The sequence below is a fragment of the Mandrillus leucophaeus genome, unplaced genomic scaffold (genome assembly GCF_000951045.1).
Source record: "Mandrillus leucophaeus isolate KB7577 unplaced genomic scaffold, Mleu.le_1.0 Scaffold5, whole genome shotgun sequence".
In the NCBI taxonomy this organism is placed as follows: Eukaryota; Metazoa; Chordata; class Mammalia; order Primates; family Cercopithecidae; genus Mandrillus; species Mandrillus leucophaeus.
In genome coordinates this window covers 4,498,127-4,569,878 of record NW_012105364.1, presented here as the reverse complement: position 1 = coordinate 4,569,878, position 71,752 = coordinate 4,498,127, and the positions used below count along the sequence as shown (strand labels likewise).

Below are 71,752 nucleotides of genomic sequence, written 5' to 3'. Positions count from 1 at the left end.
GCTGGGGCAATCATGGCTAACTGCAGCCTTGGACTCCCAGGCTCAAGAGATCCTCCCATCCCAGCCTCCTGAGTAGCTGGGACTACAGGCGCCACCATGCCCAGCTAAGGAAGTTTACAGTCTCCACGGAGAGACAAAAATAACATTCTAGGAGCAATGAAGAAGAAATCAATGTGAGTTTGTGTTCAAGCACTAAATAGTGTGATGAACACCTTTCCCCACCTGGCAAAATCCTGTCACTAAGACTTAAGTTAAGCCGGGCATGGTGGCCCAAGCCTATAATCCCAACACTTTTGGAGGCCAAGGTGGGAGGGTTGTGTGAGCCCAGGAGTTCGAGACCAGCCTGAGCAACATAGCGAGACTCCATCTCTACAATAAAAATTTTAAAACTAGCCAAGTGTGGTGGTGCACACCTATAGTCTCAGCTACTTGGGAGGCTGAGGTGGGAGGACCGCTTGAGCCCAGGAGGTTGAGCCTACAGTGAGCCATGATGGTGCCACTGCTCTCCAGCCTGGGTGACAGAGCAAGAACTTGTCCTAAAAAAAAAAAAAAAAGCCTAGGTCAAATGTCACCTTCTTGGTAAAGTCTTCCCTGGACTTTGTGCCATAGTCTGTGTAGTTTTAGCCCTCATGGTACTTTCATTACCACATCACAGAAAATGTGCTGTTTAGGTCTCTTGCAGGGAGGAGAGCAGTCCCCAAAAATCCTTTGCACGTCTAATCCCGTATTGGTGACAGCTTCTTGGAGGACCTGTAGAGGACCAACAAGTTGGTTGGTTACTTCTGTCTTCCCAGCTTGACTGTGAGCTCCCTGAGGTCAGAGAACATCTGTATTGGGTGTTGTATCTGTGTGGAGCACAGTACTTGGCCCAGAAGAATAAGTATTGATTGAATAAATCGACAAAGGGGTGAGCATTTAGAGAAGGAGCAGACAGGTGAGCCAGGAAGCAGCCGGAGGAAGCTCCAGCGAGCACTGCAGCCCTGCCAGGGGCCGGTGGGGCCAGCAAGGCTGTACAGGGGAGAGCAGGAGCCTCCGCACAGCCTCCACATCTGTTAAAAGTGGGTTTAGGGCTTTCTTACCTTCCTAGAGTTAGGCTCGGGAGAGAGTTGTGGGTAAATATAAGGGGGTCACTCTGCCTTGGCATGGGAGGGTTGGCCAGCTAGGGGGTAGGGTAGGGAGGCAGTGGGAGTGGACAGAAACTAGAATGGGCACTATGGCTGTCACCAGTGCCCAAGGTCGGGGTCCTGACACAGAGCAGAGCCTCGAGATGGTGCCAGGAAAGCCCTGGGGGCCCCATGGATGAGGGTGGATTTGTTGGAGAAGTCTCTGGGGTGAGATCAGCATCCAGAACCCAGTGAATTCCCCTGTGTGGGTTCCGGTTTCTCCTGGATACTGTGCAGTCCCGACAGGGGTCTGAGTGGCTCCCCCCCGCCACATTTGCTATTCAGACGACATCTGGTTACTGTTTCTGTCAAGGGCAACCCTGACCTCAGGGCCCTGTAGCAGTGGGGGTGGAGGGAAATGCCGGCAAGGGTTAGGCTCGTGCCCCCGCTGCTGCTGTCCGGGCTGGACTCCCACAGGACCCTAAGGCCAGCAGGAGGGGGCTGGGAAGTCCCACAGAGGGGGCTGTGCCCCGCACAGGGTCAGAGCAGCCTGGCCAAAGCTGGCATGGTGAGAGGCCAAACAGATGCAAAAGGTTAGTCCACCCTGCTGGTCTCTCCAAGCCATCAGGATCCGTGGGAGGAGGAGGTGTCAGGCACTCTGCAGGTATCTGTGCCTCACACAGGTCTAATGGGGGAAAGCCTGGGCCTGCCCAAAGCCACTGTGGGGACTAGAGAGGGCAGAGGCCCGGCTTGCTCGATCCCAGGAATGAAAGGCTGGTGCTCAGGAGCACGGAACAAGGAGATGCCTAGAATGAGGCCCCAGTGGCAGCGACTACTTGGAGTCCTGGCTCCTTCTCCGCTGCCCAGTGGGCAAACAGAACCGCAGCTTTAGGCTGTGGGCAGGCAGAGTCCTGACTGGGACTCCAGGAGGCCTCGAGCCCCCGCTGACCCTCAGGCCCCGCTGACCCTCAGGCCCTGCTGACCCCAGATGGTCGGGGGTGGAGCTCTGGCTTATCTCTCCAGCTGCCCAGTTCCCTGCCACTTTATCAGGGAGGGTGAGAGGGTGTCAGAGCTCAGAACTCCCACCCCAGCCTCCCCGTGGGACAGGACCCAGGTGCTGGGGGAGAACAGCCCTCAGGAGCAGCCAGGAGTCCTCGGTACTGGGAGGGTTTAAAAGCCGGGGGGCCTACTCGGCGTCAGTCTGACCTTCCCTCCTGGCGGCAGCATGCGGGGGTTGCTGGTGTTGAGTGTCCTGCTGGGGGCTGTCTTTGGCAAGGAGGAATTTGTGGGGTACAGATGCGGAGAGGAGGGGGTGCTCTCTGAGGGTGATGGGGAGGACTCAGCCTCCAACCAGTGGAGGAGACAGACAGACAGACACATGGCAACACAGCCAGAGAGGATGGCCTGGCACCACCTGGGACAGCTGGCAGATGAGGAACCAGGGTTGGGAAGAGGTTGTGTCTCCCAAGACAGTCTCCTGAGCCCTGGAGAAATCTGAGCTCTGAGGAGGGTTTTCAGGACGAGGAGAAAGGAGGAGGCCTGGCTGGCTTGGAACAGAGAAATAGTTCAAACTGGGATCGAGACAGTAACAATGTCTAGAAGTTTCTAAAGATGGGGAGAGAAGGGGTGAGGGAGCCCAGGCCTCTCCTTGCTGAGACCCTCAGTGCTTTCCCCTGCCCAGCCCAGAGGACCAGGCCCAGTCCAGGGATTCTGGGCTCCTGCCTCCCTCCTGCACCTGGGGCGTGCTCGTGGCCAGGGCAGGTGTGGTCTTGGGTGCTCACTCCCCACTCCCACTCTGCCCAGGCATCAGGTGCTCCGAATCTCTGCAGCCGATGAGGCTCAGGTGCAGAAGGTGAAGGAGCTGGAGGACCTGGAGCATCTGCAGGTCAGAAAAGGGGAAAAGGGCTCTCCGAGGCCCCAGGGTATCAGCTGGGGCCACCCCAGATCCCCACCAGCCTCTGCGGCCAGCTGTGCCTGAGTGCTCTCCACCCAACAAGGAGACATGGAATTGACCCTATTAGGAAGCGACTTCAACCCCACAGCTCCAGAGTCTTGCTGCCCTTGAGCACCTAGGCAATGTGCCAGCCCCTTTCCGGTTCCTCCCTCTGCCTTACTGTCTCAAAGGCCTCTCACTCTGCTCCTGGGCCATTTCCCTGACTACACTGGACTCTCCAGTCCCCAGGGTTTCCCCATCTTTCTCTGCCCCTATTACCCCTGTCCCACCCCCAATTATATGAGAACTTCTGGCACCAACAGCCCCTCCCAGGCCGGCCCTGTCCCTGCCTGCTGTCCTGGCTGCTGCCCCCAGCCCGCTGTGACCGTGCCGGCTCTTGTCCTCCCCAGCTGGACTTCTGGAGGGGCCCTGCCCACCCTGGCTCCCCCATCGACGTCCGAGTGCCCTTCCCCAGCATCCAGGCGGTCAAGATCTTTCTGGAGTCCAATGGCATCAGCTATGACACCATGATTGAGGACGTGCAGTCGCTGCTGGACGAGGAGCAGGAGCAGATGTTCGCCTTCCGGTCCCGAGCGCGCTCCACCGACACCTTTAACTACGCCACCTACCACACCCTGGAGGAGGTGAGGGCGCCCCTAGCGGCCGCTCCCCGCAGCAACCAGCTCTTCATCATGGCTGGCAGGAACGGGGCAGGGGCAGGGCCAGGGCCAGGGCCAGCCTGGGTGTGCGCAGCACCTGCTCTGTTTCCATGTGGCCTGTGTGGTCGTAGCTCCATTGCATTGCAGGGCTCGCAGCAGGCTGGGATGGTGGAGCTGCTAAGGGAAGCATCTGGGTACCCAGAAGCTATTAAGGCCAATCGTCTCTTCTTTCCCACCTCAGATCTATGACTTCCTGGACCTGCTGGTGGCGGAAAACCCACAACTTGTCAGCAAGATCCAGATTGGCAACACCTATGAAGGGCGTCCCATTTACGTGCTGAAGGTAACATCCACATGTGGACATACACACAGGAGAATGGACCCACACGTGGCATCCGTGATGGGCGTGGGCTGTCACGGAGAAATGACGGTCCCAGGGAACACGCTGTTAGATGGACTCCCCATGCAGACATTTGGAAAGGCCTGAGTCTCCACCCTGGTCTTCGTGTGTGTACCCCTGCCCATACACAAACTCTTAGGTGATCCAGTGTTTCCAATCAAGCGTCACATTGTGGAAGGTATTGTGGAGTCTGGGTAGTCTGGTAGTCCAGATAAAGTGTTTTCTTGAGACAGAGTCTCGCTCTGTCACCAGACTGGAGTGCAGTGGTGTGATCTCAGCTCACTGCAAGCTCCGCCTCCTGGGTTCATGCAGTTCTCCTGCCTCGGCCTCCAGAGTAGCTGAGGCTACAAGCAGGCACCACCATGCCTGGATAATTTTTTTTTTTTTTTTTTTTTTTTTTTTTTGAGACGGAGTCTCGCTCTGTCACCCAGGCTGGAGTACAGTGGTGCAGTGGCACAATCTCTGCTCACTACAACCTCCGCCTCCTGGGTTCAAGCGATTCCCCTGCCTCAGCCTCCCAAGTAGGTGGGATTCCAGGTGCCTGCCACCACGTCTGGCTAATTTTTTGTATTTTTAGCAGAGACAGGGTTTCACAGTATTAGCCAGGATGGTCTCGATCTCCTGACCTTGTGATCCGCCTGCCTCAGCCTCCCAAAGTGCTGGGATTACAGGCATGAGCCACTGCGCCTGGCCGATAATTTTTATTTTTTAGTAGAGACAGGGTTTCGCCATGTTGCCCTGGCTGGTCTCAAACTCCTGGGCTCAAGTGATCTACCCACCTCAGCCTTCCAAAGTGCTGGGGTTTCAGGTGTGAGCCACCACGCCTGACCCAGAGAAAGTGTTTTATTTGTGATGTCCCCCAGAGAACTGTCCAAGCAGCAGAACAGCGGAAGGGCCAGGGGCCTGGTCAAGTAATATTCACCCCAAGCTTGGGCTGAGGGCAGGAGGCTAGGCTCTGTGGGATCCCTGTCCAGCCCCCAGCCCCACACCCATCTGAGTGATGGCCCCACAAGCAGAGCCTTTACCTGAGATACACAGAGAGCAGGTGGTCTCTGGCCCGGATTGGGGTCTCCTTCAGGTCAGCGAGATGAGGCCCCAGCTGTGAAATTTCCTCTGATCACTCCTCTGCTTCCTCTCCAGTTCAGCACGGGGGGCAGTAAGCGTCCAGCCATCTGGATCGACACGGGCATCCATTCCCGGGAGTGGGTCACCCAGGCCAGTGGGGTCTGGTTTGCAAAGAAGGTAAGGTCGGGGAGGTGAGGAGGGCTCTCACCTGGTGGGGCGTTAGTGTCCAAGGCCCCCAGAAGCCTGGGCCTCCCTTTGCCCATCCAGAAGCAGTGACCACAGAGGACATGGGGGAAGGTATCCATTGCTGTGACTTGGCAGATGCCTGGCCCAGCCTACGCTGCCCCTCTGCCCCTCTAACCCCCCAGATCACTCAAGACTATGGGCAGGATGCAGCTTTCACCGCCATTCTCGACACCTTGGACATCTACCTGGAGATCGTCACCAACCCTGATGGCTTTGCCTTCACCCACAGCAAGGTACCGGCCTTCTCCTGTCCTTGGGGGAAGCAGGATGGGCCTCTGGCTTCTAAGCCGCACAAGTAGCTCACACCTAATCTCAACCCCAGATGTCAAGGGAGGAGCAACCACACCTGTGCTCCTAGCCGAGGGTGTCTCAACTGTGGCATGATTGGCATTTGGGGTGAATGATTCTTTGTCATGGGGGCTGTCCTGTGCATCCAAGGTGTTTCTAGTATCCTAACCTTATACCCATTCAATGCCAGTAGGAGCCCCCTCTCCAGTGGTGACAATCAAAATGTCTTCAGCTATTGCAAAATATCTCAGAGGAGGGTCAAGATTGTCCCCAGTGGAGGCCCACTGCCCCAGACCTTACTTCCTGGTCCTACTTCTGTTTTTATGGCTAATAAAACATCCGACTAATGACACAGGGCCACAGTCTTGGCGGGGGACACCTCGCGGCTTCTTGGCCACATAGAACCCTCTGGCCAAATGCCATCCTATGGCCTTCCCCACTCTCCTTCACCCGATGCCCCCTCTGCTGATCTTCCTCCCCGACAACCAGCTGGGAGTGGATCCCATCCCAAGCTGTGCCTGCAGCTCAGCTCCCTATCAGGGCACTAGTGTTGAGGGCTTCCGCCTCCAGGGAGCCCTCCCCTGAGTCCACTCTGCTCTCTGCAGCCTCTGAACCACCCCCAGCCAGCACCGTGATGAGTGCCACATGTGCCTCGGGGTGGCTGATCCTGTTTTCTTCCTCAGGATCGCATGTGGCGCAAGACTCGGTCCCACACAGCAGGCTCCCTCTGTGTTGGCGTGGACCCCAACAGGAACTGGGACGCTGGCTTTGGGTGTAAGGCCCAGAGTGTCTTGGGAACAAGGATGGGACAGCCTGGAATGGCTCCTCACCACTGCTCTTGCTCCCGCCTCTCTCCTGCCCCTGCAGTGAGGGGAGGTTGGGGGGTGGCAGCTCTGCCTCTGAGGGCTCTTGGGGATGGAGGCTGTGCTCTGAGAGTTGATTGTTACTTGTCTGTAAAAGGCAAGTTCCTTGCAAATGGGCAAAGGTCTGAAATCCTATCTAGGGGGCTTCTAGCTTAACCTCAAGTCCTCCCTCCTTGGCCACGTCTCTGTGAGAACCAGTCTCCACTGAGGAGCCCGTCTTCCGTCCCTGGGCGTGTCCATCAGCTCTGCGCAAACCAGGCTGGGAGGGCAGCACCCCCAGGTTATAGAAGGCCTCTGGGCTTTCCTGAATCCAGGGGTTGCAGTGAGCCCTTTCGTACCCGCCTCACCCCCAACTCCATGCAAAGAACTGGATTCCAGAAGCCACAAAAACTGGAGGAGCCACACCACCATGCCCTCTGTCCCCCCACAGTGGCCGGAGCCAGCAGCAACCCCTGCTCGCAGACTTACCATGGCAAGTTTGCCAATTCCGAAGTGGAGGTCAAGTCCATCGTGGACTTTGTGAAGGACCATGGGAACATCAAGGCCTTCATCTCCATCCACAGCTACTCCCAGCTCCTCCTGTATCCCTATGGCTACAAAACAGAACCGGCCCCTGACCAGGAAGAGCTGGTAGGCACTGACCTTGGCTTGGTCCCTTGTCCCCAAGGTGGCTTCGGACAGGCCTGGGCTTTCCCCAGTTAGACCTGCGTAAGGCACAGATACCTCCAGAGTGCCTGACACCTCTTCCTCCCGCAGACCCTGATGGCTTGGGAAGACCAGCAGGGTGGACTACCATTTTTTTCCTGAGAAATTGAGGCACAGAGGTGATGGAGTCACTTCTGTCATGTGACAGAGCAAGGGGCAGGGCTAGACTTCGATCTTAGGCACCACATGTGGAGGTACATGTGACTGAAGGGCAGAGAAGGCCAGCTGGCCGTACTGAAGGGCCAGAGAACTGTGCTGACAGGCCCCGGGCTGAGCTTGCAGGCTAAGCAGGCTCTGTGAGAGGCCCACGTCTGCAGGGTGCTTCTCCTGGGCTCCCCTTCCAGCCCCCAGACTACCCTGGCCATGCTGTTCCAGGAGCCTGGCCATGACAGGTGGCCTTGCTTGGTGTTTTGTCCAGGATCAGCTTTCCAAGGCTGCTGTGAAAGCTCTGGCCTCTCTCTACGGAACCAGCTTCAAGTATGGCAGCATCATCAAGGCAATTTGTAAGTGGCTGTGTGGTCTCTCTTGGTGGGCCTCTGAGGAACATCTGCTGGCTCTTCCTGACCACGGGAGTATCCCTCATGGAAGGAAGTAGCCAAGGGTGCCCAGATCTGCCAACTGCTGGCGAGGGCTGTTCTGAGGGGTGGGCAGTCCTTTTCCGGACATGAACTCTGCTCCCTTTGATACTTTCAGACAAATGTGAATTCCTCTGACAGCTCTTGTCCTCTTGTGTTGGGGCCAAGTCTAGTTTTTTGATTGGATGGGGTGGAAAGTCCTGCTGGGATTTGCAGATCACCAGGAAATTCAACTTAAAAAAACACTTCTCGGGGGCAGGGCGCGGTGGCTCATGCCTGTAATCCCCGCACTTTGGGAGGCCGAGGCGGGCGGATCACGAGGTCAGATCGAGACCATCCTGGCTAACACGGTGAAACCCCGTCTGTATTAAAACTGCAAAAAATTAGCCAGGCATGGTGGTGGGCACCTGTAGTCCCAGCTACTCAGGAGGCTGAGGCACAAGAATTGCTTGAACCCGGGAGGCGGAGGTTGCAGTGAGCTGAGAGTGCACCACTGCACTCCAGCCTGGGCAAGAGAGCGAGACTCCATCTCAAAACAAAACAAAAGAAACCAACAACAACAACAACAACAAAAACAATTCTCCTCCAGTGCCCCTCAGTTAGAGAATAGGCCTGATTTATTCCTCACTTATTTATTCATGCACTGCCCCTGAGAGGAGCATTACTGAATCAAAATGGAATTAACTCAACAAATGTTAATTGAACATCTACTATGCACCAGGCCCTGTTTCATGCACTTGGGATATAGCCATGAATGAAATAAGCAAAGATCAGGGAACTTTCTAGCGAGGGAGACTGACAATGAACATAAATAAGTAAATGATACAGTATGGGAGGTGACAAATGCTGGGGACGAAAACTAAAACTAGACCCAGTGAGGTGAATCAGAAACGCTGGGGGTGGAGGTGGAGCAAGTGGGTTGAAGGGCAGGCCTCACTGAGAGAGTGCCATTTGGGCAAATATTGAAGGAAATGGGTGGAGGATGTGGCAGCCAGGAGGCTACCCAGCTAGGAAGAGCCTTCCAGGCAGAGGAACATTCTAGAGCAAAGGCTCTACAGTGTGGTCTGGCCAGGGATGTTGCTGGAACAACAAGACTGATGTGCCTGCCTCCAAGTACCTGAAGGTCGAAGCTGGGTAGAGGGCTGATGGGGATGAGCTGCGTACACACCTCACACGCTTCCTGCCTGAGTGCCTAGGTTTTGGTGGACAAGCGGGTCACAATCTTATCCAAGGTTGACCTCACTTTTGGACTCCAGGCCTTCTTTGGAAACTGATTCAACTCTGAGTCAAGGTTTTGCTTCATTCAACCTTGTCAAGTTAAATTCTGATATGCAGCCTACTGCTCCCTCCCGGGCCAATTCAAAAGTGGCTTCATTACCTGCTGTTAATTAGTTTCCCTGGCAAAGTTTCCTCCTAAAAGAAAGACAAGTGGCTTTTGCTTTGACTCTGGCTCTTTGCACTTTCCCCCTTGCAGACCAGAGCCCCAGGGGAACAAATCCTGGTTACCCAAGCAGGGAACTCGGGTGTATTTAGGGGCTTCACTGAAGTGGTTGTTGGACAGAGGCTGTTTTCAGAGGGGCTTGTGCAATTGCAGAGACTTTCTTGCATCCCTCAGTGAATAGGGGAACCATTGCTGGTCTCCTCTTTGGACCTCTTGGCTTAGATTTTTTAGTGGGAGTTTCTTGGAAGTGAGGCTGCTTGGTCAACAGCAGACCTTAGTAGACACTGACTCCACTCAGCATTGCACAAGGCACAGAGCTTTGGACAGTGTTGGATCGTTAACCCAACCCATGTAAATGTTCCCAAAGTGATTGACCCTTTCTCTCCTGTTTTACTCCTGCCCCAGATCAAGCCAGTGGAAGCACTATTGACTGGACCTACAGCCAGGGCATCAAGTACTCCTTCACCTTTGAGCTCCGGGACACTGGGAACTACGGCTTCCTGCTGCCAGCCTCCCAGATCATCCCCACGGCCCAAGAGACGTGGCTGGCGCTTCTGACCATCATGGAGCACACCCTGAATCACCCCTACTGAGCTAACCCTTTGACACCCTCCTTGCCCTCCTCTCTGGCCCCACCCAGGCAACCAAATAAAGTTTGAGTGTACCAGGAACAGAATCCTGGGGCTTGCATGTGGAATGCATGTGGCACGTCTGCCTCTTCAAGCTGGGGCAAAAGTGATTTAGTTCCTGCAGGCCTCACTGGAAATGTGTGGGTGGTTGGACTAGATGACCCCTACATTCCCCTGCATTCCAACGTCCTGTGAAGTCGTATCCAAGTGGCGTCTGTTTTAATTAGACCACCCTGAGTTCAGCTCACCAGTGGGATGATTTGTTCATACCTTAGTAGCAAGCAGCAGCCACAGCTGCTAACCAAATGCCTGGCACCCCACAGTGGCGTGGAATTCAGCGAGTACAAAGGTCTAGCTAGCTGTGTCCGTTCATCTATAAAAGCAACAACCTGGAAGGTGAAATATAATAATCCAGGTGGCCACTGCTGTCCAAAATAGATGTTGCAGTCAAGTAAAACCGATTACTAAAGAGCAAAATATCATCTTCCATTCCTGAATCAAATTGGAAGAAAACAATTGGGTTAAATAAAATCATTAACTGAAGATAAAGAACCAATCCAAAGGCCAATGCCAAGACATTTTAAATTTTTAAATTTTTTTGGTAGAGACGGGGTTTTGCCATGTTGCCCAGGCTACTCTTGAACTCCTGGGCTCAAGCAATCCTACTTTGGCCTCCCAAAGTCCTGGGATTACAGGTGTGAGTCATCGCATTTGGCCAAGATATTTGATTAACTATAAATTAATTATATATTCTGAAGATTTTGCCTTTAGGGATAGAAGTCATCCACTTTTCATTTGCCACATCCTTCCCAGTGTCTTCCGTACGCAGTTCTGCTCCCTCATGTTTCCATCCACCCCTTCTCCATTCTTCTGTTGAGCCCACGGTTCCCAGGATTTAGCTTCCCTTCTTCAGCTTGGCGATCCTGATGCGTGTGATATTACAATTAGCAGCTAGCACAACTACATAGGATATCCCAACTTGTTTCAAAGCAAGACTCTCCCTTTTGGGCTGGCCGCGGTGGCTCACGCCTGTAATCCCAGCACTTTGGGAGGTTGAGGTGGGCAGATCACGAGGTCAGGAGTTCAAGACCAGCCTGGCCAACATGGTGAAACCCCGTCTCTACTAAAAATACAAAAAATTAGCCGGGCATGGTGGCTATACCTGTAATCCCAGCTACTCAGGAGACTGAGCAGCAGAATCCCTTGAATCCAGGAGGTGGAGGTTGCAGTGAGCTGAGATCGCGCCACTGTACTGAAGCCTGGGTGACAGAGGGAGACTGCATCTCAAAAAGAAAATTTAATTATATTTAAAAACAATAAATGCTTGTGAAATGGAGACATGAAAGTTGTCCATCTCAAAAAAAAAAGAAAGAAAGAAAAAAAAAGAATCTCCCTTTTGTTTCTTCCATGTGGCTTCAGACGTGAATGTGGAGCAGGGGGTTCTCCCACAGACTGCCGGGAAAGTGAGTGGACTGTGGCTGGGGTGAGGACGGCAGCTTCTCCCTCTAGCAGCCAGGCCAGGTTTCAAGAAGCACCCAGCTCTGTTGACTTGAGTCTTTTCCACATAAAATGGTGGCATGAAGGTAAAAAATGCCTTTTTTTAAAAAAAAGGAACATGGATGGAATTTTCATCTTGGACTTTTATTTAATATTGTTTTTGCTATCGACATTCTAAAAATAAAAAAAATGAGGGCTGGGCACAGTGACTCACACCTGTAATCCCAGCATTTTGGGAGGCTGAGGCAGGGAGATTGCTTGACCCCAGGAGTTTGAGACCAGCCTGGGCAACATAGCGAAACCCCCCCTATCTGTACAAAAAATAAAAAATTAGCTGGGGGTGATGGCATGCACCTATAGTCCCAGCCACTTGGGAAGCTGAGGTGGGAAGAACCCCTGAGCCCAGAAGTTGGCAGTTGCAGTGAGCCATGATGGCACCACTGCACTCCAACCTGGACGACAAAGTGAGACCCTGTCTCTAAAAAAAAAAAAAAAGAAGAATGAGGCTCTATGTATGTGTTGTTACATTTTGTATATATTTGTTACATTGTTACATTATATTGTTTACATAAATTTATAAGCATGTAAGTTTATGAGACAAGGTAAAATGGTGTTTCAGTCTTTACAGAAAGATGACCTAAAAGATTTGACAACACCGTCTTCAAGTTATCTTTTAGAAAATGCTTCCCTTCAATCTGTTTATCAAGAGATTATAACTCTCTTTTCAAAACCCATTTTAACTGCTTAGTTTGGGTGGGTAGGAAGCTGATCATCTTTTGTTTAATGAAAACTGATAAGAGAAGAAATATTAAGTTAGCATGACAATTTATCATTTTATAAAACTGGATCACTAGACTTTGATGGTAGAATTGCTTAATTTAAAATAAACTGTGCTTCCTGACAGCAGGAACCACCTTGTTTGGCATTCAGCCCCCAATAGCATTAACAGTACCTGACACATAGATGCCCAGTAGATACCTGTGGAGTGAATGCTGTCTGCTTTTATTAGTGAATTCATAAATGTTACGATCTGTATGTTGTAGGCTTGCTGAAAATACCCTGCGCAAGTTATTTTGAATTCCCAGAGTTGAGCAAGTAAGTCTTAAGAAAGCTGAAGTCAAGGAATGAATGTAAATTGCACAAGGGCAAGGATTGCTTTGTTTTGTTCACCATTTAACCCCCACTGCTTGGCCAAGTGCACAGCACATAGTAATAATATTGATATTAATATCAATAATAATAAATGCTTGGCCAGGTACAGTGGCTCATGCCTGTAATATCAATACTCTGGGAGGCTGCGGTGGGAGGATTGCTTGAGCTCAGGATTTCAAGACCAGCCTGGGCAATACAGTGAGACCCAGTCTCTATAAAAAAACAATTTTAGGCTGGGTGTGGTGGCTCATGCCTGTAATCCCAGCACTTTGGGAGGCCGAGGTGGGAGGATCGCTTGAAGTCAGAAATTTGAGATTAGCCTGGCCAATATGGCGAAACCCTGTCTCTACTAAAAATACAGAAATTAGCCGGGTGGTAGTGCATGCCTGTAATCCCAGCTGCTCGGGAGGCTGAGGCATGAGAATTGCTTGAAACCAGGAGGTGGAGGTTGCGGTGAGCCAAGATTGCTCCACTGCACTCCAGCCTGGGTGACAGGGAGACTCTGTCTAAATAAATAAATAAATAAATAAATAAACAAACTGAAATATATTAAAAAATAATAAATGCCTGTTAAATGGAGACATGAAAGGTTTTTTTTTTTTTTTGGTACTTTCAAGTGTGGGAAGAGATTTACATTTTGTTTGTTGATACATATTTTTACAAATCTATGGGTGAAAACACTTAAAATTCCTAAGTAAAAACATAAAGCTAAAAGAATTTTGGAAAAGACTGCAACTTAAAAATGAAGGTATTGATATGAAAATGTATTAATAACCTAAAAGACAATTTTGGAAAATACTGCAACTTAAAAATAAAAGTATTGATATGAAAATAAGTATTAATAACTTTAAGGAGTTAAAATCATAAAAGGGGTTAAAGAAAAAGACTAACATTTCAAAAGAAAAATAGGCAAAATAGGCAATTCCACTAAGAAACACAAACAAATCAATACATGTATGAAAGATACTGATCCTCTAAGTGATTTCTTGTTCGTTAAGGAGAAATGAAGATATTTTTCTCTCATCAGATTGGCAGAGAATAAAAAGACTGACGACTCCAGCGTTAACATGCAGTGCTGGTGGCGCAGACATTGGCACCACCTTCCCGGAGGGCAAATTTGGCAATATAAATCAAAGTTGTAAATGTATTGTGTCTTTGACCCAGAAAACCCACATGGAAGAATTTACTTTACAAAAATATTTGGATGGGTTCAAAAATATGTATGTACAAGATTGGAAAAGTAAAAAATAAAATGAACCTAGATAATGACCAGTCTTGATGCTGATCTGACACATCCACACACTGGAACAACATGAAATCATTAAGGGGTGTGTTGACATGGAAAAATGTTCACAACATACTAAGTGATAGAAACTGGCTATAAGATGGAAACGTAATAAAACGATTGTGGTGATGGTGGCACAATTCTGTAAACTTACTCAACATCATTGAATTGTACACTTAAAATGGGTGAATTTAATGGTATGTGACTTATACAATACGGTTGTTTTAAAAAAGAAGCTGGATACAAAATATTGAGTCCAGATCCCATCTTGTTTAAAAGACAAACACACACACACACACGCACACACGCGCTTTCTCTCCCTCTCTCTCTCTTCCTGGAAGGAGATACCCCCAATAATAATGATGACTAACCTGGGTAGTGGTGGTGGTAGTTTTCCTTTTTATGTTTCTCAGCATTTCTCGCAATGAGCTTTTATGATCAGCTTTTATAATGGGCAGGGAGCGAAGGGAGCTATTTCAAACACAGTAGATAACCTGTGTGTAAAGTTACCTAACATCGGTTTATTATCAACATCAAACAGCTAACTGGCCATCTTAGTTTTTGCTCAGATTCTTTTACTTTGTCTAAACTCATTTTTTTCTGCTCTGGTATCATATTTCATCATCTTGCCCAGAACGCTGCTGTTTGTCTTATCTTGAGAAAAACGTACACTCCAAGGTACAGCTGGAAGCAGCAGTGTTTCTACCAGAGGAAGAGATTCCTCAGCTCATGCAGTTGGGGGCCATTCCCCATCCTACACCTTATTGTAGCTTGATGAAAATTCCCAAAAGCCCTTCCTGCTCACATTCAGTTCTTGTAGCAGTCTTGGGAATTGATTATGCTAATGCCTATTCACCAGGGCCTTTGAAAGTCTATTATTTTCAAATGAACTCATTTTACTTTTTACTCAGACCATTACATATTGTTCTCTAATGGCCTGTGGGCCCAATATTGATGGTCCATGAGAATCCTTAGGGTAGTCTCTTGAATTAACACTCAGATATGCATGGCTAGCTTTCTGTCTTTGGCCTAAAGTTAAAATGGGAATGTCATTGAATACAATCCAGATATGACCTCACTGGTCCTTCATCCAGTGCAGGGTTATTCATCATTCTGGCAATTGTTTTGCAAGGGCGAGTGGGTTGAGGTGGATCTGAAGATGCACAGGGACCCTTGCTTTAAGAACTACAGCAACATCATTCTGTGAACACACTGAGACCCAGTTGCTACTCAGATGAAGCTGATATGACCAACTGTAACATCCAAATTGGCCAAATCAAGGAGAAGCCCTCAGAAAAGCACAGAGCATGCATCATCAAATCTAAAGAACTGTCAAAGGGTAATGAATTCTTCCCCAAAGCTTTCAGGATCTGCATTAATTTGGCAACTCTAACACTGAGCATCATCCAACAACCTCAGAGACTGGGATTGCCAAATGTTTATTGCCAAACTAAAAGGAGAAAATTGAAAGTCTTCTGCTTAACCACAGTAGTGGTATCAGCTACATTTCTAGAAGACTGCAGTAGAATAAGGGTTCTGCTGACGAGGACTGGAGCAAGGAGGTTTGCCTCTGATTTCCCCGGGAACTCAAGCCTATGGCCATCCCCAATTCATGCAACTTATGTTTCAGTGGAAATCAGAAACATCACCACAAAGGAAAGAAAAGGTCAGGCACAAATCATATCAATATGGTTTATTGAATGAATGGCTCGGCCTATCAGGAAAACAGCCTACCTTTTTTCTCCTACAATATAATTAGAAGTTTGTAATTCTCATTCCTTAAGTGGTACTTCGCAAGGTGTCCATTAACAGATAAAATAAACCTCGGAAACCCTGGAGCACCTGTCTTCAAGACAGGACACCAGACCCAGACGGTGGAAATGTGGAAATACATACTCCCTGGAGCAGATATTTCAGTTTCTGAATTTCCATCGCCTTTTGTGCAGGCAAGTGGAGGAAAGTTTTCAAAAGAATCTCGGGTGACTAGGAGGGAAGGGAAGCCAATAGCCAAGGGAAAGGTACATTTTCACGGTAAATTAGAGGCATCACCAAGGGAGAACACGGCTGTGCCCACCCAGAGTGAGAAGCACAGAGCGGAGTGGCCGAAAGAACATCCTCTGGAATCACAGTTCTCAGGCTGGCTCCTGGCTTTTCAACCTCCTAGCTCAGAGACTGAAGGCAAACCTGAATCACTTAATTTCTACCCGAACCTCAGTCTCATCTGAAAATGGGGGTGCCTGACTCATCAGACTGTTGTGGAAATTAAATGAGTCAAAACATATAATGAAGAATCTAGGAGCAAAGTAAGCTCTCCACAAACATTGGCTAGTATTATTATTTTCTGGAAATCTTCAAGATTTGAAACAAAAGAGAAAAATAACCCACTCTTGGATGGAGGTGGTGTGTGACCTGTGCGTGCTGAATTCTGGAGGATACTTTAAGCCTGGCAGAGACAGGGTAATAACACCCCCAACAGCTCTCTAGGTACTTCTGTAGAGGGAGATCTAAAAACCTCAGGGTTTTGAATGCCTCGCCTACAAAGACAGGATACACAAGGGGGACGGAAGATAACGAGCTTTCTGGGTCTGCAGAATGACAGACTAGCACTGAGTGGCCACCACAGTGGGCATCACATCCAGACTTCAATCTTGACAGGTTCAATTCATTTATTCATGAACACTTATTAAGGGCCACTGTCATAGGGTTGGTGATTTTCACCCTCTGGGAGCTTACAGTCAAAATAATTGCAACAGGAAGACATATTGATGTCCTTTAAAAGATGCAGCCCTCCGTCCACAGCATTTGAGAAGTGGCCTTTCTTCACCTCACATTTTACCAGGTGCCTCAGGACGTTACACAGGTGAGAATTTGCTTCTGCACAGAACAAAGAGGATCAGCAACAGAGAGGGGGGCCATCAGGGGATCACAATGTGACAGATACAGTTTTGAAAACACATAAAATCATGCACTGAATCCTGTTCTGCCTGAATTCAAGACTGACAAATTTCCACCATTACATTTTCTATGTTGTAACTGACCTGTGTATCCATTTAAAGATGTCGTAAGAATACTTTCAATAATTATTGTAAGTCTAGGAAAGTATTACTACCCAAATGTATTCTGAACATTTTGGAAGCACAATGTTATTTATTGCTTTTGCATGAAAAAATATTTGTTAGTGAAAACTTAATGGACCTGCATGTAAGTACTCAACATGCTCACATAATTAAACTGGTGAATTATAATTATACATGTTTCTGGTGTTTCCTGGGGCGGGGGGAGGAAGTATCATGGGAGTTAAATCTTTGAAAGAATTGGGAAGAAAATAAACACACATTAAAGACACTGAGAACGTTTTGGAACTGGGGAAAGAAAGGTTCTTAATGATTATCTTCAGAGTAGAGCAAGAAGGTGGTCATGGATTTAAATCTAGGTGGACAGAAACTAATTATTCGCTCTAAAAAAGTCAGATAACATAAAAGACAGAATCTATAGCCAATAAACAACATGACAGAAACCAAAACCAACACAAGAAAAATTACCTATGTATTTCTTCCTAGCCTAGGACTCTGATTTCACTTACATTCCACAAGGGAATTAGAGAAAACACGGTCTTTGTTTTGTTCTGTTTTCTTGGTCGAGTAGCCTAAAGTCTTAAGAATTTTTGTATAATTTAAATAGCACCACAGGAAAAATCCCCGAGCAACTAATGAATGTTATTTGTGCTCTTTTCATTCGGATTTATACCAAGCCCAATATGATTGTGCTGGTCCTGGCTAACCACTAAAGGTTTTTTTTAAAAAAAAAAAAAAAAAAAAAGATAAAATGAATGCAGGCCATTTAAATCATTCTACATTTTTCAAGAGATTGAGCCTGACATTATTAGAGCCCAGGGTGTTCCTTTTGTTTTCCAATAAGTAATGTAGCTTTCTCTTTTCTCCCTCACTTTCTGCCTCTCTTTTTCTCTGTGCCTTCCCTTCTTCCTATTTCCTTGCTTCTTTCCTTCTTTTCTCCCTTCCTTAAATACAAACCCCTTTAAAGCATTTAAGGTATTATTTAAACTTTCGCAATCACTGTTGTTCAGGTGGCGCTGTAGCTGTACACGGATGAAGCACCTTCCGTCTCAGGGTTCATAAGCCCCAGACAAGGGCAGCTAGTCAACCCCTGAGACGCTGGCAGGAAGCCATGATCCAGTTGTTGAAGGTGGCTTCAATCCCAGCCTGAGCAGGAAAAGAAATCCAGGCTTTCTGACTGGAGAGCTGAGGCCCCCTGCCCTAATTGGACTGATTTCCTGATTCATTTATTTAAAAAAAAAAAAAAAATGCTTTTCTAGGAGATGCAGCAAAAATCACACCAGTCTCCTGTGGCTCCCCAAATCATCTCGACAGAAAAGAAGAGAGAAGTTGGCAGTTTTCAGCGTATTCATAGCAAACGACAAATTAGTAACTATGTACTTTAATCTTCAACATTCATAATTGCACAAAGCATCACTGGTCATTTAAATAATACATGTCAATTAATCTAATGAAGAAACTGGTAAAGCAATGTAAAAAGCAATACCTCGAGCACATAAAGAATGTTTGATATTAACATTTAACATGCAAAGTGCAGAATTAGAACAGCTCTTTTCAGCATGGTTATTTAAAATCCTTACCAACAGGGCAAAGCAAGCACTATGGAGAAATACACACAAATATATTCAACCCGCCAGATCTCTCAGGTGAGCGCACACCAATTCTAATAGGTCTGGCTGACCTGGCTTTCCACATATATACAGTGGTTTCCAACACTCCAAAGTTGACGATGGGAATGCAGAATCGGAACAAGGAGGGAGACCATTTACTTTCAAAACAGAATGCGGCAGGGAAGTCTCAACTCCTGACAAGTCACCTTTAAAACGGCATAACCAGAACTTTGTTACAGAGAAAAATATTTTTTCCTTAAAATGTATATGTGGCAAAAATGGCTGAAAATCTTGTCCATGCTAGGGGAAAGTTGAATGTGGAAAAATGTGCATTTTTCTATCTACGCTGTAAAGAAAATACAAAGCCAGAGCATTTTGGCATTAGCAAAGCCTGAACTAAGTTCTCAGGCAATAAATTTATGGGGAAACATGACAGACTCCTCATTAAAGCTATGTGTACGTTGGCTGAATTTTATACAAGATTCTTGAATCTTGTGGAAAATTGGGCACGGCTTGACATCTGAACAATGTTCCTGGTTTGTTTGATTTCTAAAGCATCGGAAAATGTTGCACTTTGGAAATCAAGTAGAGAAGAATAAACACACTCTAAAACAGAACTGGGTTGAATCTGAAAGTTATTTTTCCATATGTCTTTATGAGATATTTATTACGTTTATTTCTCATACAAACACAGCCCCCATGCTGGAAATACTGTGGTGCATTTCTTTTTTTTTTTTGTGGCGAGAAAATAGTACTGTTAAGGCAAATCTTACCCTGTAGCAGTTACCAGCAGGACAGGCAATTTTCAGCTGGCTTTTCAGAAGCTGGTTGCCATGACAAAGAGCACAATTTATTCCTCAGTCCCTTATCACAGCTACGATCACAGACCATAAAAATTAACACGGCTCTTTTCCATCTGATTTCAGAGTTTCTCATCCTTACCTGAGGCCTTTTGTTCCCCCAATTAAATGGAATGAATGTCAGTCATTTAGCAATTCAATTAATGCTGATTCAAAATTCCGGCCAAAACCAGAATCTATAATCACAACTTCCTAATCACAGTTCAGTCATGAGAATGAAAAGTAAGCAGGAAATTGCACTAATTACTCAATTAGACTAATACTGTATTTCTAAGCAAGGGCTTACGAGGCTGTCAGCCCTGAGAAAGGACTTCGGAGTTCTCTTCACCTTGTGTGTCCACAGTTGTCCAACCAAAGCTGGTATTTTCAAGTGGCCATAATTTCTATCCATCTAACATGGATGGACTGAAGCTGGGCAATGGGCATTAAAACTGATATACTGACCACAAGTGAGGGCCGCTTTGGTGGGCTTCAAGGGTGTGGTGGCCAGGGCTTTCCCATGAGAGGCCCTCCTCCCCGGTGTGAAGATGCCCACATGCACACCTTTCTGGCTCCAGGAAAGTATCTAATAAGGGGGAGCATTCAGTGAGTGTACAGCTACTCTCCTCATCTTCAATTTGAGCGATGCACACAGGCACTGGCTTCCATACTCAAAATAGGGCCTGCAGTATGCTGGCCCGAGAGCTCCTTGCGGAGTGAGTCCGTTGGGGTGGGGCCTGCAGGCGGCTGGAACCTAAGGCTCATCTGCACCCCTGGAAACAGCTTCTCACATCAAGACTGCAAAGAGAAGCCTTCGTGAAGTCAAGAACAGTGAACGAAAAGGTGGTCAGGAGGGGCACACGGGCGGATGTGACTGAAGTATTTACAAAACAATGAAGAGATACCCAACAAGCTGAACCTTATTTAAAAAAAAAAAAACAAAACTAAAAACTTGGATCCTTTTTTCCTATACAGTTTCACAAGACTTAAATATGCTGTAAACAACAGGGAGGACACTAGAGCCTGTCACGCCTCTGGTTTTTGTGGTCACCTGTCAAAATTCTTCCCGAGGTGGCCTCCCGAGGGGAGAGGAACTGGAGATAGGGAGAGGGAAGAGGGCCTATCCCATACGTATGTCATGGTCTTTTCCTCTGCAGAAGTTTCTGGAAATGACCCAACTTGGGAAATGCTCAGGGGTTCCGAAAAGAGGAAAAACATTTATTTGCCTAAGTTTTTACTTAGGCAGAGACAAAGTCTTTACTTCCAGGGTTTGCCTTGCAGGTGGCCACTGCTGAGGGAGCGGGGGTTTGAATGGCTGGCAGGGCCCCCGCCAGGCAGATTCTGAGTGCTTCGGGCACCAGACACCTTGGAGTCTCTTCCGGAGGAGTTAGCTTGGTTCAGTCGGCCTGAAGGGAGCAAGAAAGAAGGAAGATAGCTGCAAGAATGATTCCAGGGACAATCTGCCAAGTACAGTTTTAAGCTAATGAAGTCATGTGCAGTACCTGCTTTAGGCCAATGATGACCTACTCCTCATCCTTGAGATCAGCCTGAAGGTGGCGAGGGGGACAGAAATGAAGGGAAACACAGATAGGTTTTTTTCCCTTCCTCTCCATCATCCCCAACAAACCTAGTCTGTCCTCCACTACTTCCTTCGTAGAGAGGATGCAGTTGAGGAGCGATTAGGGGAAAGAAAAGAGAACGCAGTATGGTGAAACTAAGGTAGGAAGACAAACCACGGAGGCTCTCAGAGTGGAGAAGCAAACGCAGCAGAAGGAATCAAAAACTTTCCAAGAAAGAATCTGAATGTCTGATGTTTAACTCCTCAGTTTTGCCTGAGATATACTTTTTGATGAAGTCTCTACATTTTTGCCTGGGCGCGGTGGCTCATGCCTGTAATCCTAGCACTTTGGAAGGCTGAGGCAGGTGGATGACTTGTGGCCAGAAGTTCGAGACCAGCCTGGCCAACATGGTGAAACCCTGTCTCTACTAAAAATACAAAAAAAAATTACCCTGGCATGGTGGCAGGCACCTGTAATCCCACCTACTCAGGAGGCTGAGGTGGGAGAATCGCTTGAACCAGTGAGACAGAGGTTGCAGCACTCCATCCTGGGTGACAGAGCAAGACTCTGTCTCAAAAAAAAAAAAAAGAAAAATGTCTCTACGTTTTGATAAAGTCTCTCTTCAGTGCATAATTCTTGCCACTATCTGGGGTCACCTCCACTGCCTCCCCTCCCCAGCACCTGTAACACACCTCCCTAGTATTTTAAGAATCTAAATATAAGAGATGAAGGTTTTCATATGATGAGGTGATATTCAAGGCTGCAAACCAAATATTGTCTTTAAAGGTCAAAAGATCTTACTAGGATGATCTGCAGGCCCTTGCTCCTCTTCCAGATAATATTCTATCTTTTTTAAGTCTTCTGGGGTAAATCTCCATTTGTTCTCAGCTGGTAGGGGTGGCACTTTGGGGCTGGATCGTTTCCGGGCAGAACCAGGAGGAAGGGCCTGCTGGCAAGACGCTGGCAGGGAACCAGTAATCAGTCCTTCCGGGAATTTCTGAGCTAAGACTTTTAGACCTAGGTTTGGAAAAGCATCAGAAAAAGCTGCATTAATATGGCAAGGCCAAGCCAAAACCTGGAAAGAAGCCTGCATGTCTTCTAATCTCTGGTCATCAAGTTGAGGCCAACACAAGGACATGAAATTTTTCTTAACTATTTCATCATTAAGCAAATCATACCAGAAAATATTTGTTGTTACATGGGATTCTGAGAATTCCACAAGAAATCCTTTTGCTCAAGTCTTCCGCATTAGGGCTTTCTGACAGAGCCCTGAAGCAACATCAGGAATTAAAAACATGTGCTGATGAAGCTAAGGGAAGTTTCACATAACTCCTGACTCCTTTCAGCCAGCATGGCTTTTTCTCTTTCTAGAACACTGAATTCTGAGCACCAAGAGAGAAAAGGGGATGCAGGTAGGACTGAAGGATGATTGGCCTTTGAAGTCCCAAGCAGAGTATCACTTGCTCACCTCCGGAAAGCATGAAGAGGTTTTCAAATCCACGCTCGCACATGGTGGTGGCCGCCTGACTGGCCAGCCTTTCATCGTCGTCATACAGAATGATGATCTTGCCATGGGCATTTTTCTAAGAGTCAGATGAGTTAAGGTTCCAAGGCACTGGGTTGATGTCCCAAGACTACGAGAAACCTCCAAGGAATAAAAGGTCAGTCCACCTGTCTGAGTTCCTGGGAACGATGGACAAGCCCATTCTTACCATCACACCAGCAGGGACTGGATGGTTTCCTGTCATGGAAACCACACAAACTGGTATTCGTTTTTTCTGCAAACTGATGTTACCATGGTCTAAGAGACAGTACTAGTTACGGACTTTACATCCTTTAGCTCTCTTATCCTTACGACCCTGGAAAGTAAATATTGCAATCCCCATTTTACAGATGAATAAATAGAACAACTTCTATGCCTAATGTGTCCACTGAAGCCTATTTATGATAGTAAAAATGTGGGAGCCATCTAAAAAGTCCAAAATCAAGGAATAGTTTAGTAAATCATAGTAAATCTGAAGATATTACACAGCATCAAAAATGTGGTTTACAGAAGGCTTGCATCAGCATGGGGAAATACGTCGGAATATGAACTGAAAAAAAGCAGGATACTAAATTACTTATACAGTAAGGTTTCAACTTCGTTAAAAAAAACAAACACGCAAAAGACAGTCTGGAACAAAATATACTAATAGTGTAACAGGAGCCACTGCTCAACTGTGTGATTATAAGAGATTTCAATTTTCCTTTTAATAAGTTTTGGTATTTAAATTATTTTTGGCCAGGCATGGTGGCTCACGCCTATAATCCCAGCACTTTGGGAGGCCAAGGCAGGTGGATCACGAGGTCAGGAGATCGAGACCATCCTGGCTAACATGGTGAAACCCTGTCTCTACTAAAAATACAAAAAAAAAAAATTAGCCAGGCATGGTGGTGGATGCCTGTAGTCCCAACTACTCAGGAGGCTGAGGCAGGAGAATGGCTTGAACCCGGGAGGCGGAGGTTGCAGTGAGCTGAGATTGTGCCACTGCACTCCAGCCTGGGTGACAAAATGAGACTCCGTCTCAAAAAAAAAATAATAATTTTCTGCTTGTATAATTTTTATGAATGAAAAAATTAAAATTTTAAAAGAAAAAATTAAAATAGAAAAAACCCCTAAGTTCTGCTATGTAAAGTTTTCTGGGAGGAAAAAACTCTCTTAGGACCAACTCTCAATGGATCCTAACTCTTAACCTAGTGTTTTTTGGCCCAGGGCAAGACAGTTTGAAAGCCTCCGCCTCAGGAGTCAGGATTCTCGGCAATAGCTAGGAATCCAAATTCTAAAATATGCTCAGCCGAATAACATCAAAGGCCCTTCACAGCATTCTTACCAGGAGCGTGGTGCACGGTAACTTTGATTCTTATAATCCTCATACCACCCAATTCCTTAAAATGCAACAAAGGATACATATTCAAGAATATCATTTGAATAAGGGTTCATTGTTCTAGACAGAGTTGCAATTGGGTAACTGTAAGCTGCAAAGAGAAGAAAAAGTTTAGGAAGTCTGTTGTTCTCTTAATACAACTTGGCCTCAATTCCCAGCTGGTTTAAAATCTAAGAGTTAAATACATCTTCAAAATTCATAAGCTGCTGGGCACGGTAGTGCACACCTGTAATCCCAGCACTTTGGGAGGCCAAGGTGGGTGGACCGCCTGAGTCCAGGAGTTTGAGGCCAGCCCGGGCAACATGGTGAGGCCTCATCTCTATAAAAAATACAAAAACAGCCGGATGTTGTGGCATATGCCCGCAGTCCCAGGTACTCGAGAGGCTGAGGCAGGAGGATCACTTGAGCCCAGGAAGGCAAGGCTGCAGTGAGCCATGATCGCGCCACTGCACTGCAGTCTTGGCCACACAGCAAGGTATTGACAAAAAAAAAAAAAAAATCAACGAGCCATAAACCTAAACACTTCTGTGAAAGCAAAGAAAGAGGGCACTATGAGCAAAGTATGAAGCTTCATTTCCCTCCTTCTGACCGCCACCTGTGAACATCAGCAGCCTCTCAGAGTATTTTATGGTGGAGCCAATCCTGTAGGATTCCATAATGGATCCAGCTAACGTACGGTTTGCTTAACTGTCTACCATGAGCTGTGGTTCCAGCCTGCCTAGACTCAAGAGCAGGCTCTCTGTTCTTGAGAGTGAAGCACTTTAAAGCCTTCTCTCTCTTACCTCCAACAATGTGGCACTGCTGGTAAGAATCTCTATCACGCACATCTAGCAGCAGGAAGGGGCAGTCAGGATAAGGTTTGTCTTTGGTATTGGGCTCTGCTTTCTTCACTGGCCCTTTGTCTAGATCCAGTTCCCCAACACCACTGATGACACTGCAAGTGAAAAAGTAGGTCAGCAGAAACTAGTCAGAGGTTGGTGGCTTAAAGGTCAAACATATTTCTTCAGAATAGTGAGATGAGTGCTCAATCTCTTTTCAAAGGGCGCTTCAAAGGGAAAGGAACATGGACGTGGTGTCTCAGTTCTGCCTCTGAATGCAGGATCCTGTGGACTTCCTCTTCTACTACACTGGACCCCACACAGGAGACCCACATGTCCACACTCACCTTCAGACAATGCGTGTCAGTGCATTACATGGCTGAGGGGTTAGGGACTGAAGGGTGCATGCTGCCTCTAGCCACAAGGGCAGCATCAGAGGGAGAAGGAAGGGAACAGTGAATCCAGTGGGGTGAAAGAGGAAAGAATATGGTTGGTAGGACAGGAAAAAGGAAAGGCATTTCTTTCTAGGTATATTATAAGTAATTAAAGTAACAATAATGCTTTATACATTTCATATACGTAGTCAGTGACCTATCTGCTATGGTATTGAGTCTTAATACTTCCATAGCTCTCTGTACTTACTTCAGTTTTGTAGGTTACAACATTGAGGTTGACGAGGCTTTAGATTTGGTGGCATTCATAGAATGAGACAGAGGAAGAGCTGGGATTAAAATGAGGAAGCTAACCACTACCACTAACAGTTCTGAGTCTACGGTCAATCAATCACCAAAACTGGTCACCGTCTTAATATTATAGGGAAAATGTGGTAAAAACATGAATCAAAGGAATAAGAAGATTAAGTGTTATGAACAAAATGGGAAGCAGTGAAATATCCTTACTGGAATAAGAAGATGGTTACTTTCTTAGGAAATATCAAGACACATATGCTAAATCACAGCTTAGTATGTACCTTAGCTCCCTTCCCATAACAGCAAATCAAATTCTGCGTTTAAATCCAGTAAACACTATAACTCTGTGCTATATAGTGCATATTTTGTTGAACCAAAGGAGAAGAACATCTGTTTGATAAGAAACTGCATCCTCAGTGGAAGTCCTGTTGGCCTATCTCTTCTTGAATGCAATTTTAGAGTCCTTTTGCAAAAGTTAACTATAATAATATGAAGCTAAAAGAATAATAACAATGGTGAAATGATGATAGCAATTCTTTCTCTGGTAGAACTAATTTCTCTAGAACTATTTTATCAGTCAAAGGGATGGATATCTGCTGAAAATCAGTACTGTCTTATAATCAACAGTTAATATTAGTGAGAAAGTACTACACGGACTAAAGTCCATGTAATCCATGGAATAAGGAGGCCCATGCCTTAGAAGAAGGAGCAGAAGAATAAAATAAAAAGAAGAAACAGCCACGTTCAGCTTTAGAATCAGCACCAAGTACTGCTTTTTCCTTTGCACCTACTCAGTATCAGAGCACTACGTGTGGCACTGTCACTTCCGGACCGGGTATTATAAGCTGCAGCAGTCGGAAAAGGGGGAAAATCATACTCTCTGAATCAAGAGATAGTATTTGTAAAGTAATTCCTCATAACAAACTTACATGCAGGAGGGAGAAGAATGGAACTGAGAAATGAAAATTAAACTCTCCTATTAATATATTCTCCATTAACTCAGTAAGAATGCAGTGAAAAAGATTCAGGAGGTGGCATTTACACAAAGAGAAAGTAGAAGGCTGAGATTAAAATGTGAGACTTTATTCCTGCCAATTCTGTTTCTAAGGCAAGAAAAAAACCCCAAAAAAACACAGATCCCTGAAATTGGCCTCTAGGTTAATATAAAGGCAAAACACAGTGAAAATATGAATCAGCTTCGAGTACCTCTGAAGGGTTGAGCGGCTGGAGTCCCCTGCTCCTGCGTTGTTTATGAGCTGCTCAGGGCTCGGCGACTGCTCACCTGGATTTCCTTTCCCGTTCGTCCTGGCAGTGGTTTCAGCATCAGGGTCTGAAGCTGCAGAATCATTGTCTAATATTTACGAATGAAGAAATAATTAGATTGAGCCTCAGGATTTGTGTTTACTTATTAGACAGTTCCAAAGACATGAAGTCAAGAAAAGGAAATCTTATCATCATTATTACATTGCTGTGGAAGTGCTAATGTACAAGTTCCCAAAGTGTGGTGGACCCCAGATATCCCCAAGGCCCTTCCAGGGATCTGCAAGGTAAAAGCTATCTTCATAAGATGTTACTTGTCTTTTTTACTGTGTTTATATTTGCACTGATGGTACAAAAGAAATGGTGGACAAAGCTGCTAGCACCTTAGTAAAAATCAGGGCTGTGGCACCAAACTTTATTAGCAATCATTGTATTATTCACCATCACGCATGCATTCATAGTAAATAAGTATGGCAGTCACACTAAAAGACGGTCCCTGTTAAAGCAGTAACAGTTACTATTCTTATTAAATCTCACCTTGAAGTACATGTTTTTTTAATGTTCTGTGTGATGAAGTGAGGAGTCCACATACAATTAAGTTTGCTACATACCAAATTACCAGGGTTATCTCAAGGAAAAGTATTAGTGTGATTGCTGAGTTGCAGGCTGAACCAGTAACTTTTGCTATGCATACCATTTCTGCTTGGAAGATAAACTGACAGAAAAACTATGGTTAGTTAGACTTGTGTATTTGGCAGACATTTTCTCAGAAGTGAACTAAATAAGCCTGTTATTTCAAGGAACACTACTGATGGCATTGTTGCCAATGATTGTATTTTGAGCAAAACTCGAAGTTTTAGAAACTGTGTTTGCCATCAGGAACTGAAGTATGGGGAGCTGCTTCCCCATGCTTACAGACCTTTTTGGTAAGACAGATCGTGAGAATAATATATGTGATTTTTTTGACAGTTGTATAATAAAATGTATTAACCTTTGGGAAGATCTTCGTAACTTGGTGAACCAATATTTTCTAAATGGCCAATGCATGATGTTATACAATCATGCACAGGTAAAAGATTCAAGATATAAGACAATTACACTGAAGGTGCCTGATTTTAATCTAACAGTATGAAAGATTCATTGATATGATTTCAGATTCTACATTACAGCTAATCCTTAAGAAACTAGCAGTTGTCAAGTTTTATCTGAAAGGGCTATTAAAATACTTCTCCCTTTTCCACCTACAGGTTTGTGTGAGCTGAATTTTCCTCACACACTTTAACCCAAACAGCATATCACAACAGACACCGCAGAAGCAAAGAGGAAAATCCGCGATCCTTTCATTAAACCAGACACTAAAGAGATTTACAAAATACATAAAATAATGACGTTCTCAGTAAAATTTTGTTTTGGAAATAATGCTATTTTTCATAAAAACTTGTTATTTATGTTTGTAATGGGTTTAGTATTGTTATTTTTAAGTGAAATAATAAATAAATACTGTTTCAGTTCCCAGTTTAAATTTTTAATACAATAAATATTAATAGACATAAAGCACATAAGCCAAAGCTCTTTGGGATCTTCAATAATTTTTAACAGAGTGGAGGAAGAGAACAAAATGTTTGAGAATTTGCTATTCTAACCAATACAATAAGATTAAAAAATAATAATAATAACAGGCCAGGCGTGGTGGCTGATGCCTATAATCCCAGCACTTTGGAAGGCTGAGGGGGGTGGATCACTTGAGGTCAGGAGTTTGAGACCAGCCTGGCCAACATGGCGAAACCCTGTCTCTATTGAAAATACAAAAATTAGCCAGGTGTGGTGGCAGGCACTGTAATCCCAGCTACTCAGGAGGCTGAGGCAGGAGAATCACTTGAACCTGGGAGGCGGAGGTTGCATTGAGCTGAGATCGTGCCACTGCACTGCAGCCTGGGCAACAGAGCAGGACTCCGTCTCAAAAAAATAAATAAAAAAAAATAAAAAAAACAAGTCTAATTATTAAAGAGGATATTAATTTTGCATATGATATGATAATATACCTAGAAATTTTAAGAGAATAATATGAGAATAAGTGCAATAAATATGTGGTTAGATAAAAGAAATGCTAAAATATTTGTCCTATACACCAATTAAAAAATGACAGGAAAAAAAACCTCATATACAGTAACAACTGCAGCTATCAAACGTACTCTCCAAGAAATGAACCTAAACCAAATGTAAATAACCTATAAAAATGTATAAATCCTTTATAGGACTTATAAAAACGTTACTTAGAGGCCTTAAAGAAGACCTCAATGAAGAGAGTGACACACCCTGAATGTTCCTGATCGGGCAACTAAAACTAAAACATGAGTCCCTCCCAAAGTTAACTTTTGGCCTTAATACTAATCCCAAAGGGATTTTTTTAAAACTGAAAAGGATTTAAAAAAAAAGAAGAGCAAATACACACACACACACACACACACACACACACTCAGATCCTTTTTTCCTATTCAGTTTCACAAGACTGAATATATATTCTGGAAGCAATATATACCCATGGGTTTTTGATGTGTTGGTTTTTCATATATATGAGGAAATAGGAAAATATATGTATATACATACATAATTAGGGGCGATTTGGAGACCTGCCTTATCAAATAGTAACATATGTTAAAAAGGTAAATGATCAAAATAGTACAGCACTGCAACCATAACAATGGAATATAATAGAGAACATGGAAAAGAATATAAACAAAAAGTCAATACATTCATATCATAAATCAGTGGGTAAAGGTAGAACTACTGAGTATATGGTGCTGGGAATATTTCTCAACTATCTGGAAAAATCTAATTCAAATAATCACCTTGTGTCATATATCAAAATACATACCAGATGGTTTAAATGCAAACAAACAAGCCAATAGAAGAAAATGTAGGTAAATAATTTACTAACATTGAATTTTATGAGTCTAAAGCAATAAAAGAAAACAACAGTATGGGCTAATAGATTTGATCATGTAAAAATGCAACCTCATATATATCAAAAACCAACACGAAGAAAATTAAAAGGTGAATAACAAATTAGGAGAAAGATCTGTAACACACATAAATTAAGAAGGTTAATATACTTAATTTATAGATTTAAAAAATTAACTAGCTCTGTAATATAAGGTGAAAAGAGTAAAAATGCAATAAGATCATGTGCACGAGGCAAAAATGCAAACAAGGTTAAATTGTTAACATGGAAAGGAAGTCTTGTCCCCACTGAAGACATGCGGGCCCTCCTGCCTCCTTCCCCAAGGGACGTATCAGTGTGCTAAACACTTTCACGTATTTATGTCTCATTCCAGAAATAAAACATTTACATGTGCTTGCATATATTTTACTTCTTCCCCAGGAGAATTCTATTCATATTATTTTATACTTTGGGTTTTTGTTTTATTGTTGTTTTATTTTTACTTAATATAGCCTGGAAATTGTTCCAACTAATCAAGATTTTTTCCTCATGCATTGTCAAGTTAGTATTGTTCTCCACTGTATAAAGATATCATAATTATTCAGAACTCTCACAAATCCGTAAGAAAAAGATGAACATCCTATTAGAAAGAAAGGAAAAAGAGCGTATAAACTCCTTAAAAGAAGAAATATGTATTTATGACCAGTAAACACACACACAGAGCATAATCTTACTATCAAAGAAATAAAAATCTATTAGATACTATTTTTCATCTATTAAACTGGAGAATATTTACAGAAATGCTAATTATTCAGCTTTGGCTAGGACGAGGAAAAACAGGTCTTCTCATTCACTCCTGGTGAGAATGCAAACAGGTAGAACCATGCTGGAGAGAATGTGGCAGTCAGCACTGGGTGTCTAAAATGGTTCCACCCTTTGACCCTCTGCAGCAATTTATCCTCAGGAAATAATCAGAATCATACAAACATTTACATATATACATTGTAGCATTATTTTATAAAGGTGAAAAATCAGAAAAAACTGTAATGCCCAACAACAGCATAATTAAATTATGGTATATCCAAAGGACAGACATTAGATGACAACACAATCTTTATAGTCATGCTTCTGAAGCCTATTTAGCGACAAAGGAAAGTATGAATGAAAAAGGGATAACTGAAAACAGCACAATACAAAGTTATACAAAGAATATAGATTTAATTGGGGTGAGGGGTTAGAGAGGGGGAAAGCGGACCAAAACATACAGAGTGATTATTAGTTATTTAATTTGCTTCTTTATATACTTTTTACGGCTTCCTAACTTACTAAAAACACACTTTTAAGTTAGGAAAAAGCGATAAACATTATAAAAGGAGTTTTTTTTTGTTTTTAATCCCTTCAAAGATAGCCAGTATGTATACAGATACAATCTGTTCCCCAGGCACTCCTGAGTGAGTTATTATCTGTGTAGAGCACTAGAAAAACACTAATATTACTCACACATTATGGTGTCCTACTTTACAAGAGCCTACTTTGCTGCGCAAATTTATCTCAGAAGAGAAAATTGCATGTGCCCATATGTTCGGGTGCTGCAATCTCAACAATGAATTGAAGGACCAAATCTAGGTGCTTATATAACCCAGTTAAAATTGGGAGTACTTGTATAAGGAGACTCAATTATCTCTGTTACAAAGAGCTCTTATTTCTCTGCTTTGTGAGAGGCATCTGTCAAAGATAAATTCCTGTCGTTTTCAGATTCTCTTTATCCTCCCTAACAAAAACCAGCCCGGGGAAATGACAGTTGAGTTGCACAAACCCAGTGTTCAGACTTCCTGAGAAACTTGTCTTGAAATCAGAAGTCAAATTCCTGACCTACATCAACCTTAACAAAACACATTCCTCTTCAATAAACAGCCACACGCTGATTGCTGGGTACTTCAGGATAAAATAAAGACCTTAACTCTGTGTATTCTTTTCATGAGAGTACAACTAGGAGGTTTTATTTTCAACTTGGTATTTAAGAAAGGAGATCTGGAGCCTACCTGTCTTTCTAGCCTTATCTCCTACCCAGTGCCTACTCGTCCCTTAGACCACAGCCAGATTGGATGACTCAATTCCCCAAACATGCCTGGTGTGCTGTCCTCTCCATGCCTTTCGCAGGCTGCTCCTCAGCCTGCAACAGCCTCATCTTTAACTTGTACCTGTTGAGATTCTACCCCACTTCAAGGTCCAGTTCCAGTGCCTTGAGGAAGCCTACCTCGGTCTTCTTCCTTTTTTTTTTTTTGTTTTTTGAGACGGAGTCTCGCTCTGTCGCCCAGGCTGGAGTGCAGTGGTATAGTCCTCAGCTCACTGCAACCTCCGCCTCCTGGGTTCAAGTGATTCTCCTGCCTCAGCCTCCTGAGTAGCTGGGATTACAGGCGCGCACCACCACGCCCGGCTAATTTTTGTATCTTTTTTGGTAGAGACAGGGTTATACCATGTTGGTCAGGCTGGTCTCGAACTCCTGACCTGGTGATCTTCCCCGCTTGGCCTCCCAAAGTGCTGGGATTATGGGCATGAGGCACCAGGTGTGCGGCACCGTGCCTGGCTGCCTACCTCGGTCTTCTAACTAGAAGTGTCTTTCCTTCCTTGGAACTCTCCCACAACATCCTGCATCTTTCCTAAAAGCACTTTTCAGTCCCTTAAGGGTACAATGAAGGCAGCAAGAAGACACTGAATGCTACTGGAGACACTTAGATTTGTAACCCAGGTCCCTTCCTTACTAGCTGTATCACTTTGAGGAGGCAGCTTAACCTCTGCAGCTTGGGCCTCTCATCGGTCAAGTGTACCTTCCTGCCAGAGTTTTTGAGAAGATTAAGTAAGAAAATTCATGTGAATTCACCTTGCAATATACAGCCAACAAACGATGGTTTCCTTCCATTCCTCCATTTAAAAATTCTTCCACCTTAGTAATTCTGTGGTACTGTTATCATTCAGCCCACCTAACACATATACATGTGTGCATGTGCACATATATGACTGTCAATTTCATGTCAGCAGAGCTGTGCTTTGTTCATCTCTGTAGTCTCATAGCACTTAATGTGTAGGTACACAGAATGCTAAAAATATTCATTGAAAAAAGTAATTAGTATTTTAAACACATCTAAAACATTTAAAACTGTAAGTGTTAGAGCCAGAAAACCAGATGGCTTTTTAAAATAAGAATGAACAACTAAAGTATCAGGTAGCATTTCCCTGAGAGTAACAATCTAATTACAAATAGACACATCAAAGTCCCAGTCCCTGGGAACAGACAGCAAATGTGTACAGGGTGAGTGTTTCAGTCAAATGGTCAGCCTGTTATTTTCCCCACACCCTCAATTCTCATTACCTTCCAGCCTTTGAATCTCCTCAGCTGTCACTTCCAGTGTTTGATCAGAGAGGGAAGCAACTTGGATGATCTGATAGAAAAAAGAATGAAATGTGTGGATGTTTGTTTGTTTTTAAACAGAGGCAATTTTGTCTTTTACAAAAGACGAGGAAACAACAAACATCAAAGATCTCTTGTTTGAAGAAGCTGTCAGTGTCCTCAACTGAAGACTGAACCTCAGGCCTCCTTCCTTTTGTGTTGGTAATACACTGCAGATGATCATTTCAGAAGAAAAGCACATTTAGAACACTACATAAACTTAGAATGCTAAGAGGATAGTTTAGGACAAGAAACATGAAGAAGAGTTTAAAACCACATCTGTATATGTCGTGATCCAAGCATTACACATTATTTCTTGAAAATGCAATACTGACCTAGCATAACATAGAATGGGATCAGCAGTTCTCCACACAATGAAGAAGTAAATGTAAATGTAATAACAGATACACTGATTACAGTGTCTTATACTTCTATACAGTATTCAGTTTTAAAGCACTTTTCACAACTTAGCTCACAAGACCCAAGATTCAACTTGAGTGATGCCGGTGGAACTCTTGCTTGGGAGCTGGAGAGACACCGTCTCCAAAATTTTCAAATAAAAGAAGAAAGTGACTTGCCCAAAATAACAAAACGGCTTTGGTAGGATGATTTGGAAAAGATCAGTCCAAGAAAAGGAGAAATCACTTGGTTTCCAGAGAAAAATGCTGAAACAATCCAGGATCCAGACTTGTAGATTCTAACTATGAAGTTAAATGTATAAGGAAAAAAACCCCTAAACCACAAGTTTAATGAATTAAAAGTAGGGCAAACATTTACTTTACAGAATTCTTATCAAAGAAGAGAGAAAAATTTCTCACCATCCTCATGTGAACACACATACCACATACCAATTAATTTTCCCATAGCTGAACGACATACAAAGAACCAGAAGAAACTCCTCGGCAAAGATTCCCTAGAGGTGAATTTAGAAACACTCACATAAAGTGACACGAATTAGACAGTCTTTACTCCAGTGGGAAGATCACGAAACTTACCAGCTGGGCAAAAGTTGTAACTTTTAGTCTCTTGAAAAGCTCATCTTTTTTGTATCTATAATCTGAAAAATATGGTGAGACAAATATTTATTTAGATTTATTTTGCTTTTTTAGAGCTATTCTTTCTAGCTGTCAAGTTACGTGGTCTTTCAAGTTATTTATATGCTTTTAAATCTATTATCTCATTTGAGCCTCATGATATCCTCAAAATTAGGTGTGGCAGGTAGTAGTATCATCTGTTTAATTTGTTTCCCTTTGCTTTGTCATTAGGAAGCTTGAAGTTTAATTTACAAACTACCTTTGGTCTAGTGACTACCCCTTGCCTTTATTTTATTAGTCTACCATTTTCCTTTAACTAAGTTGTCTCCACTTTGACTACATTGTACTCCGTGCACTTTTGTAAGCCGCCTCAAATCCTTTTCAGAGCAAAGCAGGGAAGAAATGTCTGTGTTTTACAAATGAGGACAGAGACTCAGAGAAGCTGAACAGCTGGTAAGACGTTCATGCCCCACTATTGTGACTCCAGCTTAAAAAGAGAGCAAAAATATTCCTGCCATTACACACTATGCTGGAGCCACAGGACAACATTTCTACGTGTGTGCTTGGCTGGACACACAGCTGTGATTGGTTCTGATCATCTCTCAGCTTCTCTCCAACTTCAATTTGATAAAAATTAACCTATTCAGTTTCGCAAGATGAAAAAGTTCTGCAGTTCTGTTGTACAACAGTGTGAAAATACTTAATGCTACTGACCTGTACACTTAAAAACCATTATGATGTTAGGTGTTCTGTGTTTTTGTTTTTGTGGTTTACCACCATTTTATTTTATGTTATTTTATTTTATGTTATGTTATGTTATGTTATTTATTTATTTATTTTTATTTCTCTGTCGCCCAGGTTGGAGTGCAGTGCCGTGATCTCGGCTCACTGCAACCTCTGCCTCTCAGGTTCAAGGAACTCTCCTGCCTCAGCCTCCTGAGTAGCTGGGATTACAGGCGCCCGCCACCATGCCTGGCTAATTTTTGTATTTTTAGTAGAGATGGGGTTTCACCATGTTGGTCAGGCTGGTTCTGAACTCCTGGCCTCAAGTGATCCACCCACCTCAACCACCCAAAGTGCTGGGATTATAGGCGTGAACCACAGCACCCGGCCCCACCATTTAAAAAGATAAAATAAAATAAAACCAACTTAGGCCAAGTTTGGTGACTCACGCCTGTAATCCCAACAATTTGGAAGGCTGAGGTGGGCGGATCACTTGAGTTCAGCAGTTTGAGACCAGCCTGGCCAACATGGCAAAACCCCATCGCTACCAATAATACAAAAATTAGTTGGGTGTGGTGGCGCACACCTGTAATCTCAGCTACTTCGGAGGCTGAGGCATGAGAATCAATTGAACCTGGGAGGTGGAGATTGCAGTGAGCCAAGATTGCACTACCGAATTCCAGCCTGGGCGACAGTGAAACTGTGTCTCAAAAACAAACAACAAACAAACAAAAAAACAACTTAAAACATCAACATTTATTCAGTGCTGTCTTTACAGTTCTGAGCTGTAACTCAAATATAGGTACTTCCGTACTTGTGTTAATAATTCTTCCCGTCACATTAAACAATTGTTAAAAACGAAGCCAGTCGCACTTTATCTGTTATCTGTTCCATAGATGTGTGTTAAAGGCTAGCATCCTTAAACTGTTTTGAAGATGATAGTCAAATTCTGAATGGTTTTCAGTGTTGAACTCTGCCCACCCTTATCCTTTCCTCCTCACCTAGGTTTTTATATTGGGACCCGTGACTCCTTAAATGCTGCTTCATTATTTCAGAATTATTCAAGGTTAGCTGGTTAATTGCTATGACCTTCACAGCATACATGTCTCGTAAACCAAGACTCCTAGCAACAAAGGAAAGGATTAGAGGTATTTAAGGTTATTTACCTGGTGTAACTGATCACTTCCATGAATTTTCCAAAAACCAGCACAGACCAGGTGGTTACTTTGGAGGATAATGTAATCTTGGTTTACCAAGCACCTTAAGACTCAGAGTCAGGAAATGATACTACTTTAAAAACTAGCCTTCTGTAAATATATCAAGGCTTTTTTAAAATAGGGAACTAAACTTCTCTGTTCTAAAATGTCTTAAAGAGAGTAATTGGGCTAATAACAGACCATTACTTCTAGAAAATGCTTAGAGATGTTGCTTCTGGATACAACAAAGTAGCAAACCTATAGGCAGTGGAACTTCTAAAACCTGCCGGGCTGCAGACCCAAATAGGCCGAGCTGAGGCTTTACAAAGTACAACCGAATAACTACAGTGTTCCTTTTGATTGCCACCAACTTGCCCACCAAAAGTCATTTATGCAAATCAAAACAACAGTAAATCAGCAAATGGAAACAGCTAACAGCTTTCAAGTAGTTTTCACTGTGACATTTATCCACTGATATTCTTCTGGTGTGGTTACATGATTTAAAATGCTTCTAAGCATAAAATGTATACTTTGAAATCCCCATTAACTAAACAGAGATTAATTTAAACAAACAAAAGACTGCTTTATGCTAAAGATTGGCATTTCTACTGTCTTCTGCACAAGCACTAGAAGCCCCCTAAATATTTGAACCTGAACTCTACGTACCTGGTTCTGGTTTAGAAGGACAGCCGTCAGTAGGACTTTCTGACATGATTACTCAGAGATAAAAGATCAAACTAGATGTTTTACAGTAAGTTTAAATTTTTATAAAAAGGATGATTGGGAAGGCTCTGTCAGTCTGTCCTTGCAAGAGCGAACAGAGCTTTAAGAATGGAGCTTCTGCTGTGTGTCTTCTCCCAAACTCTGTGTTGAAGACAATCCTTGTTTCAGATACGTTATCAAGGTTTTCTTCTCCAGTAAGTCTAGGTTCTAAGTCTGTCTCTCTCGAGTTACTGGAAGGACAGAGACCTGACTATCTAGGATGTTTCACACTGGGTCCAACTAGTGTCATCTAACCACCAGAAACCAAGAATGGGCTTTGTAAATTGTCAATAGACATAGACTGTCTATTTTCCCCAGGTAGAGTTGAAAGCATATTCAGATTACAAAGGATTTCTGCATTTTCAGGGTTCTGTTGAAATGTGTTATTAGCAAAGGGAAGTTGGGCTCACAGTGGAAGACAAATCAAAGGAAGTAACAGAACAAGGTTTGTGGTTTCACAGAAAGAAATGGCATCTAAGGTAATCTGAGTAAAGTGATGGGTCTAGGGTATCATGAAACAAGGGAATATTCTCCTCCCTTTCAACCCCAAAGAATACTTACAACAGAAAATGGGGAAAGAGAAGGAAATATCTTCCAAAATGTAGATGCCAAACCAGAATCTAAAGCAATTCTGTCAGGGAATCAGCACAAAGTGTGTGAAATGGGGTAACAGGAATCTCCTGCTCTACTAAAAGGAAGCCTTCCACTCCTACGGAGGGAAAGTGAAGTGAGCATTTTCAAGGCTGTTTTCCAAGGGTATTTCTTCTGGGAGATCACCTCCACGCAAGGTTTAGATATTAAAAGAAACCACATTGTACTTTGAGGAAATGTTTTAAGTGAGGTTCTGGCAACCTGGGCGGAATGGGACATTTTTATGGGACAAATTTCTAGTGAGGACATGTGAACTCACACTCAGCTGCAAATGGATGAGAGGTGACAGAGACAACAAACCCCAAAAGAAGCAGGACAGCTGGATTCTGCCTGCCTTGGATAAGTTAAGGATGGCAACAATGAAGTATAGGTGAGTAAATGCGATCTTTCTTCAGAGTTTAAAAGTATATATTTTATATAAATATTTAAAATACATATACTTATGTAATATAAAATGTTTAGGAAGAAAAGAGAAGGATACTGTGGCATTACGTATTTTTAAGAAGTCTATAGCATTAGCCCTTATAGCTGAACATGGCAAATGAAAACACAGCATAAAGCGGCTCCTGAGTCCACATCTATTGGTTGGGGTTTCCCAATATTACAGCACTTCAAATGGAACTTTGATTTCAAATAAAAAGGTCTGCTGTGTAACAAAAGAAAATGTTCTGATGTATTCTCGATGTGCAATTTTCTCTTCCAAGAAAATGTACATTACCAGAGCCAAGTCCTGAACTATGATCAATCAGAGTACCTCTTTACCACCATTAACTACTCCCCTAGCACTGGGTTCTCTTATTCAAGACACGAGCAAATCCATCTTAGAAAATAGATGTTTCTACTTCTTCCTTAATTCTGGCCTTGAAGTGTACACTTTACATCAGTTTTGGATGCAGATTGAAAAACTATGATTTTGCGCAAGGGCAATGCACTCAATGACTGGTAACATATCTTTGCAGACTAGCTTTTTAAAAGGACGTAGATGAAATATGATTTTTAATTAAAAGTAAACAGACTGCAATGAATTGATAATACATAACGCTAAGTTCTCATGTCCCTGTCTTCCATGAATACTCTCATTTATGCACACAAGAATGTTCTGAAGGAAGATATTATTACCCCTATCTCAAATAGAGACAAAATAAGACAGAAAAGATGAAATATCTTGAAGAAGGGCATGAAGATTGCAGTACAATGACACTAGAAGCTTAACCAGAGCTCATTCCACTAGATCTGACTCCACAGGCCAACACCAATGTCTCCTATGGGATAGAAGTAGGGCAGAATTTAGGCCTACAAGCCACAATCTGAGGAGCAGCCCAGTACAGCACCCAGGATCTCCCACAGCCCTTGAGGCACCTGCTAGGCTTATCGGATCATCCATAGCTCTCTGTGCCTGTCAGCTGTAGAACACAATTGTTAGTTAAGAACCAACTTAGAGAACAACTGTAGACTTCCATTTTCCCAAACCATCAAGAGTGTTACTTACTTTTCTTAATCTCTTCGAGCTTCTCAGTATATTTAGTCATACTGTTACCTAAAAAGAAAATAAGGGTTTTAGATATACTTTAAATGGAAGCAAATGAGCACCACTGTGGAAACAGAATGGAGGAAAAGTATCCCCTAAGCTTTCCTGTCCTGTTCTTAGGGATTCTGGACAGCAGCATACAGGCCACACACAGTAAAATCTTTTGGATAATACAGCATTATTAAAAGTTGCAGAGCCGAGCGAAATGTTTTGGTAGAATGTGTTTAAGCTGGGATGCATACCCCCAAAACATTGAAAAGATCCAGGAGATACGATGATCATTTTCTATCAATTTGTTTTTCAAGTCTAGGCTTTTCTCCTCCTTTTATCTCCCCTGCCCCCGCTGATGATCTTTTTGTGGGGAAGATATATAGAAGAGGAGCAAAAAGGAGGCAGTGTTCTTTGAATGTCTAAAATGTGCCTTTGTGGTTACCCAAGCAACCCTCTCCTCTCGGCTTTGTCTTCACAGTTTCCTTCTCTTTCCTGAACTTGCTCTTCTACTATTCATGCTCACGTTGCAGTCTGAACTAGACTACACAGTCTACACACTAGTATTCACCATAGATTTAATGTGCTGAGAAACAACAGCAGATTCTCGCCACTGCAGAGAGCCCCCAGCCCTCATGTTTTACAGTATGTTTCTACAATACTAGGTACTGGCCAAGGTGGTTTGGAGGTTTTCAGACTTAAAAAACTCAGCCAGGAACCTTCTGGTTTCCAACTAAATTCTAGCTGTCACGCCAGGGGCTATTATTTTTTACTGGGTGTGCTTCGATTTGATTCAATTCAACGCAGCAAGCTCTTTCTGGTATGGCAAAAGGAAAACATTCAAAATAATTTCTCATTTCTAAAACTGCGCTCCTAGCTTTTTAAGCCTGGAGAGGATCTAGTCAGATGCAGCCCCAGTATCAGATAAAAGAAATGCTTTCAATTAATAGTAGCGTGAACTGACATTTTCAAGGACTATTCTGAACTTTTCTTCACATTCGGGTGAGAGGTAGAAAAAGAAAATCCTTGCTCTGAAACCCAAAATACATTTTCAAAAAAACAACTTATTTCATTGGCTATTATTAAATCTTTACCATGAATTCACCATGGAATAAAAATCCACCATTGTTTTCTTTTTTCTTTTTCTTTTTTTTTTTGGTCTTAAGACACACACTCTCTGTATCCAGGACCAAAAAGGAGGATTCAGAGTAGGCCTGGACCTGGAAGTTCCAAGAGAAATGAAGGCAGTCAGGGCTGCTAGGAAGGCCTAAGCCTTCTCAAGAGAAACACTGAATACCTCTCAGAAGAGGCCCAAATCACCAAGATTAGAACCAAATACAGTCTTTCCTAGGTTCTTCAGACGGCAATTGACCTGAGATGTGACCAGATCTTCAGAGCAGAAGCCACGATTTCTTCCTGGACACACACATCTCTCCTGCCCACTGCAACTCTGAACTCAGGCGTGGACTTGCCTGGTCAATACAATGGGGGAAGAAGATGGCAAATCAATATCCTGTTCAGCTTCCCAAGTCTCGTTCTTAAAATATTTTACCCAGTAGCTTTAGGTTATATGTCCCTGAGTCACCCACAGTTGCGTGTCATTGACGTGGCAGGTAGTTTCTTTCGGCTAGGGAAGCTTTAGGCAATCTAGTCAGAAAATGAGGGACAAAAAGGATCACCTGATTTGTCTGATGGCACGGCAAGCTGGTAACTAAGCCAGGATTCGCATTTCCAACTTCCTGAAAAACATGTCTTTTCTTGTTGTGTTGTAAAAAAACACAATTAATCATGAGGTAAATTTGTAGGAAATGCTACTTCCCTAATAGTGAGAGGTGGGGATCATCTTGTGTTGTAAATTCCCTGAGGAATGGAAAACATTAGTAGCCAACCTTATTTATCCAGTCTTTATTATTGAAACACTGCATTTCCAAACCACAACCTTATTTTTTATCCAGTCTTTATTACTGAAACACTGCATCTCCAAACCACGACCTTATTTATCCAGTCTTTATTATTGAAACACTGCATTTCCAAACCACAACCTTATTTATCCAGTCTTTATTTTGAAACACTGCATTTCCAAACCACGACCTTATTTATCCAGTCTTTATTATTGAAACACTGCATTTCCAAACCACGACCTTATTTATCCAGTCTTTATTTTGAAACACTGCATTTCCAAACCACGACCTTATTTATCCAGTCTTTATTATTGAAATACTGCATTTCCAAACCACGACCTTATTTATCCAGTCTTTGTTATTGAAACACTGCATTTCCAAACCACAGTGGTTTCTACTAACAAAGTGTCTACACTTCATTTCTCCATTAATTACAAACATTTCAGGGTAATTACACTTAACACTTTATCTTGTATCAGCTGACCCTCACCACAATGCAGGGAGGTAGGCCATCACGCCCACTATTTGTTTTCTCCCTAAAGGAGAAGGCTGAGAAACAAACGTTTTTTGCAGAATTATACAAATATTTGGTGAAATTCAGAACAAATCTGAGAGGACTACTGATGAGTTCTTTTCACTACAGACATTCATTCTATCCAAGAATGGGGAAAAAAGGAGAATGGAGGATTTCTTCCTTGTTTTAATTGGACAAATGAGATAGCAGGATGGCTGACATAAAAATACCCCTAAAAATGGTTTGAGAAATTATGAAAAGTAGCATTTTTATCCCACTTTGTAAACTGCTTGTATCTTAACTACGTAGCCTATCTTACTGTATCTAATTGCATCTGAAAATAGTTTCTGACTACCTTTTAAAAAGATTGGAAATGAATCCATTTCATAATTCACTTATTTATAAACATGGCTTTGTTTCATACAAAAGGAGCCTAAAAGACTATCCAAGAACCAATTTTTTTTTTTAATTGAAATTACACATTACTGCCAGATACATTTTCCCAGATAAGACTTTTTGATCAAAAAGAAAAAAAAAAGTCAGTGGCTCCCCATTGCATCCTAACTAAAGCTGAAACTCCTTGCTCTAGCACTGGACACCAACTCACTACTTCTTAATGTTGCCTTAATTACTTAACTTGACAAACTCCTGGTCTTCCATTCTCTCACGTATCACCTTGCCACATACTCATAGCCCACCCAGCAGGAATTGACCTTTCCCTCCTCTGAGCTTCTACAGCACTCGGCCTACAACCCACAAGGTATTTATCCCTGTATTGTCTTACCTACCTTACTAGACAGAAAGCCAAAGACTATTTATGGGCACGTACACACACACACACACACACACACACACACACACACACAACATGCATGCATGCACAATCTTTATCCCTTCCATTGTCTAGCATAGGAGACACTCAAAAATATTTGCTGAATGATGGTCAGGTGCACTGGCTCATGCCTGTAATCCCAGCATGTTGGGAGGCTGAGGAGGCAGGATTGCTTGAGCCCAGGAGTTCCAGACCAGCCTGGGCAATACAGTGAGACCTTGTCTCTACAAAACACACACACACACACAAATTAGCCAGGCATGGTGGCGCATCCCTGTAGTCCCAGCTACTTGAGAGGTTGAGGTAGGAGTGTCACCTGAGCGCAGGAAGGGGAGGTTGCAGTGAGCAAGAATGTGCCACTGCACTACGGTGTGGGTGACAGAGTGAGACTCTATCTCAAAAAAAAAAAAAAAAATGGCCAGGCGTGGTAGCTCACATCTGTAATTCCAGCACTTTGGGAGGCTGAGATGGAAGGATTGCTCGAGGCCAGGAGTTCAAGACCACCCTGGCCAACACAGTGAGAGCCCAACTGTATAAAAAATAAAGAAATAAATAGGCTGGGCGTGGTGGCTCACGCCTGTAATCCCAGCACTTTGGGAGGCCAAGGCGGGAGGATCACGAGGTCAGGAGTTCGAGACCAGTCTGACCAATATTAAATAGTAAATTTATATTTACAAATTACTAATTTATAAATTACTAATTTATAAATAATAAATTAAATAGTAAAACCCCATCTCTACTAAAAAATATAAAAATTAGCCAGGCATGGTAGTCCGCACCTGTAGTCCCAGGTACTCAGGAGGCTGAGGCAGGAGAATCGCTTGAACCCGGGAGGCAGAGGTTGCAGTGAGCCGAGATCCTGCCACTGCACTCTAGCTTGGGCAACAGAGTGAGACTTCGTCTCAATAAATAAATAAATAAATAAATAAATAAAAAGGAAAAATATACATTTGCTGAATGAAATGAACGAAATATACTATGGAGATCTACTGTCTGAAAAATCCTTATAATGAGTTCTTTTATAATGCAAATACTTCCCAATTTGGTCTGAGTTTCTGCACACCTGATTTTCTTTAAACTATGTACAACTTGACTTATACACAGCATATGTTATGTGCTACATATATGACTCATATTGCTTCACGATTTAAGCAACCTAGAAATGTATAAGGTAGAATTTAGCTTCTACTTTGTTTACTTACAACTAAAGTTCTGATAAAAGATATATAACAAAACTTTACAATTAGACTCAAGAGGAAGAAATAACCCAACTATATCAATAGTGCTATGCAAAGACAGAGTACAACTGATTAAATGAATGAGTCATTCATTAGATTTTTTCCATTGTTTTCCTATAATTTAATAACATTATTTATACAGAGCCAGTAAGAAAAGCAAGTGATTTTGTGCAGCAGTAATCTAAAGTAGATGAGATTTATAAGGCACGAACTCAGTTGCTAAGAGACAACTCCATGGCTTTATTTTTCTTCAATATTTCCCTCCTCTATGGAGAAGTTCTCTTGGCTCGGAAGAGCAGAAAGCATGAAAAGAGGCACAGTGGTCCTTTGTTAACCTCAATAAGTGATATGTGTGTATAGTGCTTTCTGGTTTATAAAAGCCTTTCACATACATTTCTTCCTTTGACGGAAGGAACAGAATTAAACAACAAATAAAAATGAAGAGTACCTAGTCTATAATGAGTTTGATGCTTACAATCAAGGCTATTAGCAAATATTCAGGAAAAGTAGAGCCTAAAGAAGAAAAAAGGGAATGAATAGTTTGTCTAGAGATAATAAAAGGAAGGTGAATTTTTAAAAAGACAAAAATAAGGCTAGAAAAGACTGAGTGGAGAAAGCCTACAGAATTTCAGACAGCTAAAGAAATTGGAAATGAGATTGAATATAGATAGAAATGAGAGGACAATGCAGCCAGTGAAAGACTGTGGGGACTAATAAAGGGAGAGCCCTGTGGTTTGGAAAGTGTCCCTTAATCAGCCTGCAGTGCTGCAAAACAGAAACCCAGAGAGGGTGCTTGAGAATATACAAGAACCCTGCGGTGGTGACTGAACAAAACGCAGCCAGGGATTTCATCAGAAGCATAATCCATTCATGGCACAGTCTGGCAGTGCTGGGGAGCTGGTAAGACACACACAGGCACCTATGGAACAAAAGAAATATTTGAAGTTCAAAATAATTCTGAGATTTCCAGCCATGGCCGCACATCAGTGTTTGAGTTCATATGAGAAGCAGAGCCAGAGGTATAAAAACAAAAAAATAATCTTTACCCAGGAGGAAGATAGCAGTCTTTGAAGAACTCAGTAGAAGGTGATTTGGGTGAAGGCAGGAGATATCACGAAATTCTTGATTTCTTGTGATTACTCTGAATTGCTTGCTGTTTGATAAGAAAAGATGAAAGACCCATCTATTTAGCCTAAAAATGAGAAATGCTCACTCACTCCTGTGCCTATTTTCAATGCTCTGACTGCAGAGCTTAAAAACATACTACAGGTAGAAACTCCGTACTCTTACTTGGGCTATAAGGTCCCTTTTCTGTTTTCTTAACTCTTTATCCTTTTCACCTCATGACACACATACAATGATACAATGTGGATACAACGCTGGGTTTGGGTTGATCCAGGCCCTGTTGGCTACCCAAAGGGCTATAGGGATCTGTGTCTTGGCACGTAACGCATAGGCTGCTGCACACCAGGTAGAAAACTTTTTCTGAATACACAGGGAGGTAAGTCACAAAAACGCACAGAAATATAAGCATTAAAATAAAAATCTCTCCCCTAAATTGACTTTAGAATAATTTCTAAATTTGAAACAAAAAAAAAAATTGAACACTAGAATAACATTTCTCTCCCACACTGACTTTAAAATACTGTGAGTTTTAAGCAATGAAACATACTTCGGCCCTTCCAAAAGCTTTACAAGACTAGTTTGGGAGACTTCTGCTTCCAGAAAGATGGGGTAGATGTACTTAGCTACTCCTCCAGCTAAGAAAAAGAAAACCCTCGACAACCCACAGAATGGGAGAAAATATTTGCAAATCATATTACTGACAAGACTCTAGTATCCAGAATATATAAAACAACTCTGTTTTACTTTTATTTTTTGGAGACGGAGTCTTGCTCTGTCACCCAGGCTGGAGTGCAGTGGCGCAATCTTGGCTCACTGCAACCTCTGTCTCCTGGGTTCAAGCAATTCTTCTGCCTCAGCTTCCCGAGGAGCTGGGACTACAGGTGCACGCTGCCACACCTGGCTAATTTTTTTTGTATTTTAGTAGAGACGGGGTTTCATCATGTTGCCCAGACTAGTCTTGAATTCCTGAGCTAAGGCAATCCACCTGCCTTGGCCTCCCAAAGTGCTGGGATTACAGGTATGAGCCACTGCGCCCGGCCAAAAGAACTCTTCTAACTCAACAAATAAGAAGAAAAATAACCCAACGTAAATATGGACAAATGATTTGAATAGACATTTCTCCATAGGAGATATACAAATGCCAAAAAGGACATAAAAAGGTGCTCAAACATTGGTCATTAGGAACATGCAAATCAAAGCCGTAATAATATACCATTTCATGCCCACAAAGATGGTAATCAAAACGATGAACAATAACAAGCACTGGTGATGATGTGGAGAAAACAGGGCCCTCCTACATTGCTGCTGGGAATGTGAAGTGGTGTGGCTGCTGTGGAAAACAGTTTGGCATTTCCTCAAAAAATTAGACACACAGTTACCATATGAAAAGCAATTCAAGTCCTAGGTATATGCCCAAGAGAATTAAAAACACATGTTCACACAAAAATTTGTACACTGATGTTCTTAGCAGCACTATGTCCAGTAAGTGTAAACAACTCAAATGTCCATCAACTGATGAGTGGGTAAACAAAATGTGGAATAGCTATACAACAGAAGATTATTTGATAATAAAAAGGAGTAAAGAACTGACACATGCTACAACATAGATGAATCTTGAAAACATTTCACTAAGTGAAAGAAGCCAGACATAAAAGGCTACATCCTGTACGACTGCATCTACATGAAATGTTCAGAACAGCCAAATCCATAGATACAGAAAGCAGATTAGTGGTTACTCAACATAGTAAATATGTCAATTCTCCCTATGTTGATAAACAGGCTTAATGCAACTCCTATCAAAATCACAGCATTTAAAAAGTAAATGTAAATACGATTATTCTAAAATTTATATGGAAAGGCAGGGGAATTAAAATAGCTAAAATAACTGTATAAAGAAAAAGAAAGGCTGGGCACTGTAGAACATGCCTGTAATTTCAGCACTTTGGGAGGCCAAGGCGGGTGAATCACTTGAGGTCAGGCATTCATGACCAGCCTGGCCAATATGGTAGAACCTCATCTCTACCAAAAAATACAAAAATATGAACCGGGCATGGTGGCGCCCGCCTGTGGTCCCAGCTACTTGGGAGGCTGAGGTGGGAGAATTGCTTGAGCCCGGGAAGTAGTGGTTACAGTGGGCCGAGATCACACCACTGCACTCCAGCCTGGGCTACAGAGTAAGACTCTGTCTCAAAAAAAAAAAGAGAAAGTGGGCATAGTCAGTCTAACCAATTTTAACTATCCAATTTACTATACAGCTATAGTAATCAATACTATGGTATTGGCAGAAGGCAGACACATGCATCATGGGATCAGAATAGAGAACCCAGGAATAGACCCACATAAATATGCCCAACTGATTTTTGACAAAGGTGAACATGAAATTAAATGGAGAAAAGGTAACCTTTCTAACAAATGGCACCAGACCAACTGAATATCCATAAGCAAAATCTTAGTCTTGATGTGAGTCACATCTCTTATATAAAAATTACCTCAAAGTTTATCATGAACTTAAACATAAAACTTTTAGAAAAAAAATCATGATAGAAAAAAAAAAAATCATTGGGATCGAGGCCAGGCAAAGACTTTTTAGACTAGACAACAAAATCATGATCCATAAAAGGAAAAGCTGATAAAATGGACCTCATCAAAATTAAAAACTTTTGTTCTTCCAAAGACCGTGTTAGGAGGATGAAAAGATAAGTTATGAACTAGGAAAAAATATTTGCAAACCACATATCTGACAAAGGACTAGTAGCTAGAATGTATAAGGAGCTCTCAAAATGCAACAATAAAAAAGCAAACAAACTAATTAGAACATAGGCAAAAGATATGAACAGGTATTTCACCAAAGAAGGTATACAGAAATCAAATAAGCACATGAAAAGATGTTCACCATTACCACAGGGAAATGCAAATTAAAACTGCAATGGGCTGGGCGCGGTGGCTCACGCCTGTAATCCCAGCCAAGGCGGGTGGATCACTTGAGGCAGGAGTTTGAGACAAGCCTGGCCAACATGACGAAACCCTATCTCTACTAAAAATACAAAAACTAGCCAGGCATGGTGGTGAGCACCTGTAATTCCAGCTACTTGAAAGGCTAAGGCAGGAGAATTGCTTGAACCCGGGAGGCAGAGGTTGCAGTGAGCCAAGATCATGCCACTGCACTCCAGCCTGGGTGACGGGGTAAGATTCTGTCTCAAAAAACAAAACAAAACAAAACTGCAATGATATATGCCACCACACAGCTATTAGAATGGCCAAAATAAAAGCTGGTGACAACACCAAATGCTGACAAGGATGTGGAGAAAATGAATCATTCATCCATTGCTGGTGGGAATGTAAAATGGTACGGTCACTTTAAAAAACAGCTTGGCATTTTCTTAAAAAACTACATGGGCAAGTACATTCTGACCAGCAATTATACTCCTGAGCACTTAACCCAGAGAAATGAAGATTTAGGTTCAAACAAAACTATGTGCATGAGTGTTTATAGCACTTTTACTTTAATAACCAAAAAGTGCAAACAACCCCGATGTCCTTCAACAAGTGAACGGTTAATTAAACTTCGTACATTCATATCATGGAATACCAGCCATTAATAAAATGGAACAAATCACTGATACGTGCAACAACCTGGATGAATATCCAGAAAATTATGCTAAGTGAAAAAGCCAATCCAAAAGGTTGCATACTGTATGATTCCATTTATACAGCATTTGTGAAATGACAAAATTACAGCAGTGTAGAACAGACTGGTGATTGCAGGGGCTAAGAAAGGGGTGGGAGTAGAAAGTGGATGTGGCTATAAAAGGGCAACATAAGGAATCCGTGTGGTGATGGAAATGTTCTGTATCTTGACTATATGTATCAAATGTCAATATCACAGTTGTGATAGTGTATTATAGTTTTGTAAAATGTTACCTCTATGGGAAACTGGCTAAAGTACACATGGAATCTTTCTGCATTATTGTCTACAAAATATATATGCATCTATAATTATGTTGAAATTAAAAGTTTAATAAAAAAGCCAGTTTAAAAATCTCAGGATATAAAAGGACATATGTATTTAATATATATTATAAAAAGCAGATATACTTTTATCTCAATATCAAAAAAATGAAATTAATCTTAGGCACTATTATTGAGTCAAATTCTGGTTATGAATTGAGAAATTAAAGAGGAAGAAGGGAGCTGTCCTTCACAAATCCCAGTTTAATTTCCAGGAGACAAAAAAAAAAAAGAACTATGAAGGCATAGACAAATCTATATATCTGAAATAAACCTCAGCTCTTAAAGTTTTAATTATAAGAAAGCATACAGATTCCAAAAGAAATTCCTTCCTTTATAGTAGTCTGTAAAATAATATTTAGACTCCTCAGAAAAAATACAGCATTTTAAATCTAGGTGCTTACCTCACAGAATCACTTACTTCAGAAGGATGGATCACAGTTGCAATTAGGGGTTAGATGGATAGAGATGAAAGAGTTGAGGGTTTTTGTGGCAGAAGAAACAAGGCTTGGGGGAAATACAGGAACAGTACGGCCTAAGAAACAGTACACCAGACTTGGCACCAGATCTCCAATATTGACTTCCTCATCCTGTATATAATCCTAGTTCTATCTCCTTTATTGAACTCCGAATAAATCACAAAATCCCCGTGCCACAATTTCCTCCTCTTCTAAGACAGAGATAATATTTTCACCTGCCCATCAAACAGGATATTTGCAAGCATAAATATCTGTACGGCATGGAAATGTCTGAATGAAGGGTACCAAGAAATAGCATCTGCAAATGAGGTGAATTTAAAACACTGAATTTAAGTTTATTTTATATGAAGAAACCAATGATTTTTTGAAGGAGACTGGAGAAAGAGAAACAAAATAAACAAAATGTTTAAACCAAGTCAGCATCGTCATTTACTTTTCTCAATTATCTTGAGGTTGCTGGTGGAAAATTCGGTATTGCTAAAGGCATACAGTACCCCAATCCACTAGCGAAACCATTTTAATCACGTGAATTTTCCATAGCAGGCTTTAAAAGGTTGAAAAAAACAAAAACAAACAACCAAAACCCCACAAAACAGAAAATCCATTAGGGTCTGTGCAGCAGTCTATCACAACACTGAAAAATGGGAACAGCGTGGAAATAAGCAGTTCATTTTACCTTCACTGCAGCATTAATTAAATTCTGACTGGTATTTCGGTTACTCATTCAAGCCTGTCTGCCTCCACTTGGATCTAAACTCTTTAACTAAAAAAAAAAAAACACAATTCATACTCATCTTTACATCTCTCATGGTCCATAACTTGGCATATGGTCAGCACTTTGCAAACACTGCATTGAACAAATATGCATGTGTCTAATCTATTACTGCCAGTTTAAAGGAATATACTTAAGGTATTCCAAAATAGAGGCTGACCTCCTGATATTTATTTAGCTAAAGCCCTGAAACTTATTGAACAATGGTTTTGATTTCTAGAATTTCATTTTCTCAGTTTACAATATTTCTTATGTGGTAAGGAATAATAAGCTAAATTATGTAAATATAAATTTTTACTGATACTCTGAAAAACATCTTTCAAGGATAAATCCTGAGCCCAGAAAGACATCAGGCAAAATAGTTAGAAACTTTTAGCTGTGATTTATACCAGATATGTAGGGTTGCTTTCTGTCAATAATTAGCTATTGGATTTTTTAAAATTCTAATTTTCTAATCTTTACTCACCAGTGTCCAGTCTTGATTTGACATGCTGGTATCTTGGGTTCTGTGGTATCCTTTTCATCAGATACTAAAAAACAAGGAAATTCACAATTAATTGGGTTAACGTAAGGATAAGGGTGGTAAAGTCAGGAGTCAGATACTCAAAAAATGGAAAAAAAAAAAAAAAAGGTAAAATTTCTTAGAAATTAAAGATGGGGCCAGGCATGGTGGCTCACGCCTGTAATCCTAGCACTTTGGGAGGCCAAGGTCAGCGGGTCACCTAAGGTCAGGAGTTTGAGGTCAGCCTGGCCAACACGGTGAAACCCCATCTCTACTAAAAATACAAAAAATAGCCAGGCATGGTGACGGGCGCCTGTAGTTCCAGCTACTCTGGAGGCTGAGGCAGGAGAATCACTTGAACCCGGAAGGCAGAGGCTCCAGTGAGGTAAGATTATGCTGCTGCACTCCAGCCTGGGTGACAGAGCCAGCCTCCAACTCACAAAAAAAAAAAAAAAAAGATGGAATGAGCTCCAGAGGTCCAATTGTCTTTTCAACATAGGATTTTTTTCGACAGCATTTCCATAGCTGAATATATTTATCTTGTTTCTGTCAGAAAACTTCCATATTTCGTCAAACTCATCTCAGAGCACTACATGATAATAATAATAAAAAAAAGCTCCTAAAAAATTATTTCTTGGCCGGGCGCCGTGGCTCACGCCTGTAATCCCAACACTTTGGGAGGCTGAGGCGGGTGGATCACGAGGTCAGGAGATCGAGACCATTCTGGCCAACATGGTGAAACCCTATCTCTACTAAAAATACAAAAATTAGCCGGGTGTGGTGATGCGTACCTATAGTCCCAGCTACTTGGGAGGCTGAGGCAGAAGAATCACTTGAACCCGGGAGGCAGAGGTTGCGGTGAGCTGAGGTCGCGCCACTGCACTCCAGCCTCGGTGACAGAGTGAGGCTCTGTCTCAAAAAAATAAAAAAACATATTTCTTACATTGAGCCCAAATCAGTCTTTCTAATTTTCGTTCAGTCCACTGCTGCAACCCACTGTAAGTCATCTGCCTCTGTCTCAAGAAATCTGTTAAGATGACCAAAGGCAGTCGTCCTGACCCTGTTTCATTTCACTTTCTTTATGATGGTTTCTAGGCCATTTCCTCTGGACACCCCTGAGATTTTTCCATCTCTCCCCTGCAGGGATCCAGCCCTAAGCACAGTGCTCCAGATGTGGGCAGGCCAGTCCCCAGGTGGGCAGGCTCCTGCTGCTCCCAAGTCTGTAGCTCCAGGGATGTCGACCATGGCATCTGCTCTCATGGCAGCTGAGGCTCACCTGGGGCTCAGTGCAAGTGTAGGTTCAGCAAAAATGCATATGTCATGTCAGGTCTCCTTTGTGCTGCTCTCTGGTAGTTAACTCTTTGAATCCAAGCATAAGACATTAACCCACATTAAATTACAGTGGCGATTGTGAAAGCCATTAAGTGAGGAGAAGCTAATGAATAAAGGTATCATGAAATAGCGCTTTCTTGCTCAGGCCTTTTTCTGGCCTGCAAGTATGAAAGTCCTTTCCTCAATAACAGGTAGCTGTGGAATATGAAATTACCGCAGTGCCTTTTCGGCTTTATCTTCTGCCACCCTTCCTCATGTTCCCATGTTGAAGCTGCTGGGAATGTCTCCTTAATGCAGCACACTCATTCAGGTTGCCAGTCTCTGCAGATGTCTGCCTAGAATTCCTTTCCTTCACTACTCCTTGGGCAAAATGTATTTCCTCTGTAAAGCTATCCAGTACAGAACTAGGCACTTTCTTCTCCCTGGCTCCCAGAATACTCACAGCCCGCTCCATTGCTTAAACCTCAATCTTCTTCCCTAGTCTAGGATTTCCCTGAAGGCAGGGGCAATGACTTACTCATATTTGCATTTGCTTAGGACCTAGTGCATGGTAAGTACATTTATTGATATTCAGTGAATAAGTGAATACCGAAAATGAAGATTGTACTACAGCAACTATCTGGTTCCTTAGATGAGAACATCGGACTTACAAAAACTGCATCCTTTGCCTTTGAAAACAGTTAACCACGGCATACTCTGTCGGGAGGATTGCAAAATAAACATTTACGTATAAAATAATGGTTCAAATGACCCACAAAGCATACAAACAATATGGGATACTTTAGTGTCTTACAAAATATCTGTTGGCCAGAGGTTTAGATTTCAGGACCAGGGGGAATTTTTTAAAACTAAGGCACCTACAGTTATCACCTTTTAATATTGCCAAGGACATAAAAAAACAAAACCAAAGCAAAAGCCTCACAACATCTGCTATTTTAACATCTAAAAGGTAAGGGGAAAAAAAAAAAAAAAAAAAGCCCAGCGTGAAAGGGTCAGTCCTTCAGTGTCATTAAAAACCGTTCATGACACTGTGATTTTCACTTCGCCCCAGGCAAGTCACAGCTTTATCATCAACTCTTAGCGTCTGTCCTCAGATTGTGTTTGGAGCCATTGAGCTATTTTATCCTTAGAAAAAGGTTGGAAAGCTTGTTTTTCCACATGATCAGTAACTTGTCTATATGAGAAAGTAATTTGTCTATATGAGAAAATCACTAACTTGTCTATATGAGAAAATAACACCAATTTCAATTTCTTCCCTAGAGGAAGGCAGAGCAGATTCTTGAGCAAAAGATGGAAAACATCCAAAGACTGAAAAGTGGGACTTCAGTACAAATTCCCCAGAGACAGACAATATCATGGCAAAATGAAACAAACAAAGAAAAAAAAACAGGGAAAGTATGTGTCTGGTAAATTGAGTCAAGTAATGCTAATACTAGATTGCAGTTATCTTAGGCTAAGGGATTTTTTTCTGCACTCTGTATTTTTTTTTTTAATCATTTCTATACTCTATTTCCTGTTTTTACTTTTGTTTTGTTTTTCCCATTAGTTTCCTAGCAAAGCTTCTTTTAAAAATTCCAGGCTAGTCTCTGCTGAACCAAGGGGATTTGTCCATACCTAAGCCAAAATAGCTAAGAAGTGAGGGTGTCTCTGGGGACCAGGTGTGGTGGCAGCAGAATGATGAGGGGAGAGAGTGTGGACAGCTGCAGTGGCTGAGCCCTTCCCGCCCCCGGTTTTCCCTTACACAGACTAATGAGAAATCCATATGCTGCAGGAGAAAAAATGTAGTGTCTTTTCTGTGTTCCCACTGCAGTCCAATTTCTTGTTCCTGTCTTTCTAGTACCAACCGCAATGTAAAACTACTTGTGCTCCACCGCAAGCCGAGCACCATAGATTTTTATGGGACGGACATACTTTTTTTTCTTTAAAATTCTTGCTTTGTGGGGTGACTGCTTCTTGACCTACTGACCAACTGGCTTTCTTTCAATTACATAAACAGGATGGAATGGTGGAAAGTGAAGAAGCTGAAAAAAGAAGCTGTTTTCAAGGAAGACTGTTCATTGAACAAAGACTTATTGAGACCAACCATTCATTCAGTGGACATTTACTGAGTGCCTACTAGGGGCAAGCCTCTGTGCTGAGGACAGAGAGGTGGAAAACAGTCTTTGCCATCCAGCTTTCGCTGACTGCAGGGAAGACAGACAAGGGGATAAACAGACGTGAGGCTGCATGAGGAACAAGGAAAGGGAAGGAGGGGGTGTGACAAAAGCACATCAGATTGGCATCTAATCCAGGTTAAAAGAGTCAAGAACTGTTTCTTGAAGGGTCACTTCTGAGCTGAATTCTGAGGGTTAAGGAGGTTAGTCAAGCTAAAGGAGTAGTGGATGGGAGCTACGGGGTTTCTGGCGAGGGAAAAGCATGGCGAAGGAGTGGAGTCTCAAGGGAGTACCAACAGTTTTCAGCAATCTAACAGTAACTGGCCTGCCTGGAGCATAGCGGGAAATATGGGGACAAAGGACGCTGGAGAGGCAGCAGGGGCAGATCACAAAAAGCCTCGCATACATGTTTAAAAAAGCTTGGGTTTCATCCTATAGATCAGTGGATCTCGAACAGGTACCATTTTGCTCCTTGTACCCCCAGAAACACCTGTCAATGTCTACAGGCATTTTTGGTTGTCCCAACTGGGTGGTAGGAGGTGCTACTGGCATCTTAGTGGGTAGAGGCCAGGGGTGCTGCTAAATATCCTACAATTACAGACAGCCCCACCACAAAGAATGAGCCCAAATGCCAATAGTGCCCAGGGTGGTGAAGATGATGAGGGGGTCACTGGAGAAGTTTGAAGGAGAAGTGACAAGATTATATTTCTGTTTTAGAAAGGTGACCCTGGGAGCAATATGGAGAATATGAGTCAAGAAAGGAGGCATGAAAATCAGTTGAAAGGCTGTTGTGCTAACAGGATCTGTAGTCCTAAGGAAGTGGCAATAAAGATGAAGAGGAAGAGACCATTTCAAGAAATCTTTAAAATGTTAAATCAATATAATTTAAAATTGACTCATGTAGTAACAGGACAGTGATACCATTCTCCAAAAAAGGGAGTTAAGGAGGAAGCACATATTAAAAACATAATATGGTCAGTTGGAGCATGCTGAGTATGAGATATCTGTGGCTTGTCCAAAATGGAACTATCGGCCGGGCACAGTGGCTCACACCTGTAATCCCATTAATTTGGGAGGCCGAGGTGGGAGGATCACTTGAGCCCAGGAGTTCAAGACCAGCCTGGGCAACACAGGAAGACTTTGCTTCCACAAAAAAATAATTAGCTGGGCATGGTGGCATGTGACTGTGGTCCCAGCTGCTCGGCAGGCTGGGGTAGGAAGATCCCTTGAGCCCAGGTCAAGGCTGCAGTGAGCTATGTTCCTGCCACTGCAATCCAGCCTGTGTGAAAGAGCGACATTCTCACTAAAAAAACCCCAAAAAACAAAATGGAAGTATCTAGTTGTCTATTTGGGTCTAGAAATCAGGAGAGATACCTGGGCTAGAAAAAAACAAGATTTGGTAGTTGTCAGCATACAGGCAGCAGAGGAAGCCGTGGAAATGGACAAAATCATCCTGGGGAGAGGGCAGACTGAAAAACCCCAACATTTAAGGTCAGGTGGAGGAAAGGCACCTTGGATGAAACTCAGAAGAGGCCATACAAAAATGGGTCATGAAAATTAAATCAGGAAGAAGGGAGTGGCCAACAGTGAACAATGCTGTCAAGTCAGAGAACAAGAGGTCAAGTATGAACAAGTGAACAAGAATGCTGTTCAGGTAAGAGACCAAGAGAAAAGTGAATCTGAATGTAGCACACCAGGACACTGTTGACGGCCCTGGTGGAAGCAGCTATGGGAAACTGATGGGGCAGATGCAAAAAACAGCAGGTCAAGCATATGAGAGGCGAAGGAGGAAAGAGGACAGTAGCTGGATGATCTTTTCTTTTTCCCTTAAGATTTCCATTAAGAGAGTTGCTAAGGAATAATCTCTGTTGTTGTTGTTTTGGAAAAAAAAAAAAGGAGAGATTTGAGGATGTATACAGGCTAATGGGTAAGATAAGAGAGTTTGAAAATAGTATGGAGAGAGTGAGAGAGGATGAGGTCCAAAGCCCAGACAGCAGGGTCAACTTTGGATCTATTTAAGATAAAGATGTAAGATAGGTAGGTGGTCAGAATGAAGTTCATCTGGAAGAGGCAGGAAGCTGAGAAAGTTCATGTTTGTGGTATCATTACAGGGCTCTTTGAAAACAACCAAAAATGTCAAAGACTGTTTCAGGGTTTACATAAAAGAAAATGTCCTCCCTGTCTAACCACCAGACCCCAGCTATTTCACTTCTACGTGACTTTCAAGACCCAGGGCAAACTTATCTTCTGGGAAGATTCCTCTGAAGGCCTCAGTGAAATGGAAATCTCTTCCTTGACTGAATATTCCCAGTTCTTTGTACCATTCACACTTCTTACTTCCTGCACTTGGGACAGGGGCTCTATCTTGTAGAACTCTGTACCTACTACAAGACCCTCTGCTAATGAAACAGCAGTAAGTACCTGCCAAATGAAGACCTGAGCAACATATGTAGTGTGCATGCTGGTGCCACGTGGGCAGCACGGACATCAAGGGCTCTAGGGAGGAATGTCAAAGGAGATTGCTCATCCACTGGGGGTGATAAGAAAGACTTCAGGGAAGAATGGACACTGGAGCTATGTTTTAAGGGTTGACCTTCTGTGGATAAAAAAGATGGGAAGGAGGAATGGCAAAAGTATTCCAAGTGGAGCAACTTTTAATAGCAAAGCCACTTTAAAAACAAGTTTAAAGAACAACAAATTGTTCTATTTGCTGGAGATGATTTAACAACAACAAGAAACATGGTAATGCTGCTAACATTTATTGAGCACTCACTACGTCATCAGGCACTAAGCATTTTATCTACATTATCTCATTCCCCACAACCACTGTACATCTTCACTCCAGCAAGGGTTCTTAATATGGGGTCCACTGATGGGATTTAGGAAGTCCATGAGTCTCATGACACTATGCAAACTATTGTGTATGTGCATTTTTCTGGGGAAAGGGTCTTTGGTTTCAACCAAATTTTCAGAGGGATATGTAGCCCCAAAAGAGTTAAGAATAATTGGTATATGGAACCCTGTGATATAAGACTGGACAGGGACAGGTAGGCTGCACGTGGAAAAGCCTGAATGTAGGCTGAGTGGTCTGGACTAGGTCCTGAAGGCAATGGAAAGTGCCAAAAATACCGAGCTGTGAGCTACACAATCTCATCAGTATTTTGGAAGATTATTAACATATGCAAAGACTGGGCTTTGCGAATACATGGATGTTGGAGAAGAAGCGGTAAGAATGAGAAGTCAAAGACAGGATTTTTCTGAAGGAAAATATCGAAAAATGAATGAGCTTTTCAAGACTTCCCATCTCTCTCAAATGGGACTCACAAAGTTGTTTGTATTTCAACTGCAACATATGTAATAATATTTACACTTAAAAGATTTTTAAAAATACCATTATACATTTTGTTCAGACTGTCTACTTATTTTCTATGGAGAGAAAGTCCATAAAATGAAGAGAGTGGGTACCAGTTTTACTACAGCCACATGGAAGGAAATCTCACATTTAAAATAGGCCTTTTAGAGAACTTTTTTAAATGGGATGTTTAACCTGGTCTAATTACCCTGATCTCAAACACCAACCTTGACCCATGTGCAGCAGCCCCTACTTTCTCAGCAGCTACCACCTGTAGCAGATTGTATTTTTCAAGATAGCCACAAAAAAATGTCCCATCCCACTTACACTGTGACGTTACACCCCTCACACTGAGGGAAGGGCTTCTGCTTCCTCTCCTGAATCTGGAGGGGCCTGTGACTATGAAGGAAGCAGTGTCAGATGACTTTTGAGGCTACATCATAAAAGGCAGTACAGCTTCCATCCACCTGGTTCTCTTGGGACACTTGGGGCCACACAGTCTGTGGTATTTTGTTATGGCAGCCCATAGAACTCAGCAGCTATGCTGTGAGGAAGGCCAAGCCACATAAAAAAGGCTATTCGTAGGTGATATGGCCAACAGCCCCAGCTCAGCTCACAGAAAACAGATAGCATCAGTGGCCTAATATGTAAATGAAGCCTTCAAGATAACGCTAGCCCTAGCTCCTGTCTGTCTGCAAAACCACATGAGAAATCCCAGTCTAGCAGAGCCAAGTCAACTTTCAGAATCACAAAAGCTAATAATAAATGACTATTATTGTTTTAAGCCACTAAACATGGGGTGATTCATTATAAACCAATATGTAATTGGAACATGACCCACCCTTATTCCCTTCTAGCCAAGCTCCTTGAAAGAAAGAAATCTACACTGGGTATTTTGTACCTTACTCTTCCATCCATTGCAACATGGCTGCTGTGCCCACATTCTACTGAGGTTCCTATGGCACTAACCAACATCAGCGATCCCCTAGCTGCTGAATATAATGGACATTTAACAGTCCTTAACTTACTTTACCTTTCTATGCCATATAACACTGTTATAGATCCTCATCTTCTTCAGTTTCCATTCCCTTGGTTTCAGTGACATCTTTTTGCCCTGATTCTCCATTAACAAATGGATCATTCCTCTGTCAGCCATTTAATTATTGTGTTCTCAGGATTCCAACTTCTCAATCTGTAAGTTTCCTGTGGACTAACACTTAGGCTTAATTCCATGTATATGTTTCTGATTTCCAAATACTGAACCTTAGCCTTGACTTCTCTTCTGCAGTTCAGACGTGCATTCATTTACTCGTTCAGTAAGTATTTATGAAGCAACTATTGTATGCCAGCCAATGGAACAATGCAGACAAGGTCTCTATTTTATGGTCTTGTAAGTATGCCCAAAAAAGTAAATAAAATACAGATTATGATCTATGGGGTGGAGGCAGCCGAATGAATGAATGCATCTAATGTCACTCCTTGAAGCTTCAATAAAACCTCATTAAAAAGATATTATTTTGAGGACATAAAGCCCCAAAAATAGAGTGGGAGAAGTGACAGCGATAGAGCACTAGAATTCTGAAATCTACAAAGTCAATCAACAAGTGAAAATGCCTTGATGGACTCAAGGTAGCTGAAGACTATGTATGGGGCAACAGGGAAGGCAAAGAACAAATTCTTAAAAGGCTGAGGAACTGACAGCCTCAGGCAGCTCCAGAAGTGGGGAGTAGGAGGAGTGGCTGAAACAAACGCTGGTTAAAGGCCTAAGAGTCTTTGAGAAGCAGCTGGATCTCCAAATCCCTCTCCTCTCTGTGCCACTCACTGGATGAGTGCCTCTGCCCAGTCCTGGCAGATATCTATAGATTTATTCCCTGGAAAAGGTTTCTTGAGGGGGAGGTCTGCACACAGGGAAAGCCAGAGATATCATTACTGAAAATAGGGTTAATAGGTGAATAACGAATACCAATGTTGAGACTTAGTCTCCAGCTCTAATGCCTCCAGGAATTCAACTAGGCTTTTATCCTCAGGAGACTGGAGAGGTTCTCTGGGGAAAATGGCCAGCCTGAGAGGAAGGTACAGATTTGGGAGGAGGGTACCCCCAAATCATGGCCTAGCAAGATCATTCAATAATAAATCTTACCATCAGCAAGTGTCTCTCAAATATACAGAGATCTCAATCTTCTTTTAAAATCTCCTACTTGATTGAAGCTTGTAATGTGGTCTTTGTAATAAATAGATAATAAAGTCTCCTACTCGAAAACATAAATTTACAACTGAGGAATAAAATAAGTCTGAGAACACTGCTATATTCTGAATTGTGTCCCTTCAAAATTTGTATGTTGAAGCCCAATGTGACTATTTGGAGACAGGGCCTTTGGAAGGCAACTAAAACAAAGTGAGCTCACACCCTTATCCAATAGGATTAACGTCCTTATAAAAGGAGACTCTAGAGGACTCCTTCTCTCCTCCTGCCACTGTGAAGACACAGTAAGAAGGTAGCCATCTGGGCATGAACTCGGGAGGCGGAGCTTGCAGTGAGCCGAGATCGCGCCACTGCACTCCAGCCTGGGCGACAGAGCGAGACTCCGTCTCAAAAAAAAAGAAGGTAGCCATCTGCAAGCCAGGAAGAGTCCTCACCAGAAACTAAATCAGCTGGCACCCTGATCTTGGACTTCCAGCCTCCAGAACCATGAGAAATAAATTTCTGTTGTTGAAGCCACCCAGTCTGCGGTATTTTGTTATGGCAGCCTAAGTTGAGTAATACAACATCTCCAACAAAACAAAAATAGCAAGTTGGAAGAAACAGACCATGTAGGGGAAAAGAACATTTAAGAAAACTATCATTAAAGAAATGAAAATACACGTCCATACTGCTCTAAAATTGACTGCAGTGGCTTCACGCGGTGGCTCACATCTGTAATCCCAGCACTTTGGGAGGCTGAGACAGGTGGAACACTTGCGGCCAGGAGTTCAAGACCAGCCTGGCAAACATAGCAAAACCCCGTTTCTACTAAAAATACAAAAAAATTAGCCAGGCGTGGTGGTGTGCACCTGTGATTCCAGCTACTCTGGAGGGTAAGGTACGAGAATCGTTTGAACCTGGGAGGCAAAGGTTGCAGTGAGCCAAGATTGCACTACTGCACTCCAGCCTGGGCAACAGAGCAAGACTCTGTCTCAAAAAAAAGAAAAAAAAAATTGATTGCAGTGATGATTGCACAACTCTGTGAATACAGTAAAGCCACTGAACTACACCCTTGAAATGGGTGAGTTTATGCTATGTGAATTATATCTCAAAAAAGCTGTTACAGAAAAAAATGTAAAAAGTAAACATATTTTTAAAAAATTGTTTTTTGCTCTACAAAAGACCCTGTTACAAACATGAAAAGATAAGCTACAGACTGGGAGGAAATATTTGCAAAGCACATATCCAATAAAGGACTACTATCTCAAATATATAAACAGCTTTCAAAACTCAACAGTAAAACTATTCACTGTAAAAGTGTTTGTAACTGCAAATAGTCAAAAACAACTTAAATGACCACCATGGGGAAACTGATAGATAAAATGTGGTCTAGTCACATGCTAGATTACTATACAATAGTTACAGTAATAAACTGGACATATTTATCAACATAGATGGATCTGAAGCACAATTTGCATGATAAAAGCAAATTGTATACAAATAGCATAACACTATTTTTGTAAAATTTTTAAGCTCACAAAATAATGTCTGTTTTATAAGAAAAATATGGCTGCTGAATTAGAAAGCTATACATTAAATATATGGGAGCAGATGTCTATAGTCCAAGGAGAAGAGTGGGAATAAAAGCAGTAAGAACCAAAATTGGCTATAACTGAAGTATACAGATAATCAAATCATATCAGTCCATTTGTACAACTGAGGTCTTACAGAACTAGCAAAACAAAAACACAAATAAACAAACAAAACTGTGATACAATCACACCAAATACTTAGGTAAGAGTTAAAAGGAAATCATTACATTGAGGTATATTTTTCTGACATGGAAAGATCTCCAGGATATATTGTTAAGTGAAAAAAAATCAAGTCAAAGAACTATATATAAAAATGTTATAACATTTATGTAAAAGAAAACTACAAAATAAAACTCTTATATTTCTCTTCTTCCCCCAATCACCCACACGTTCAAATGTATAGAGACAGTTTTGGAAAAGATAACTATGAAAACATAATAAGTAGTGATATAAGAAAATGCCCTGAATTATTCATTAAAAGTACAGAATTAAAAATAAAGGCAAACAGAAACTCCAGGAAAAAACAAAAAGCAGTAAGAAAGGAAATATAATCCTACATTTCCTTGTTCTGCAATAATATTTACAGTCATCACCAACACAAAAGGAAACAAAAACTCAACAGTTAAGAAAAATAGAAAATAGGCAAACGATACAAAGAGATATTTTACTGAAGAGGATATATGGATGACAGATAAGCACATGAAAATATATGCTTCGTATCCATTAGGGAAATGCAACTTAAAACCACAATCGGATGGCACTACACATCTATTATAACCATTAAAATAAAAAATATTGACAGTATTGAATGTTGCCCAGAGTATACAAAAACTGAATCTCTCATACACCGTTGGCAGGAATGTAAAATGGTACAGCCTCTCTAGAAAAGTCTGGCAGTATCTAATAAAACTAAGTATATGTTTACCATACAACCCAGCAACTGTACTCCTGGGCATTTATCCCAGATAAATGAAAATTAACATCCACACAAAGAGTTATACCCAAATGTTATCTTTATTTGTAATAGCCCAAAACTGATAACAACCAAAATGTCCTATACTAGTTGAATGGTTAAAAAAACTGCTGTACAGGCCAGGCATGGTAGCTCACGCCTGTACTCCCAGCACTTTGGGAGGCCAAGGCTGGTGGATCATGAGGTCAGGAATTCAAGACTACCCTGGCCAAGATGGTGAAATGCTACCTTTACTAAAAATACAAAAAATTGGCCAGGCGCAGTGGCAGGCACCTGTAATCCCAGCTACTTGGGAGGCTGAGTCAGGAGAACTGCTTGAACCCAGGTGGCAGAGGTTGCAGTGAGCCAAGATGGCACCACTGCACTCCAGCCTAGGTGATAGAGTGAGACTCCTTCTCAAAAAACAAAACAAAACAAAACAAAAAAACTGCTGTACGTTCATACCACAGAATACCGATCAGGAATCAGAACGAATGAACTACTGCTACATGCAACAACTTGTATGCGACTCAAGGACATTATCTTGAGTGGAAAAAAAAAAAAGCCAATCTCAAAAGGTCACATTCCATTATGTATGATTTCATTTATGTAACATTGTCAAAATGATAAAATTATGGAGATGGTTACCCGGGGTTAGGATGATGACAGGGAAGAAAGTAGGTGTGACTAGAATAGCTTGGAGATTATTTCTAGTAATATAATAGTCCTATATCTTGATTGCAAATCTACATATGTGCAAATCTTGATTAAATCTACACAAGTGATAAAATGGCCTAGAACTATACATACATTGTACAAATTTCAATTTTCTAGTTTGATATTGTACTGTACTCAAGTAAAATATAATCATCAGGGAAAAACGAGTGGAGGATACATAGGACCTCTTTGTACTATTTTTTTTTTTTTTTGCAACTTTCTGTGAATCTATATTTGTTTAGAAATAAAATGTGTTTTAAACGTACAACAGAGCAAAAAACAGAGCTCTTAAAAATTAGTAACATGGGCCGGGCATGATGGCTCACACCTGTAATCCCATCACTTTGGAAGGCCGAGGCAGGTGGATGGCTTGAGGTCAGGAGTTCAAGACCAGCCTGACCAACGTGGTAAAACCCCATCTCTACTAAAAATACAAAAAAAAACTAGCTGGGCATGGTGGCGGGTGCCTGTGATCCCAGCTACTTGGGAAGCTGAGGCAGGAGAATCGCTTGAACCTGGGAGGCGGAGGTTGTAGTGAGCCGAGATTGTGCCACTGCACTCCAGCCTGAAAAACAGAGTGAGACTTTGTCTCAAAAAAAAAATTAAAAACATGATGGCAGAAATTAAAAACTAAAAAGGATTGGAAGATAAAAGTTAAATCTCCCAAAGGGAGCAGAAAGACAAAGATGAGGGAAACAGGAGATGAAAGTTAAGAAAATCAGAGAACCAGTCATATAGGTTATCTATATGAATAGAGAACATCAGAATAATGAATTCAAGAAAAAGAGGATGGAGAAAATAGGAGAAAGTTAAGAAAATTTTACAAACTAAAAAGACATAAATTTCTGGTGCCTATCAGAAAAATAGAAATATCTTTGTAAAGTCACACTGGGGACAAAAAAAGGTTCCACAAGCTTCCTGAGAGGACTTAAGTCATGAAGCAACAGAATGGCTTTGGACTTCACAACAACACAAGGCACTAGACCACTAAGCAATGTTTCCAAGATGCTGATGATGGCCAGTTGTGGTGGCTCACACCTGTAATCCTAGCACTTTGGGAGCCCAAGGCAGGATTGCTTGAGCCCAGGAGTTCAAGACCCTCTTGGGCAACACAGGGAGACCCCATCTCTACAAAAAATATAAAAAAATTAGCTGGGCATGATGACGCACACCTGTGGTCCCAGCTACTCAGGAAGTGGGAGGATTATTTGAGATTTGAGCCCAGGAGGTCAAGGATATAGTGAGCCATGTTTGCACCACTGCACTCCAGCCTGGGTGACAGAGCAAGACCGTCTCAAAAAAAAAAAAAAAAAGTTGATGATTTTCAACCAATAATTCTATACTCAGCCAAACTCACTGGCAAATAAATGTTAAGGTAGAATAAGAACATTTTTAGACATGCCTAACATTTTAGACATAAATTTTAAAAACTATTTCTTGCGAATTCTTTCTTAAGAAACTACTGGAAGTTGTGCTGTATTCAGACAAGAGAGGTAGCTGGGCATCTTTGTCTTGGGCACAAACAGAGCCACACACAACATCTCTGCTCCTCTTTCCCCACACTCCTAAAACTATTCCTCCTTTTCTTCCTCCCATATTGTTGCTCTCATTCATGGTGCCAGCACCAATGAGTAGTCTAAGCTGAGACTTAAGTCACCCATCACACATCTCTCAAAGCTAATCAGGAAGTATTGATGATTTTGCCCCCTAAATATTTATCCTCGATTCCATCCCTAGTTCAATGGCCTTAGTTCAGATCTCTATCAAAATAGTAGCGGTGGCTCATGCCTGTAATCCCAGCACTTTGGGAGGCCAAGGCAGGTGGGTGGCTTTGAGCTCAAAAGTTCAAGACCAGCCTGGGCAACACAGTAAAACCCCATCTTTACAAAATACACAAAAATAAGCCGGGCTTTGGTGGTGTGTGCCACAGTCTCAGCTACTCGGGAAGCTGAGGCTGGATAATTGCTTGAGCCCGGGAGGTGGAGGTTGCAGTGAGCTGAGATCTCGCCACTGCACTCCAGCCTGGGTGACAGAGTGAGACTCTGTCTCAAAAAGAAAAAAAAGTAACCACTTAACCAATCTCATTTCCAGTCCTGGAGCTTCCTCAAACCCATCTTCCACAATGTAGCTACAGCCATCTGCCTAAAACGCAAATCTGACCATGTCACTCCCTTAATAACTCAAAAAACTTCTCAAATTCTGACCAGCAAACAAGATAAACATGTGGCAAACTGGCATTCTCCTCACCTATCTCTCCTACCCCCATGAAAGACAGTATTAACATTTTTTATTAATATTTTGATGGACAAATCATAACTGTATACATTTATGGGGTACAATTTGATGTTTTGGTATACACACACGATGTGGAATGATTAAATCAGACTAATTAACATATCCATCAACCCACTTATCATTTTTTTGTGGTGAGATATTTGAAATTTACTCTCAATGAAATACACAATTTACTCTATTTTGAAATCTACAATATAGTTGAACTTTGGACAACATGGGCTTGAACTGTGCAGGTCTACTTATGCCCAGATTTTCTTCTGCCTCTGTCACCCTTAAGGCAGCAAGACCAACCTCTCCTTTTCCTTGCTCCTTAGCATGAAGACAATTAGGATGAAGATGTTTATGATGATACACTGCCACTTAATGAATAGTAAATATATTTTCTCTTCCTTATGATTTTCTTAATAATAATCTTTCCTCCACCTTACTTTAAGAATTCAGTATATAATACATACAACATACAAACTATGTCAATCAACTGTTTCTGTTATCAGTAAGCCTTCCAGTCAATAGTAGGCTCTCAGTAGTTAAGTTTTTTTTGCAGTGGGGAGGGGAGTAAAAAGTTATACATGGATTTTCTACTGGGAGTGTTGAGTCTGCTGTAATTATTATTAACTATAGTCACCATGCTGTGCCAGAGATCTCAAAAACTATTCCTCCTATTTAACTGTAACTTTATGCCCTTGGATCAACATCTTCCCATTTCTGCCTCCTTCCCACAACCCTCCAGGCTCTGGTAACCACCATTCTACTCTCTAATTCTATGAGCTGGACTTTTGAAGATGCCACATATAAGCGAGATCATGCAGCATTCAGACATTACTAATTGACCATGGCTCTCTTGCAGAGCTTAGACTCAGCCTTACAACTTTCTCAACATAGTACCAGGCAGTCACCAAGAGATGAAACAGTTACAACTCCTATTTGGGATAAAGGTTAAGAACCTCAGCAAGACAGAGACAGAGAAAGCTACAGGGGCCTGTTAGGAGTTCACACTCCTTACCTTCACTTGCGCTGTTCTACCTGGGATGCTGCTTCACCTGGCTAATGAAGGCCTTGCCACCCCTTTCATCTCCACAACCCTTCTCTCACTCTCTCAGTTGAGTCCTACCTATTTTCTCATAACATCTTGCTCCTCGACCACACTGTACTCAAATTCTGTTCATAGTCTCCTTCACTAGATGCAATTTATTTATTGTTTATTTTTTTGAGACAGAGTCTTGCTCTTATCGCCCAGACTGGAGTGCAATGGCACGATCTCGGCTCACTGGAACCTCCACTTCCTGGGTTCAAGCGATTCTCCTGCCTCAGCCCCCCGAGTAGCTGGGATTACAGGCGCCCCACCACCAAGCCCGGCTAATTTTTGTATTTTTAGTAGAGACAGGGTTTGTTTCGTGATTTTGGCCAGGCTGGTCTCCAACTTCTGATTTCGTGATCCGCCCACCTCGGCCTCCCAAAGTGCTGTGATCCCAAAGGCTGAGCCACCGCGCCCGGCCCATTAAAAGGCAGAGGCCTTGTCTTCTTTGTACATCTAGCACCTACTGCACGGTAGAAGTCCAATAACGTTTGTTCGAACTGCCACAAATGCAGCAGGGGACGAGGGGTGAAACTGACGAAGAAACTGAAGGGTCCTATGGAGAGACGGGTAAGCCTAATGTCCTATTTTGCCTGTTTTCCAAATGTTTGGTCAGCTTACTCCTGCTCTTCCTGTATCCCCACAATCAGAGATGCTGGCTGGCTTTCATCACGTGCCATTAGTGTGCAGCGGTTCCTTTTTCTTTTCTGTTTTGTAACTGTCACTCCGAGACTGTAAGCCATTTGAGGGCAAGGGCCGTGTCTTTGTGTACTTCGCTCCTCGCAGCCACAAATACTGGCGTGCGTTCGCGGGGAGAGATCGCTCCTCACCACGGGGTCCTGAACACGGCCCCGCGGCCCCCAGTCCCTCCCCGTTCCGCCCCTGCACCCCGACCCCTCCTCACGCCGGCCCCTTCCCGCCTTCCGGGCGGCGGAAGTCGCTGGCTGCTCTTCCCTGCCCACATGGAGTCTTTTCCGGTGTGCCCGCCCCCTCCGGCTCTCCGGCCGGGACCTGGCCCTCACCTCAGGGTTCCCAATGTGCCTCCGGAGGGACATATTTGCTCCAACCGACCACGTTCGGGGTTCTAGCCTCACGGGCTGCCTCTAACCCTAGCTTCCTACCCCCACAACCTCGTTCAGCCGCCTGCCTATACCCCCTTCTCCGATTGGCCCGTCTTCCCCGGCCAGCCAATGGGAGCCCCGTTTACTCTCTCATCTTAGGGTCGCAGGAGGGCAAGACTCCGCTCGGTGGTTGCCAAGGGCAACGCGGGACGCCGGCTAGTGAGGCCTTTTGTGCTCTGGGCCCGGGCTCGCGGGCTCCAGCCTTAGGGCGGGAAGAGGGACGTGGGGGGAGGGGAAGGCTGGCGCCTGCGCAAAGCCGGGGGCGGGGACAGGGGCTCGAGAAAGGGGACAAAATGCGAGTTTTAGCTGATGTGGAACCATAAATACGACACAAGACTCCCCATCCCCCACCTCCGTTTTGTGGCCTTTTCAACCAAACATCTGGGCTACTGATTCCACAATAGGGAATATGATATGGGCCAGGGTTGTTCAGCAGAAATGGGAGAGTATGGTTTATTATTTTCTGGTTAGGTTAATATGCAAATTATGCAAAATACGTGTGTAAATACAATAATTATCGGTGCTTTAAAAGCTTTTAGGCTAGCTAAAGAGTGACATCCTTAATTGCAAAGCACACGCGCCATTCTGTAGTTCATCGTTCATTTAACAAATACTTAATAAGCACCTTATGAGAAAAGCTGCAGTAGGTTTTGTGGAGGATGGGAGGATGACTAGGACCCAGTCCCGTCGTCATGGAAACCATTGTGACTCCTGCCACCAGCCACCACCTGTTCCCATTCCGGATCTGAAAATGAAGTCCTAGCACCTTTACAAAACAATTACACACACAGTTTGACTTGGCTTCTAAATGTCCCACCAAATCCATTAAAATTATTATTTCCTTTTACATGGAAGAAACAACACAGTAACCCTTTGTCCTTTGCTCTAACTTGTTTTTCCAGGAATGGAGAAAGGTTACTCTGAGCAGTTCATACTCACCAGTTCTCTGTTAGTGAATAATAGCACACTTCTGAGCTACTTCAGGGTCTGTGAGATGTCCCATTCAGCAGCGTGGCCTCACATGTCCTTGTCCTCTTAGGCACTTCAGCAACCCAACCTTAGGGCTACACCTTGGATCATGTTGCCACTCAGTGTTGCTTGACCAGAATCTTGAATTCTGGCCACAGCTGCTTCTTGTACTTGAGTCACTCTTTCATGTTTACTAAGTTTTGTCTTAATTTCCATAGTGTTTGCCAGTTCTTTAACCCCTCTAAAATTCTCAGTCTCACTCCTCTACTAAGGAAGGGTTTGAAGGCTGCAAAAAACTTGGAAGGAGGCAGAGGGAAGTATGTTAATCTAGAAGCTTTTGCATAGCAAGCAGAAACTTCTAGATTCATTACTATTTAGAATGTATGCTTACCTGGTGCACCTTGTGGGTAACCATGGAGATTATGGGTAGAATAACAGGGGAAAGGAGAGAGGGAGATGATGAGGGACTACACTCAGAGGTGGTGAGAAAGAGAGAAAAGGAGAGATTTAAAGACATTTGTAAGTAAAATCAGTAGCATACACGAGAAGAGATAAGGGGTATGAGAAATAGAAATTCATCAAAGATGGCTATAGTTTCTCTAACTTGAGGAACTGAGTAGATGGGCGATAATGCATTAATCAAGTTAAAGAACAACAGTCAAAAAGCCCAAACAGCAGAAAGTACAAGAAGGTCCACCAGTCCATTCAACTTCCATTCTTCGGTGTTTTGGCTCACTTCTTTGTATGGTTGTCTCTCTTTTGTTCCAGAGGGTATGGGAACATCTGGTTTACTTGCCTCACTAGTCATTGTGGTTGTCACATTTGGACTGCACAGAAAGCATTATAGAGAGATTACAGAATCCAGCTGGTTCTTGAATCCAACTGACAGTGTGTCTGGGTGGGGTAATTTAAATACATGTTCCCTCCCCAACCCCTCAATTCTGATTCTGCTTTTGTAGGGGGGAGGTCCAAGGAGACTCTGCTTTATCACCCCTTTCCTTCACATTTGGCTTCAATGGAATCCTTGGAAAGCTTAAAGCTATAAACCAAAAGATTTTTAATATCATGAATTTCTCTTTAGGATTCCTTTTGGATCCTGCTACGCCAAAACTGGATCAAAATGAACGCCAAGTGCTTACTTTGAAAAAATAGGCAAATGGTGGTTGCAGTGTCTCATGCCTGCAATCCCAGCACTTTGAGACACCAAGGCGGGAGGATTACTTGAGCACAGAAATTCAAGACCAGCCTGGGCAACACAGTGAGACCCTGTCTCTATTTGTAAAAAATAGGCAAATGGTACAAAATGATAATTGATAAAAGAAAAACATCCAATAAACATATAAAAAACACAGAGCAAAATAGCTAGACCCCATTTTTCAACTATCAAATGTACAAAATTTTTTTTCTTATTTTTTATTTAGTGATAATGCTTAGTGCTGGCTAATGATTCATGAAACAACATGATCACATATTGTTAGTGTGAATATAAAGGAGCATGACAATTTTGAAGAATAATTTGAGAGTAGGTATTGAGAAGTCCTCAAATCTTAATATGCTAAGAATTCCTCCTAAGGAAATAATTGGACGAATGTATAGACATTCCATCCATAGATGTTTACTGGAAGTATATTTAAAATGATAAAAATTGAAACAATCTAATTGATCATCAATTTAAAAATGATTAAAATAAATGCTGACATATCTATAAAAAGTAATCTTATGGAATCATTTAAAAGTATGTTTCAAGGCATACTTAAGGCAGTGGAGAACTGTTCCTGATACAGTAAATGAAAAGACCAAGAAACAACTTTTTATTTAATATAATCCTGATTTGCATGGAGAAAAATACAGGTATCTGCAGAGAAAAATTGAAAAAAAATCAAAAATATAAATCATCTTTGGATTATGGAATGCAGATATTTGTTTTATTCTTTATACTTTTGTGTGTTTCACAAATTTTCTTCATTGACTGTGAATTAATTTTATAATTTAAAAATTACATTCTCACTCTAAGAAACAAAAAACCTGATGTTGACTTTAGCCTGCGAACTGTCTATGGCTTTTGTGTGGGCTGATTTAGACTGAAGCTGAGTTCTGAGTAATTCCTCTCTCTGAAGTGCTGCAGTCCTTGGCAGTAAAAGACTCTCCAGGCACTTTAGTAAGAGTCTTGCAATCAAAGTCGTGATTGCTAAGAGGTTCAAGCTTTGTCTGTAAGAGAAGAAATTCTGATTCTTTTCTTTAAAAGTTCCTACTTCCACTGATTAATCTTATTTTTCTCAAAGTTAGAAGTGCTCTTGCGAACTTCCATTTGTTTGATGTCTTCTTTTTAACCCTCTATGTGTTCCAAAAAGCTTTTATTCTCTGCAGAGCTGGTGGAAGCTCTAGATAGCTAAGTGCGGTTGGTTTAGGGCTATTTTGTGTTTTAGGTGATCATTTCCCTTCCCCTGGAACTAAATGGGCATTTTGGTGTCCAGCAGGCTGGCCCTCTCCTGAACTTAAAGCTCTCTGGACCTTCTCCCATCCTGAATCCCTCTCCTCCAACCTCACAGCCCCCAAAGAACTCTCCTCTCCCACCCTCGGCTCTCAAGCCTGATTTCCTAACTGCAGCCAAGCAGCCTCCCCTCAGACCTGTCTCATGATGTTACTTCTCTGATGTGGGCCTTGGCTACTTCCCTTGGCTTCATTTACCCTCATTCCCTAAATGACGTGCACTTCCAGATGCTTCTGGAACAATTCTGCCTAATCCAGTCCAGGCCCGGGGTCCTTCCCCTGGTCTCCAGAAATGGAACTACACCTGAGGCAGTGAACCCACAGATCTGCAGGTCCTACTCTGCAATGAAGTCCCTGCAATTGTGGTAGCAATTTGATTTCATTCCACCTAGTAGCAGAATGTGTCCAAGAGAGGGACATACCAGCCTTTGAGTGGAGGCCTGGCCCTTGCCTGCCTCCAGCTTAGGCTAGAGTTGAAATACTTGGCCTGAGGCCAAAGGGCTCAACCATTCCTATGGCCCCTTGCAGAGGAATAATACCTACTTCCCAGAATTTCTTTGGGACGATCACAGGCTATGTTACTTTCTGATGAAATGAGGAAATTGGCATTCTGGTTGCTTACCTGATGGGGCTGGCATTCTCGTCTATGCAGTTCTGGAGCCACCTCTGTGGGCCACATGGAACTCCTAGCTGTGGCAGAAGAGATGCATGATGGCCCTTCCAGCGAGATCTAAGACCTCCTTTGCCATCTGTGAGCAAACCCAGCGCATTTGATCGTCACATGCCACAATTTGGTTTCTGGCACGGGATCTGCATAGAACAATGCTCTGCCACAGACTTACTTCCAAGGGGGCTCTTGAGCTGACCTGGGTCTCAAAACAGTCTGTCCCAAGGGGATGAAGGAGGAGTCAGTGTTGAGAGGTACCCATCTCGCTCTGGCACAATGCACAACTGGCGAGCCTGTGCCCTATGAAAAGGCCAGTAAATGTGGATTAACTGTGTCAGATATTCACGTTTCTCAAAATAATCTAGAAACCTAGGTTTTCATGTGAAACCTATGGGCCATTAACTTGTAATCCCTATGCTAGATGCTGCAAATGTAATTCCTGTCCTTCCTGGTTCTTAAAGAATCCACATCATAGCCATAGTAAAAACAAAACGAAAACCGCATTAATGGAGTTCTGCTTTGATTTAGGATGTAAACAGTTGCAAGGGAACATCTCTCCCATCCTAAAATAAGAAAAATGAATAGCCTACAAAATCATA

At 42.6% G+C, this 71,752-nt stretch overlaps 2 protein-coding genes across 6 annotated transcripts; one reads left to right on the top strand and one right to left on the bottom strand.

Moving 5' to 3' along the window:
* Positions 1-2,178: 2,178 nt before the first annotated feature.
* On the top strand, positions 2,179-9,968 carry CPA1 (carboxypeptidase A1 (pancreatic)). Its single transcript, XM_011995857.1, has 10 exons — positions 2,179-2,393; positions 2,907-2,988; positions 3,447-3,680; positions 3,937-4,038; positions 5,236-5,337; positions 5,529-5,639; positions 6,378-6,468; positions 6,988-7,187; positions 7,681-7,765; positions 9,684-9,968. Exons 1-10 carry the CDS (start codon positions 2,329-2,331, stop codon positions 9,869-9,871), a joined length of 1,260 nt encoding a protein of 419 aa, XP_011851247.1. The 5' UTR covers positions 2,179-2,328; the 3' UTR covers positions 9,872-9,968.
* Positions 9,969-15,519: 5,551 nt separating this feature from the next.
* On the bottom strand, positions 15,520-68,416 carry CEP41 (centrosomal protein 41kDa). 5 transcript variants are annotated; one of them, XR_001007781.1, is made up of 11 exons: positions 66,929-67,205; positions 50,221-50,284; positions 38,859-38,906; positions 33,999-34,060; positions 32,926-32,995; positions 26,637-26,705; positions 24,630-24,781; positions 23,871-23,938; positions 22,392-22,506; positions 21,725-21,940; positions 15,523-20,770 (listed from the first exon to the last, which is right to left on the bottom strand). XR_001007781.1 is itself a non-coding variant. In XM_011995854.1 (11 exons), the coding sequence occupies exons 1-11, from the start codon at positions 68,409-68,411 to the stop codon at positions 20,622-20,624; spliced, it is 1,113 nt and encodes a 370-aa protein (XP_011851244.1). In that variant the 5' UTR covers positions 68,412-68,416; the 3' UTR covers positions 15,523-20,621. The 5 variants fall into 5 exon arrangements, 4 of the variants coding, with proteins under 4 accessions (XP_011851245.1, XP_011851246.1, XP_011851244.1 ...); XM_011995854.1 differs by lacking the exon at positions 66,929-67,205 and adding an exon at positions 68,388-68,416 and having other exon boundaries at positions 26,561-26,705; XM_011995853.1 differs by having other exon boundaries at positions 26,561-26,705; positions 66,929-67,232.
* Between the last annotated feature and the right edge of the window lie 3,336 nt (positions 68,417-71,752).

What these genes read in the sequence shown, in the direction of transcription:
- CPA1 (XM_011995857.1), top strand. Translation starts at nt 2,329, where the DNA reads ATGCGGGGGTTGCTGGTGTTGAGTGTCCTGCTGGGGGCTGTCTTTGGC. An exon ending in GGGTCTGGTTTGCAAAGAAG is followed by an intron (nt 5,338 to 5,528) that starts GTAAGGTCGGGG and finishes CTAACCCCCCAG; the next exon opens with ATCACTCAAGACTATGGGCA. An exon ending in TTGCCTTCACCCACAGCAAG is followed by an intron (nt 5,640 to 6,377) that starts GTACCGGCCTTC and finishes TTTCTTCCTCAG; the next exon opens with GATCGCATGTGGCGCAAGAC.
- CEP41 (XM_011995853.1), bottom strand. Translation starts at nt 66,961, where the DNA reads ATGTCCCTCCGGAGGCACATTGGGAACCCTGAG. An exon ending in GCTCGAAGAGATTAAGAAAA is followed by an intron (nt 34,061 to 38,858) that starts GTAAGTAACACT and finishes CATATTTTTCAG; the next exon opens with ATTATAGATACAAAAAAGAT. An exon ending in CAAATGATATTCTTGAATAT is followed by an intron (nt 22,507 to 23,870) that starts GTATCCTTTGTT and finishes TCTGACTCTTAG; the next exon opens with AAAAATGCCCATGGCAAGAT.